Source organism: Heteronotia binoei, chromosome 1 (genome assembly GCF_032191835.1).
Source record: "Heteronotia binoei isolate CCM8104 ecotype False Entrance Well chromosome 1, APGP_CSIRO_Hbin_v1, whole genome shotgun sequence".
NCBI lineage: Eukaryota > Metazoa > Chordata > Lepidosauria > Squamata > Gekkonidae > Heteronotia > Heteronotia binoei.
Window position 1 is genome coordinate 238,672,959 of NC_083223.1, and position 71,716 is coordinate 238,744,674.

Consider the following 71,716-nt stretch of genomic DNA (forward strand, 5'->3'; position numbering starts at 1 on the left):
ATCAATATGCAGATGACACCCAGCTCTATCTGCTAATGGATGGCCGGCCTGACTGCGCCCCAGGGAATCTGAACCTGGCACTGCAGGCTGTGGCAGGTTGGCTTAGGCTGAGTGGGCTGAAGCTGAACCCGACGAAGACAGAGTTTGTTTGCATGGGTCGTGGCGCTCTGGGAGGAGAAATTCCTCTCCCAGTTTTTGACAGTGTGCCGCTGAAAGCGGCGCATTGAGTCAGGAGCTTGGGAGTGTTATTGGAGCCTTCACTATCAATGGAGGCCCAAATAGCAGCCACTGCCAAGTCGGCGTTTTTTCATTCTGAAGCGGGCAAGGCAGTTGGCTCCCTTCCTAGAGCGTCAGGACCTAGCAACAGTGATCCATGTAATGGTCACCTCAAGATTGGATTACTGTAATGCCCTCTACATGGGGCTGCCTCTGTGCTGAACCCGGAAGCTGCAGCTGGTGCAGAACACGACGGCTAGGCTGTTATTAGGCTGTTATCAGCCTGGAGGAAGTTGACAGGATCCTCTTATCTGCACGCCCAACAACCTGCAATTTGGACCCATGCCCCTCCTGGCTTATTAAAACCTGCCAGAGGGAGCTTAGATATCCTGTACGGGATATCATAAATAGATCCCTGACGGAAGGGCACTTTCCAACACCGCTCAAAGAGGCAGTGGTCCGTCCCCTCCTGAAAAAAACAATGTTAGACCCGGCCGAATTGGCACACTAACGGTCGGTCTCAAATTTGCCCTTTTTGGGCAAACTCATCGAGAGGGCAGTGGCGATGCAGCTACAGAGTTTCCTGGAGGATGCTTCTGTCCTTGATTCCCATCAGTCCGGCTTTCGCCCGGGCCACGGGACGGAGATGGTGCTGGTTGCCCTGGTAGATGACCTTCAACGGCATCTGGATCGAGGCGGCTCGGCGGTGCTGATGCTGTTGGACCTGTCAGCAGCGTTCGATATGGTCGACCATCAGTTACTGACCTGCCGCCTCGCCGATACAAGGATTCAGGCCTTACAATGGCTTTCCTCCTTCCTTGAGGGTCGGGGACAAAGGGTGGCAATTGGGGGTGAACTGTCCCGGAGACACACGCTTGACTGCGGAGTGCCTCAAGGGGCGGTGCTCTCCCCGATGCTATTTAACATCTATATGTGCCCCCTTGCCCAGATTGCCCGGAGGTATGGGTTGGGTTGTCATCAGTACGCTGATGACACCCAGCTCTATCTGCTTATGGATGGCCGGCCTACCTGGTCCCAGAAAATTTGGACCGGGCGTTACAGGCCGTGGCTTGGTGGCTAAGGCTGAGTGGACTGAGGCTAAATCCGGCGAAGACAGAGGTCCTTTGCTTGGGCTGTCATGGCCCGGGAAGGGAAATCCCCCTGCCAGTTTTTGACGGTGTGCCGCTGACAGCGGCGCACAAGGTCAAGAGTTTTGGGGTACTATTGGAGCCTTCCCTAACAATGGAGGCTCAAATAGCAGCCACTGCTAAGTCCGCATTCTTCCATCTTAGGCGAGCGAGGCAGTTGGCTCCTTTCCTGGAGCATGATGATCTAGCAACGGTGATTCATGCAACGGTCACCTCGAGGTTGGATTACTGTAATGCCCTCTACATGGGGCTGCCCCTGTGCCAAACCCGGAAGTTGCAGTTAGTGCAGAATGCCGCTGCCCGGCTGTTATTAGGGCTCCCAAGATGGGAGCACATTCAGCCAGGGCTTCGGGATCTGCACTGGCTGCCAATAATATACTGAGTCAGGTACAAGGTGCTGGTTATTACCTTTAAAGCCCTATATGGCCTAGGACCTGCCTACCTTAGGGACCGTCTCTCCCCACATGTTTCCCAGAGAGTGCTGAGATCGGGCTCTCAAAATTTGCTTGATATCCCCGGGCCAAAAGAGGCCCATCTGAAATCCACCAGGGACAGGGCCTTCTCGGTAATGGCCCCTTGCTGGTGGAACCAGCTGCTGGAGGAGGTGAGGGCCCTGCGGGACCTTGGCCAGTTCCGCAGGGCCTGTAAGACACCCCTTTTCCGGCTGGCCTATAACTAACTGGCATTGGAAACTCTATAGAAGATTGCAGTGTAGTATTCTGCTAGATCGCTTGTTTTTATGTTTTACTGTTTTAACGGTGTAATTTGTATTTTAAATCCAAAACCTATGTTAGTTCTTATGTGTTGTAAGCCACCCTGAGCCACTTCGGTGGGAAGGGCGGGATATAAATTGAAATAAACTGAAACTGAAACTTATTAGGGCTCCCGAAATTGGAGCACATACAGTCGGGGCTGCGCAGACTGCACTGGCTGCCAGTTGTATACCGGGTTCGTTACAAAGTGCTGGTTATCACCTTTAAAGCCCTATATGGTCGAGGACCTGCCTACCTGAAGGACCGTCTCTCCCCATATGAACCCCAGAGAGCACTGAGGTCAGCTGGGAAGAACCAGCTGACTATCCCCAGGCCGAAGGAGGCAAAATTAAAGAACACCCGTTCACGAGTCTTCTCCATTGCAGCTCCACACCTATGGAACCAGCTCCCGGAAGAAGTGCGGGCCTTGCGGAGCCTTGAACAATTCCACAGGGCCTGCAAGACCTTCCTTTTTAGGATGGCCTTTACCTGACTGAACGACTGATGATTCGCCTTAAATGATTCCGCCATAGTATTTACACCTAATAGAGTAGCACTAGGAATGTTAATTTTAATTGGAATGTTTTTAAATGAATGTGATTTTAAAACCTGTTGTATAATTTATTGTATGGATGTTGTTAGCCGCCCTGAGCCTGCTTTGGCGGAGAGGGCGGGATATAAATAAAATAGTATTATATATTATTATTATAGAAATCGTTGGGTGGTTGGTGGGCACAAAGGAGAGAAGGAACCAGGGAAAGGTGAGGATATGGTGGTTGCAAGGAGGGGAAAAGTAAGAAGGAGAAAGTAATATAGGGGAAAATCAGGTGCCCGTCAAAAGTTAGGACTGCCAATTTAAGGCTGGGAAATTCCTGGAGATTTGAAGGTGAAGGAGGGCTGCCAGGTCTTCCCTGGCCACCAGTGAGGGTAGGGGCCATGGTTGCCAGATCCAGGTTGGGAAACACCTGGGGACTTGAGAATGGAGTCTGTGGAACACAGGAACCTCAGTGGGATACAATGTCCTCCACTCATCAATTTTTTCCAGGAGAACTGATATCTGTAATGTGTGAAAATGAACTGTAATTCCAGGAGATCCCTGGAGGCTGGCATCCCTAGGAGTTACTTCAGGGTGGTATAATGTCATAGAAGCAGCCCTCCAAAGCAGCCTTTTTTTCCAAGGGAACGTCTGTCTGAAGGCTGCAGATCAGTATCAGTTATTGTTTTGTCCTACTAAAAGTATTGCACAAAATTCCTGTTTGGAGTTTTTTTTTTTTTAATGTATTTATTAGTTGCGTTTCTTAGTCTGCGGCAGTGCCTTAGAAATTTTCTCCCTCGTGATTTTGTTATTACTTTTCTCATGTAAACCTACAAAAACGCAGCAAATGCAGTCAAAAGCCAGAGCGGCGACGACGTGTCAAACCTTCCCGCGCAAATGTTGTGTTTAAGTTCGCAATTGTAACAGAGGGAGAGAACGAGCTAGGACTTTGCCATTACGGTTCAGCAGGGGGCGCTGCCGCCTGTATTACTACGGCTTCCGCTATCCCTATATAGCGAGTGGGGGGAACTAGGTCGGGCTCAGTGCAGAGAGTGTGTGCGCGTTGGAAGCAGTAGATGCGTGCAGAGCTCGTGCTTGTGGCAATGAAGGAGACGTGCGGGTAAGGTGGGGGAGGAAGTTGACGTCAGTGTGGAGGAGGGTCTGCTTTTCCGGGAGCATGGGCCATTGATCTCGGAAGTCGGAATTGAGACTCGTTCTCCTCTTGCATTCCCCCACCCCTTCCCAGCGTGCGACTCTTGCTAACTCCTTTTGGAACAGCAGCGTGGATTTTTCTCTCTACTGTGAGAACAGCTGGGCCCCTGGGCGGGCTAGCTTTTAGGCAGCGCCCCCCCCCCCCTTCCCGTTGCTCCTAATTATGCCTTTGAGGGCAGCTACTTGTTAGTGTTTCTGTTGGGTCGCCTTGCTACTTTTCCTGCCTGCTGTTATTGCGCTGTCAGTGGTACAGCCCTCGTCTATTCCCTGGAGAATGGCGTTGGGGTGGTCTCAAAGAATCACACTCGTCGTCGGAGCAGCCTTATTTTGACGGCGTGGCTAGTATCTGAAGGGCCAGGTGGCAGTAGGTTCTGTAGTTCTTGGCTCCACATGTGCATGTTAATTGAACCCAGAGGGTCTACTCCAGAGAGTTTACAACTGAGGTTTCTGATGGTCTTAAAAGGAAACCGATTTGAAGTTGACGTGACCAGTTTCTTTCGCTAGTACTAGTAGTAGTAGTATCCTACCTGATTATTTTTCTTGCAGACTTGGCATGCTTGTTTTTGCTGGTTTGCAGCATTAGTTTTATTGGCTGTTAGCAGCAGACAGCAGGAGTGTTACCACTACTACCCTGTCACATTGGGGGGCCCTTCTCTTTTGTACAGGAAAATTAAGATATCAACAGATAGTAGGGGAAATAAAAACCAACAGCATCTAATTTAGAATTCAACAAGTGGTGGGGGTTTTGTTGCTGCTCAAATTTGACAGAAATTTCTATGTTGAACCACTTTATTTAAAGGGAGAAAAAAGGATGCCGTGTTCTAATTTTTAATGCAGTTCCTTTTCCTTAAAAAATTATGCTGGCTCCAAAGGCTTGAATTTTGGGTTTCCATTTGTGTGTGAATTTTTTGCAAGCTGCTTCAGGAGCTTTTTAAAACTAAGACAGTTGGGTAAAAATGCTGAGGGTTTGCTGTTTAATTCTTTAACCTCTTCCATCTGTGCAGTGTCTACCTATAGCCTTTAAAAAAATTAATGGGGTTGCGTGATAATTCTAGTTAGATGCCAACATGTCCATGCCATGGGTATTCACTATGGTGTTAAGCTTCCATTTTTGGGTTGCCTAAACCTTTTTTAGGCCTTCCCTCAGCTTCACTTCAAAGATGCCTCGATGGCTAAGAAATAGTGTGAGGAAATATATGAGCATTTCACCAGTGTCTCAGGCAGGGTCTGTTCTCTTCATGTGTTATCTGAACCTTTTAAGCTGGAGATGGCTGGGGAATTAACCTTTTGCCTGTAAAGCAGGTGCTCTACCATGCAACAGCACCCTCTTCCTCCCACAGGGGTAAAATAAGGAATGCCTTTCTCTTCATAACCCTTTAAAATCTGAGAGATGTTCTTGCAAATATACTGACACTTTTTTCCTCTGCTTCATGTTCCCATCATACCATCTTGCACATATGTGTCTTGCAAGAACAGAAGAAAAAAGACACTGTTAGAATGGGTAGAGATTAAGAATCATTCCTCCTCCTCCAAGTTTCTTCCCATTAGAAGAGGTTTGTGAGCTTTCAAGGGAATTGTTACATAGCCTTCAGGGTTGATCTCAGGTAGGGTTGCCAGCCTCTAGGTTGGACCTGTAGTTCTTCCAGAATTATGGCTGATCTCCAGACCACACAGATCTATTCCAGTATATGGGTGTATATGAGAGAGTTGAGCTGAAGTTGTTGGTTGATGATGTGGGAACACATTATGTCTTTATTCATGTAAAAATCTGATAACCATAAAACTAGACAAAAAGCTACTGTTACAGTTGGTCAATAAGAATGAAAAAGTTAACCTGAAAACCAGCTGAAACAATGTAGTCTTCACTTTGTTTTTCTGAGTGACATCAGTCAAAAGGTGAGCCTCTCTTGGGAAAGAATTTAACATTATTGGTGTTGCCACTAAGAAAGCTCAGGCGATCATTGCTAGATCAGGGGTGTCAAACATGCGGCCCAGGGGCTGAATCAGGCCCCCAAAGGGCTCCTATCAGGTCCTCAAGCAACTGGCTGTCATCTGCTTTCTTCTCCCTCTCTCTTGCTTCCTTCTGCATCTCAGCTTGCTTTGTAAGGCTTGCTCAATCGCACAGGAGCTGCAAAGCAAAACCTCGATTTTCTCCGTTGGTTGAGGCCTCTCCCCCTCATCCCCTGGGGAGGGAGAGAAAGAGCCAGAGCTTCCTTTGCCCAGTTCCCTGGATCCCACGGGAGAAATATAAAGAAGGGACCTTTAAGACTTCTAATGTTTTAAGTATGTTTTATTTTAAGGGTTTTTAAAAAAATATTTAATTGTGTTTCTTTTCTTTAAAAAGTTTATATCTCTGCTACCTCATCTAAAATAGGTGCATACATGGCCTGGCCCGACATGACCCAGCCCAACAAGATCTCATTTAGGTCAGATCCAGCCCTCATAAATGAGTTTGACACCCCTGGCCTGGGTGGTTTAGTGCTCAGACCAGTGCTTGAAATGATGATTAGAATATGTGGTTTAGAGTGTTGGGTAAAGATCAGGGTGGCCTGAGTTTGAATCTCCACTATGCCAGGGAAGCTTGCACACTCTTAGCCTAACCTACCTCAGCAGGTTGTTGTGAAAGTAAAATGGAGAACAGGAGAACTATGTAAGCTGCTCTGGATCCCCACCAGGGTATAAATTAAGTAAAGTTTATACTGACTTCTTATTTGAAAACAACAGAAAAGTACGTAGTTCATGTGTACACCAGAGCCAGTTTGGTGTAGGAGAGCCAGTTTGTGATTAAGTGTGTGAACTCTTATCTGGGAGAACTGGGTTTGATTCCCCACTCCTCCACTTGCAGCTGCTGGAATGGCCTTGGGTCAGCCATAGCTTTGGCAGAGGTTGTCCTTGAAAGGGGTGTCTGTTGTGGGGGAGGAAGATAAAGGAGATTGTGAGCCGCTCTGAGATTCAGAGTGGAGGGCAGGATATAAATCCAATATTATCTCCAATAGCAATAGGAAAATAGTGTATGTGTTCACTTCTCCAGTAGCATTCCACTTCAAGGCACTGATGTTAATTGTGACTGCATTAATAGTTTGTTTAGTTGCATGTGGCTTATAGCAGAAGTAAATAGTTTTCCTCAGTATACAGCTAGTAAAATGGGAAAAACCTTTGTCCTCACCCATGTTTAATGTAAGTTCTTTATACAGCAGTTCTGTGGTGGAGATCCTGCCCCAAAGGCACTACGGAATCACCTCTCCAATTAGCCTGGCACCTCCAAGAGAAATAGATTACATCTATACTCAAAAGCTGATTGAGGCCATGGAGCCGTTTGGTGTATTTGAAGATGAGGAAGAGCTAAATCAAAGGTAATGACAAATACATGTCATACAGTTGAACCAAAGCAGAAAGCTTCAGATATTTGTGTTGGTGAGGTAAATGGCTTTTAAAAATCATAACTTTGTAAAACTGTTCCTAAAACATCCCCCCCCTCCTGTCTATTGCAGGGTAGTTATTCTCAGGAAATTAAATAACTTGACCAAAGAGTGGATTGTGGAAGTCGGTGAAAAGAAGGTAAGAATTCTGTCAAAGCACCAGTCCCTTACTTCAGGAGTCTTCAAACTTTCTGAGTCGGTGGATTCTTTGGAGTTCTGAGAGAGAAAGTAGAGGATATTCTCTCAAAATGTCTGCTATGGGAGTAGTTTAAAAGTTGAAGTCGCAAGATAAACATCCTCTTACAATAGTTCCAGCTTTTCCTGAGTGGGTGTCCTTGTAGGGGGAGTGGCAGGAGGCTGGGCTGTTGACTTGCCTAGCACACTTACAAGCAGGATGTGGGGTGGGGCAGGGAAAGAACTGGTGGTGGAGCTCCTTTTACTAAACTTCAAAAGGTTGGGGAGGAGGAGGAGGAGGCCCTGCTTAGGGAGGCTGAAGCTGCTGAGAGGAGCACCTGCCCTGAACCTTGGCCTTTGTGGGTAGGTGCAAGCCAAGTGCTAGCACAAAAGAAGGGGCCTTCTGCTGTATTTCCCAGCTGGAGACAGTGGCCTCAGTCCTCCAGGGCTCCCTTCACCTAGGGTTGCTGACCTCCTGGTCTTTATCTTCTGTAGTTGGGATTCTTTAGTTCTAGGTGCCTCTCTCTAGGTTTCTCTACAACTGCAAAGGTGAGCTTACTGTTGTGGTCATGGCTTTGCCTCTCTCGCATACACATCCACTTCCCGCTAGTTTGGAATTGTTGCAAAAATCTTGTGTAAGCAGACTTTAGCAAAATGCAGAAGCCCTTAGCAACTTTTTGTGGTATGGGTGTCCATCAACAATCAGATTTTTTTACAAAATGGGTTCCATACGGGCACATGTATTAAAATCACTACAAATGTAAGCATTGATTTATTAAGGACAGATGGCTTTTGTAGGTACCATTAAAATGATGCAAACTGGTCAACCAAAGACTGTTCTCTACCCTCTTCCGCTGCAGAAATCTCCTTGTCCTTCACAAGAAGGCCAGAGTCCATAGTACTGCTGGCTGCTTCCTGCACCTTGACAGCAGCACAAATATTCGTATTCAGGGTGTACAGTCCATGGGCCTCTGTGTGCAATGTGGAAATGCACTTGATGAAATAATACACTAAGAGGCACAACTGGTTTAGCTAAGGACCAGAAATACTAAACTCATCAGTTCAATACTCAAGTTTATAAGCCAAGATTGCAGAGATAAAAAATGTTTTGTACTGTATTACAGAACATCCTGTCTTCAGTCACATCAAGTACTGTGGGCAAAATATTTACATTTGGTTCCTATCGGCTTGGCGTCCACACCAAAGGTATGCTTGATTTTTTTATTATAGATATGCAGAAATAAACCATACATAACCTACTTATTACAAGTGCACAACATACTTAGTTCTGCAAATTACATTAAAGTTGCATTGCTAATCTTAAAAAAAATAGTTTCATACATAATGCCAAACAAAATTATCCTACTTGCATTACATTATGTTCTATTTTCATTTATTTTTTGAAGTATATATCCAAATGTACAGTACTTTTGTCCTTTGTGGACTCCAAAGGAAAATTTTTATTCCAGAAATTTGTAAATATAGACCAGTGCTGTGCAAATATTTCCCAAGCATTATTGTTCTTACAGTCCTGTTTAAACATTATTATTTTGACCACAACTACAACAAACCACATTTTCTCAATCTGATTTTATAATTTGTTAGTCTGCTGTGCATTCAATACTTTGGTATCTGCATTCCCACTGCTGCCAGATATTGTGGTATTTCACAGTTTTGGAGTATTTCAGGTTTTTTGTGTAGCTTTTCCAAATTATAACCCAACAGAAACATAATTGGTGTAAGGTTGATGTTTTTCTTTAATATTAGACATATCCCATTTTCCAAAACCCTTTTGCTATTCTGCAGTCCCACCGTTTATGGAGGCTGGGACCAATGTTTTTCTCATACCTCCAGGTTAGACCTGAAATATATTGAAACACTTTTGCTAACTTTTTTTTAGTGTGTAGCATCACCTGAACATAATTTTTAGGCAGTTTTCTCTGATCTCAATATTCTTTGATAGCCAAGAAACATTTTTAAAGATATGCAGCCACATCTTGGGTGTTAGCTCCTTTTTAAGCTCTACTTCCTAGCTTTTTCTGTAATAATACCTGGGATTTTCATTTTCTTGTAAGAAGTATGTTTAATAGTGATCCATTTTGTTTTGGTGGACTGTATAGCTGTTCTTCCACGGTGGTTAATGGCTTATTCAGTCTAGTGCTCTTCACTGGTACCGCTTTTAATCTGTAAGTGCTGTCATCTTGTGCAAACAGATCCTCCCACTATAGCTCGCATGGTTATTTTTTCCATATTCACATATGTCAATGAATCTTAAAGTCCAGTCTTTTTCCATTTTGAAAAATCACCTAAAATGCTAGCGGGACTAGGCTTTTTACTGCCTAATAATGAGATTAATACAGAAAAGTTGTCCATTGTTGGGGTTTTTTTACACAACTGATCCCAAACTAAACCCACTGCCATTGCAACTACATCTCCACTCAACCACCTTTGTTAATTTGTCTTGAAATGACTAGTCTTGAACTACTAACTGGTGCCAATTGTGTATGTGTTTGTAGGTGCTGATATAGATGCTCTCTGTGTTGCCCCTGGACATGTGGAAAGGTCAGACTTCTTCCAGTCATTCTTTGACAAGCTTAAGCGACATGAAGGTATTAGAAACTTGAGAGTAAGTATCTAATTCCCCTTGGGACAGTTCATGTGTATATACCAGGTTGGGGCGGGGGGGAATGTGTCTGTTATGTTAGTAACTGCTTCAGAGTGGTAACCATTTTAGTCTTTATGGTACTACTGTAAGTGCTGCAACAGGCTAATACAATTTATTCCAGCATCAGCTTTCATGAATCAGAGCTCACTGCATGTGAGAAAGTGAACTCTAACTCTCAAAATGTTATGAAGAACTAAACTTGGTATTTAAGGTGCTGTTGGATTGCCATATTTATAAACAGATTGTATTGTTAGACAACACAGAGCCCTGGTTATAAGCAGCACACCAGCGAGGCCTAGGGTATACTGATGCGTTGGATTACCCAGCTTCTTATTTACTTCGTTTATTTTCTTTTTGCTGGGGCCCTAGGGTGGCTTACATACTTTCCCTCTTTCCTCCATTTTATTCTCAGAACAGCCTTGTGAAGTAGATTAGGCTGAGAGTGTGCGATTGGCTGAAATTCACCCAACAAGCTGCCTGTGGCAGAGTAGGGATTTGAACCTGGTTCTCCCAGATCCTAGTCTCACATTCTCACCACTATATTATGCTGGCTCTAATTTCCATAGTTCTCTTCCTTATTGTAGTCCCTGTCCCATATTCCATACTATCTTGAGAGCCATTTGGTGTAGTGGTTAAGAGTGGCAGACTCTAATCTGGAGAACCAGGTTTGATTCTTCACATGCAGCTGCTGGGTGACCTTGGACCAGCCACAGTTCTCTCAGAGCTGTTCTCTCAAGAGCAGTTCTCGAAAGAGCTCTCTCAGTCCCACCTATCTCACAAGAGTGTCTGCTGTGAGGAAATAAAGGGAAAGGAGATTATAAACCACTCTGAAGCATTGGGTATAAATCCAGTATCTTTTCTCTTTTTATATGGCTTTTGTCAAACCATGTTCCATATTAGCATAGCCTTTTCATGTGGTCAAAGGGAACTTGTACACCAACTCTATATTCCTTGTTTTTCACTGAGAACTTATTTTAAAAATTTCTATGCTTCTTTTCAACTCAACTCAGATTTTCCAAAGCAGTGAACATTAAAACATGTCAAACATTAAAAACAGCATTTTAAATACAAATGCATAAAAATATTTAAAACAAAACACAACATCTGAACACCCCAGGAAATCTTTGGTTCCTTTTTATTTTCTTACTAAATGCATTACTGCATTTCAAAACTTTTTAAAAATAAAATAGATATTTTGCGGTACTTCCCTACCCCATTTCATCATTTTGCCTTCAGTTGCTCACTTGGGGAATGAATGGGGGAAAAGGTATGACAGGTAATGGGTAATAAATGGCTTGTGATTGTAACTGTTTAAAATGTGAAGCCATTTCTGTTGTTCATACATGGGCAGATCAAAGCATGCAATTAAGTGATTGTCTGTCCTATTGCCTTTTAAAGCATTCCCTTTGCAGAGGCTACAACAGAGTAGTTCCTCTTGGTGAGACATGAGTAGTTTGGGGAGCAGCTTAGAGAGTGGAAAATAGGTCCTGGGAGAGTTATGTTCATAGTCAATAAGAGCACCTGTGTTAAGAACGTAAGAGAAGCCATGTTTGATCAGGCCAGTGGCCCATCCAGTCCAACACTCTGTATTACACATTGGCCAAAAAACCCCCAAGTGTCATCAGGAGGTCCATCAGTACGGGCAGGACTCTAGAAGCCCTCCCACTGTGCCCCCCCAAGCACCCAGAATACAGAGCATCACTGCTCCAGACAGAGTTCCAATGATAAGCTGTGGCTAATATCCACTGATGGACCTCTGCTCCATATGCTTATCCAATCCCCTCTTGAAGCTGGCTATGCTTGTGGCTGCCACCACCTCCTGTGGCGGTGAATTCCATGTGTTAATCACCCTTTGGGTGAAGAAGTGCTTCCTTTTATCAGTTCTAACCTGACTGCTCAGCAATTTCATTGAATGCCCACAAGTTCTTGTATTGTGAGGAAGAAAAGTACTTCTTTCTCTACCTTCTCTATCCCATGCATAATCTTGTAAACTTCTATCATGTCACCCCTTGGTCAACTTTTCTCCAAGCTAAAGAGCCCCCAGTGTTTTAACCTTTCTTCATAGGGAAAGTGTTCACTTTCTGCTTGGTGCAAATCTTTTCAGCCTCCTGCATAGAAAGGAGCATTGCTGTTCAACATAGAACTTCTGCATTTGGACAAACTACAGGTACACACCACAATTTTAGAATAGTTTGGCATCCACAAAATTTGGACAGCCTGCATTCAGACATCACTCTAAATTTGGAGCTTAATCCAAATGGTTTGTTGTGAAATGTAGCCAGAGCTTTCATAAACTACTTAGGTTTTCGTCCCCTGTAGTTTGGGGTAGTGGTTCCTAAGATTGAATTGCGTATTGCAGGTAATAAAGGGGAAGGCTTTAGTAATTTGTAGAGCACTTAAATTGTTGTTATTTGAAATATTTATAGTTGAGGGACCTGTGAGAGCTCTTCAGGGAAAACACATCTCATATTCTCCCCTTCTGGACGCTGTGGCCCTGTGCTGTAATAAGTGGCAGGGCAGCTGTGTTAGGCAAACTTAACAAGCTTTCCGAGCCCCCCCCCCCCCAACATTAGCTGGTTGACAATAACCAGGGGAAACTCAGAGCAGAAAGCATGTCCTAGATGCTTTGTGATCCAAGCCTCCATCCCCCAGCCAGCGGCCGTCAGCTGATTTGTTGGGGGGGGGGCAGGGTGGTTTTTGGGTTTGGAGCAGAAAATACATCTGGAATGCTTTCCTTTCCCCACCACCATCAGCAGGGAAAGCTTGAAGCAGAAAGGCTGTAGGATGGGCTTTCTGCTTCATGCTGCCTTCAACCAGGTTGCTGCTGTGACCTCTAATGAGATATCATTTGGCTTTTTGTGTCTTAGGTTTTAAAACCCTTAACACTTCCCTTTTCTGCACCTGGCCCCTATTGTATGAGTTTTCTGATCCATGCTTTCTACTTACATAAACCATCGTTCTTTAATGCTCCCCAGAGAGTGCTGCGATCTGGCTCTCGAAATCTGCTTGTAATCCCCGGGCCAAAGGAGGCCCTGCTGAAGTCAACTAGGGACAGGGCCTTCTCAATCACAGTACCTTGCTGGTGGAACCAGCTACCGGAGGAGGTCAGGGCCCTGCAGGACTTTGGACAGTTCCGCAGGGCCTGTAAGACAGTCCTCTTCCGGTTGGCTTATAACTGACTGGCATTGAAATATTCTGAAGGAAGACAATAAGATAGCATACTGACGTTGATTGATGCATTGATATACTGGTTGTTTTAATTATGTAAATTATTATTGTATTTTAATTTTTAAACCTTATTGTTAGAATTATTATGTTGTGAGCCGCCCTGAGACCACCTTGGTGGGGTAGGGCGGGATATAAATCAAATCAAATCAATGAAATAATGAAAACATAATTACATAATGAGTTTTTAAAAACACATTATCACAAAAACCAACAATTACTAACATAGTTTGCTTATGTAGCAGCATTAGGAGCATACATCAGCTTGGGAAGCCTACAGCTTGTGAACTGAAAGGCCCAAGAGGTAAACATGGAGGCAACAAAAGGCCCTGTCCTTTCTGTTTGCTTGTCTTATTTGACAGACTTCCACCTGAGAGCCTGGAGGGCTGCTGCTCATCAAAGGAGCCCCCAGCGACTTGATAGACTCAGTGTCTGACTTGATACAAGGCAGCTTCATGTGTTCATACCAAACTCAGTCTGGGGGTTTGGATTATCTTGCTCAGTATCTGGCAGACACTAAATTGCCTGCTTGTATGCATTAAATTACTTTACATTTTGAATGTAAATAGGGGACATGCCCCAAATGTATGTGGCTAGCTTACTTGAGAGAAATACTGGAAACTTATGTTTCTCTTGGTGAAACTTCAGCTTCCTAGATCATCATGATTCTCAAATTAACTTTAAGTACAACTTATGTTAAAAGCTGCCTTTTCTCTTTCTGCAGGCAGTAGAAGATGCTTATGTGCCAGTAATCAAGTTTGAATTTGATGGTATTGAGGTAAATACTTAATCTTTATTTGAGTGAGCAAAATATATAAAGGGTTTTTTAGCGAGTTTATATGAATGTGTTTTTAGAGTGTCTGCTTATGGATGATAGTTCATTAGAGGTGTAAAGTTTCCAGAAAGTTATAGGAAAAAACTGTTGCTGTAAAATTGAAATATATTAGGTTTCCTGTCAAACCTAAACTTCTTTACTGCTAGCCCAGTGTAATGTGTCATTTATAAGTTAGCATATAAGTTTGTACTATTTGGTATATTAATGGAATTTGAAAGTATAAATATCTTCTTTTTCTCTAAGAAAATAGCATGTTTGCCTAGTGCTTGAGAAAGAGTTGCAAACTATTGAACCTATATTGACATAGCAAACAAATTTTTAATTTTTGCCATGTGAGAGTTAAGGAGAAATAAATGTTGAAGGTAGAAAACAGGAAAAACTAATAAGGACCTAAGACTGTAGTAGCCTAAAGAAAATATAGTACCTGGACAGAAAGACTCGGTCACAATAGGTAGTGTGTTTAGCTATTAAAATAACTTTGTAGCACTAAAAAGATAACTCTCAAATAATGTATTATTGCTAAACACATTATAGTATACATTGTGGCCAAAATGAAACTGAATTTGAAAATATTGTCTAGGTTGGGCTTCTTAATTTTTTTCTTTTGGAAAACTTGAGGAAGTCCTCAAAGTTCTCATGTTGTACCTTTTAAACGAGAGGAATGCTTTGTAAGCAGTCTTTATTTGACTTGTGGGCAAGCATATATCCTCTGTTGTGCCATTTTTCTACAGCAAGTCTTAGCGAGGTCTGAATCCAGGTGTGGTAGAAAGATTGGTATATCTCTGTCCTCTTACATGGCAGTAACCAATGAGCTATGGGCAGAATAGCCTAGTAATCATTTGGCATTTTTGCAGCATTCTGAAGGTGTCTCCATGTTCTTTCCACCAATTTTCACTCTATTTCATCTAAATCTATTCCATTTCTAATTATATGTATCTCCAAGTTATGCTAAACAAACTAGTGTCCTTGCTCTTTGACAGGTCTAATAGCTTTAAGGATTGCTACTGAGAAAATGGTACCTTAATTTCTTCTTTAGATCGATCTTGTGTTCGCAAGGCTTGCGCTTCAGTCGATTTCTGAGAACATAGACCTTCGAGATGACTCACGTTTGAGAAATCTTGACATAAGATGTATTCGGAGCTTAAATGGTAACCTTCTGCTTTTCCAAAGGATTAAGTGTGGCTGCTGAACAATGCTTCTCAGATTACTGATATAACTAGAAATTATGTATGTGTCCTACTAAGTAACAGATTTGTTTAGTATGTTAACTCATGAAGCATGTGGACTTATGGTTATATGAGTACTTTTTTAGATCTATGCTAAAGCTGAGTAATTCTTGGTCCGGGTAATAATAATACTTCATTTTTGGTGCTTTCAAGTCTTTGAAGGTTTACTGAGCTAATATGAAAAACATTAAACAACCTGATAAGGTTGGCCAGAATTATTCCAGTATTACTGATGGATGGACTGAGGCTCAGGTGGTAAATTGCCTAAGGTACAAGTTTAAACCCAGGTGGGTTGAAAGACCAAATTCCCTTTGCTGTAGGAGTCCAGAGGCTGTATATTTTTTCATCTCAAAACACCATTTGAATCAGTTATTCCTACAGTTATAGTGACTTACACTTTTTAAACTTTCTGATGTGGATAGGACTCCTTTGCCTATCTGGCCTTGGGGACTACAGGAGCAGATATCCCCAAGACTCTTGCAAGCCCACTTCCTTTCCTGGCCCTGAGTTGCAGTCATTATCACCCATTCCATCTTCCTCCTTCTAGTGTGTGTGCTGAAAAGCAGCAGATTTCACTCCAAACACTATGTGCAGCATTCTGCTCCCACTAAACTGTACTGCTCTTATGATACCTTTACTGCTAACCCTGTCCGGGAAGGGATGCACATAGAAACAACCATTGTTCTCTTTCCCTGAAGCTCTTTTAGTTGGAGTGTTGTTGTACAGTCTTCCAAAAGTTGCACTGGAGTACCATGAAGGACTGGTAGGGCCTCTAGTGGTTAGGTTTAACAGCTGTTGTCTAGGACAGTCTACTGAAATTGTGATAGTTGGGCACCATCCTGATCTATAAGTGTCTTCTAACTACTATGGTCAATGGAACATTTCCCTCTTAAAAAATCATGTGGCTTTTATTGTGTGCTGGTTCTCTGGTTTTTGTAGAGAGAAGTATCTGTGTCTCTAAAAAGCCCTGTACCTAATCACTTTTAAGTTCACACCATAGAGATAGACTATGGCTGGATTCTTTGACATTGTTGTTCTCATTCTTCTCTTTGCTTACTGCTCCTTTCCTCTGGTGGTTAGCATTTTTACATGCACCAGATTTGCATGTATAAAGACTCCTTGAAAAAAATGCTGAAGTGCTAGTAGCATAAGAAGCAAGTACCACTGTGGATGAAAGCTTCTATAGCTGCCAGAGAGACGTGTGAGAACAGTGTCATAAGATCCAAGCCAAAGTCTCAGAACTGCAGAAATATGAACAATTGGCAGCAGTTAATCTTAGTTGTCTTGTGTTCTTTGTATTGATAAAAGAAATTGTGAGTTTTACCAGTCTTGTGTGATACTACTTAGTTGTCTGTCTTTGCTCTGCTGTCTGAAGAGTAAATTTACCAGCTGGGAGTCATGCTTCCTCTAAGCTGTGGAGACTCTGTTACACCTCAACTAACTTTTTATTGGGGAATATTAATATTTCTTAGCTCAAAATGGTGAGTCTACGAGAGGTGAGGTGAGCAAGGATCTCTGTCTATGTTTACTGAGATAGACCACTGAAAATCCTTTGGTTAATAATGGATTTTATTATAGGTATAGGTTTTCAAATAGTTACATCTCAGTCAAACAATTTCAAGCATACAAGAGGAATACAGTGGTTAGCTGAATAAGTATGGATGGGGTAGGTGATACAATACCTAGATCTTGCAGAGTAGGCTCAGTCAGAGGAAACACAAGGCCTCTGGAGGGAGATTTCTCTTGAGAAGAAGGGGGTGGTGAGGCTGGAAGGGATGGAGGGAGGAGAGGATGGAGGAATTCCCTCTCTTTCCTTCTTCTTTTTTCCCTAATCCTGACAGGTGGGATTGCCTGTTTTCTAGGGTAAATTACGTCACATCAAGCAATTCAACTACCCAATGAGGAAGCAGAGTGTCACACCAAGGGAAAATCAGTGTCATAGGTGGAATATCCAATCAGAGATCATTGTGTCATAAATCCATACCCCAATGGAGGAATTTTAGTTACACTGGCCAAATGACTTTTTATGGCCCTGTTTTTCCAAACTGATTCCTTTGAAGCTCCCCAAAAGTGATAGATTCCTCCCTTAGTGTCAAACATGGATAGGCATCCATCAAGTGTTCAGGAGATTGGTTGAGTTTGATAGCCTTAGATAGCCTTAGCAATAATTAAAGAAAAATAGAAACTTTGTTCCCTGGCAGAAATGTGAGACCAGTTTACAGGTATACCACACATTCACAACAAGATGGCCACTTAACCTTTAGCCTTTGTGTTTCTGCTGTCTTGCCCTCAAGAATAGCAGAACATATATATACAAGCCGTTTATTTGTGTTGCAGGAGTCCTGGTAACCCTTATTTTTTTATGTTTTGATAACGACTTAAAAGGTTGCCAAAAGAAGTGAAGGAACTTTTGCAGCTCTGCCCACCGTGTGTCCCTCTCTGGGCCTGGAATTCTTCATTTCCAGGAGCAGAAAGATGGATGCTTCTTAGCCATTCAGTATTTGGCCACTATGTCTGTCCAGCCTGTGAACCAGACTTGACATCATTCCAGCCTGCCTGGGGCCTAGAAGGAACTGGATTTTTCTCCCTTATGCGCAAGAAAGACCATTCCAATTCAAATGGGCATTGCTGTGTCATATTAATATTCTAGGGTTACATTGCAATATCACATTCCAGGGGTGCATGGCTTGGGAATCAGTACAGGGGTGTCTTTCTGGATATCATCTCGTGAGCAAAAAAATTATTTTGTAAACCACTGACATTAACGTTATGAGCTGCTGCATTAATTATCTTGCTCTGGGGCCATTTTTTGAGTGAAGACAAAAATATGTGAGCTGGAGGCTAGCTCACACTAACTCAGCTAAGAGGGAATGCTGGCTGGGAGCCAAAGCATTAAATGAAATCCATGGCAACTAACAGTGCAGTCCTAAGTAATTTTGCACCCTTCCACCCCAAGTCCATCATTTTGGGATTGCATTGTAAGACTGAGCTGCAAATGAGAAAATGTCTATGTTGAATATTATCTTTGCTCCTTTCTCATTAGGTAGTCTTAGGCAAGCCGCATTTGGCCTCATTTTCCCACCTGCAATATGGAGTTAATACTGTTCTACCTCACAGGCCTGTTGTAAAGATTAAAACAGGGCAATGTATGTAAAGTGGTTTGAAGACTGGAAAACAATATGAAAGTACTAAGTGTTGGTGGGAGTTTTGAATGCAGATCCACATGGCAAATTAAATTGCTTCTAAAACTGCAGGAATTTGCTATATAGAAACATAAGTGTGTAACTTCCTTGGGAGTGTGAAACTTGTTATGTGGTTCTCTGGATCTTATTCATTTTAAGGGATAAGTAGCTAGTGCTTTCCCTTAAGATCATTCTTACAAGGTGATGTATGCATGCAAAATTAACCCTTAATCTGTAATGTGTTTCTTTTCATGTGCTGCAAGCTGGTTGAATTGTGCAGTGTAGCAGGGCTGATCCCTTAACTTTTTAACACATAGGCTTTTATGTTTGCTGGCAGGTTGCAGAGTTACAGATGAAATACTTCATTTAGTACCAAACAAGGAGAACTTCAGGCTGACGCTAAGAGCAATTAAACTGTGGGCAAAACGCAAGTACTTAATACATCAAATCTTGTGATCCCAGGCTATGAGTTTAATAGTCCTTGAAATTACTCTTTAGGCTAAGCTGAGTAAGCTTGTAACATAGACATGTTGCTTCAGAATCTGCAGAATGGTGATGATGCTGCAAATCATGAGGGTTGCTCTTTAAAAGGCCTGTGTGTGTAATGATTGCAGAGAACCTTCTGAAAAGGTGCATATAGCTTTCCTGAATTGGGGGGTCTAGAGGCAAATCAGTGGGGCCTCTGTGTTGAGCACTTCCCCTTTTTGCTCCAAATTCATAAGAACCCAGTCCTTACTTATAACAGGAATCTAAAAATCCAGATGCCCTGTAGCCACTGATACCTCAAAAACCTGGTTCTAGTGACTATCACACTGCTTGATTGCTGCAGAGGTTGGGTGGGAGGCTTCTTTTTTATATGGTTCTTAAATTTTGTACCTCTAGTCTCACGGGCTTTCTCACCAAAATCCTGAAATGCTCTCCACAGGTTCACCTGTCCCCTTCTGTATACATTTTATGATTAGCAGATATGTTAAGCAATTTGATTCATGACATAGCAACATCCAAGTCATATTTCACAAGCTGCTTCTGAAGAAAGTTCCCCATATGCCAGAAAGTTGCTGAAAATCTTGCATAGAAAAAAATTCCTTCCTATTTGGTTTGTTGAGTGTACTTCTTGCTTCCTTTGAGGGATGTTTGGTTCATGTCAGCATTCTGGAACCTTACTGTATGTTTGCCTTGGACTTGCATTTAAATGCTTAAGCATTACAAAGATGCATGTCAGGCTTTTGCAGGATGCACAAGGGAAAACTTAAACTGTCTTGCAGATGAATGTGAAATAGCTGCCACATGGGGGAGCAATTTCCAAAGCAAAACTTGAGGCCCTATTCAAGACTGACTTTCTTCAGTAGTTCTAAAGATAAATGGTAGTTAGCCTTCCACCCCCTTTCTATGAACTTCAGACTCCATTTCAAACTGATGGGAGGGAGAGTCCCCAAAAGCATAATTTGAGTTATACTTCAGCATTTTCATTGCAAAAAAGTGCATTCTCTCAAGATACCTTTCTCTGAAGGATGGGTAAGATGGAAGGGACTTGAAGTACAAAGGAAAAGGAAAGGTCCCCTGTGCAAACACCAGTCGTTTCCAACTCTGGGGTGATGTTTCTTTCACAACGTTTTCACAGAAGACTTTTTACGGGGTGGTTTGCCATTTGCCATTGCCATCTACGCTTTCCCCCCAGCAAGCTGGGTACTCATTTTACCGACCTCGGAAGGCTGAGTCAACCTTGGGCTGGCTACCTGAACCCAGTTTCCACCAGAATTGAACTCGGGTCGTGAGCAGAGTGTTCAGACCTCAGTACTGCAGTGCTGCTGCTTTACCACTCTGCGCCACGGCAGACATTAATGATGCCATGTCTATTCTAGGGCGTGGGATTTATTCCAACGTGCTGGGATTTCTTGGTGGTGTTTCTTGGGCTATGTTGGTGGCAAGGGTATGCCAACTGTATCCAAATGCTTTAGCATCGACGCTAGTTCACAAATTCTTCCTAATTTTTTCCAAGTGGTAAGTATCTGATGGGCTTGCATGATTCATAGATCATACATAAATGAGATTATAATGCAGGCAGAACTGTACTTAGATCTGCGGCTAACAAAATATTACTACTAGGTTATGACTAGCAAAGTAACTGTGAAATTGCACTCTTTGTAAAGTGATGCCCATGAAATCCATCCTTGGGGAGTGGATTGATGCATTTGTGCCTTCTTATTACAATCCAGATGGGTTGCCTTGAGGGCTTGTTTCTCAGATTTTCCTGACTTTTGTGTTTGCAGTTTTAGCTTGCAGATAGTTAATTGTATATGGTTTCTATTTAACCTTTGGGTTCCTTTGGTGGTAGAAAGTACTCAGCTGACTTATGGCAGCCCCTTAGGGTTTAAGGCAAGAAATGAACAGAGGTGATTTGCCACTGCCTACCTATGCGTAGCTATTCTGGAGTCAGTTGTCTCCATTCCATGTACTAACCAGGGCCAACCCTGCTCAGCTTCTGAGATCTGATGAGACCAGACCAGCCTGTGCTGTCTGGGTCAGGGGTTTGGCTTTTAGGCAAATATTATAAATATCTGTAAGTTTCATGTTGGTCATTGTTTTCAAATATTCCACAGAACCAAGATTGCTACTGTAAAGGTGGTAGTTTATCTTTAAATACATTAATTATGGTATCTTTTGTTAACCATGAGGGCATCTGACCCCTTAGCACTGCACTAGATAGGGGCAAACCAGGCAGTGTAGCCATCCGGATCATACTGGCCACCTGCTGTAACTGTGGACGTTCCCTTCCCAACATGTAGAATTGTTTTGAAACTCGTAGTCCTATCCTGGTGTGCCAGAATTAAAAAACAAAATTGAGAAATTATCAGTAAATATTAACATTTGTGGAAACCTTAATATTTCCACAATATTATTTCACAATAAGTTAAAGAACTTGCTTTTATAACTATTCAGAGTATCAGAACTGTAGATTAAAGTACCTTCGTGCAGTGAAGGCAGTATCTGACCAGTATTTGACCATACTTTTAAAATTTGATATGCCAGCCATAAAATAGTGTTCTGCACGCAATGCTGCAAAAAAATGTTTCTGAGATAAAAATTCTAGTTGATCTCCCTTTTCTTTCTTGCTTATCAGGAATTGAATGTGTGCTTTATGCTTCTGTGACAGAGGTCACTTCCCAAATTGTGAGAACATTACTAGAACATGGAACTTTCTTTCTTGGGAAGATTAAGTGGTCTGATGTCATGCAATTGTATTCACTCCTCACAGTGTGTCTTTAAAACCCAATTTCAAATTAATACTGGGTTGTGGAATACTAGTATTCCAACATGTGTGTGTATGTGTACACACATACCTGATATATTGCAGCTGGGGTTCCTCTTGCAGGGAATGGCCAAATCCTGTCTTGCTGAAACACCCTGAAGAGAGTAACCTCAACTTGCCAGTCTGGGACCCCAGGGTATGTACACCATGTGGAGTTTTGTAATAATCCTACCTTCCTCTGAGAGGAAGGGAGATCTCCTTTTCCCTTTAGCTATGTTGTCATCTCCTTCTGATACAATTAATAAGCACATTCCGTTCATGTAGTTCAAGTTAACTGCAGCAGCATCTCTCCCTTAAATGCATCTTTTCAAATGCCACAGGTAAATCCATCTGACAGGAATCATCTCATGCCCATCATCACTCCAGCCTATCCACAACAGAACTCAACATATAATGTGTCAACTTCAACCCGAGCAGTCATGGTAGAAGAATTCAAACAAGGTAACTCCTGTTAGTCTACCCCAGTATCTTCTCCTTAAATATGCTGTCTGCTTAGAGATGTCAGACCAGAAACCATGACTGTATCCTAGCGAGACTCAGACTTAGAGATGTCAGACCAGAAACCATGACTGTATCCTAGCGAGACTCAGAAACACATGTCTAAATTTTTGTTTTTCTATTTTATTCTAGCTGCGTATAAAACCTTCATTTACATTTTTATACCACATCCTCTCCTGTGTTGTCTCCAAGTGGATCCCTAGTCAAGTTTTGACTTCAGTTGTTTGTTGGTGTCTAAATTATTTGTTGGTGTCTAAACTTGCATGCACTTTTTAGTATTTCTTGTTATTTTTCCATTTTGTTTCAGGAGGCTTATCTTTTCTTCTAATAGCACTTTTGATTCCTCAAATTTATTCATTATTTCCTCCTTGAAAGTCTTAACAGAATTTCCTGATAACAGAATTTATCAGGAGATCCTTCACATCGAAAGAAAAAGGGGCCTCAACTGAGTTTTTTTTCAGTATTTCCTGGCTCTTTTTTAAAAAGGGTTTTCAACATTAAGAATAAACCAAAGTGGATAGCTTTTCTAAAAGACTAAATATATTTGGCATGGTTTCTCTGTGAAATAAATTAAGCTTGTGTTACTTCAATATTCTTTAAAATAAATCAGAGAATAATTATTAAATTCACACATCCAAGAGTTCTGAAAGAACTCAAAGTTGAAGTGGATCTCCTGACAAAAATGTGATCTTTCATTGGAATCTGCCTCCATTCCTGAGGACTGGAACGTAGCAAATGTCACCCCCATCTTTAAAAAGGGTTCCAGAGGAGATCCGGGAAATTACAGGCCAGTCAGTCTGACTTCAATTCTGGGAAAGTTGGACAGAATGAGTTGGCACATTGATGAACACAAGTTATTGAGGAAGACTCAGCATGGGCTCTGTAAGGGAAGATCTTGCCTCACTAACTTGTTACAGTTCTTTGAGGGGGTGAACAAGCATGTGGACAAAGGAGACCCAATAGATGTTGTTTACCTTGACTTCCAGAAAGCTTTTGATAAAGTTCCTCATCAAAGGCTCCTTAGTAAGCTTGAGAGTCATGGAGTAAAAGGACAGGTCCTCTTGTGGATCAAAAATTGGCTAATTAATAGGAAGCAGAGAGTATAAATGGGCAGTCTTCACAGTGGAAGACAGTAAGCAGTGGGGTGCCGCAGGGCTCAGTACTGGGTCCCATGCTCTTTAACTTGTTCATTAATGATCTGGAGTTGGGAGTAAGCAGTGAAGTGGCCAAGTTTGCGGATGAAACTAAATTGTTCAGGGTGGTGAGAACCAGAGAGGATAGTGAGGCACTCCAAAGGGATCTGTTGAGGCTGGGTGAGTGGGCGTCAACGTGGTAGATGAGGTTCAATGTGGCCAAGTGCAAAGTAATGCACATTGGGACCAAGAATCCCAGCTACAAATACAAGTTGATGGGGGTGTGAGACAGACTGGCAGAGACTGACCAAGAGAGAGATCTTGGGGTCATGGTAGATAACTCACTGAAAATGTCAAGACAGTGTGCAATTGCAATAAAAAAGGCCAACACCATGCTGGGAATTATTAAGAAGGGAATTGAAAACAAATCAGCCAGTATCATAATGCCCCTGTATAAATCAATGGTGCGGTCTCATTTGGAGTACTGTGTGCAACTCTGGTCACCGCACCTCAAAAAGGATATTATAGCATTGGAAAAAGTCCAGAAAAGGGCAACTAGAATGATTAAAGGTTTGGAACACTTTCCCTGTGAAGAAAGGTTAAAACGCTTGGGGCTCTTTAGTTTGGAGAAACGTCGACTGCGAGATGACATGATAGAGGTTTACAAGATTATGCATGGGATGGAGAAAATAGAGAAAGAAGTACTTTTCTCCCTTTCTCACAATTCAAGAACTTGTGGGCATTCGATGAAATTGCTGAGCAGTCAGGTTAACAATGATAAAAGGAAGTACTTCTTCACCCAAAGTGTGATTAACATGTGGAATTCACTGCCACAGGAGGTGGTGGCGGCTACAAGCATAGCCAGCTTCAAGAAGGGATTGGATAAAAATATGGAGCAGAGGTCCATCAGTGACTATTAGTCACAGTGTGTGCGCGTGTGTGTGTGTTTGGCCTGATCCATGGCTTCTCTTATGTTCTTATATTCTTATATGCAATAAATTGGTTGCTCAATAAATTACAATACCCTTTGTTTCAAACAATTTTATTAGTAACATATGGTAATAAATTTCAATTTCTTACATTATTACTTTTTTAGCTATCCCATATATTACTTTCTACCCACCCCTCCCCCCGTTACTTGACCCCCGCCGGTGTTATATACTTAAAATTTTAATATCAAAGGTACCCTTAATTAATAAGAACCAAAATTAAGATCCTCCTCCCTCTTGTACTTAGTCATTATCAAAAATTGTCCAATGTCCTTTTATTTTCCATTCTTTTTCTACATATCTTCTGAACTTTTTCCACTCCATCTTAAATACTTCTAAATCATAGTCTCTTAAGGTTTTTGTTAACATCCATTTCACTCCATGTCATAACTTTTACAATCCAATCCCATTTCTCTGGTATTTTTTCTTCCACAACTGCGCATACAATGTCCTAGCAGCTGAGAGCAAGTACCAAATTAAAGTTCTATCTTCTTTTGGAAATTTTTCCATTTGTAATCCCAACAGAAAAGTCTCTGCAACTTTGTTAGATTTGTATCCCAAGATCTTAGAAATCTCTTGTTGAAACATCTGCCAATACTTGTTTGCTCTTTCACAAGTCCACCACATATGGTAGAAAGAACCTTCATGTTTTTTACATTTCCAACATCTATCTGGCATCTTATTGTTCATCTTTGCCAACTTTTTAGGAGTCATATACCATCTTTACATCATCTTAAATGAGTTTTTCCCCAACTTTATTTTCTCCATTATTGCAAACATAAAGTCCCAATTCAAATTATCAAAAGCTTTCTCTGCGTCCGCAAAGAATAATGCAACTTCCTTTTCTGGATGTCTTTCATAGTATTCTACAATATTTACAACAGTTCTAATATTGTCTCTTATTTGCCTTTTAGGGAGAAAACCCGCTTGGTCTTCCTTTATAAAGTTTATTAAATATTGTTCAGCCAGTGTAAAAAATTATAGTCCCAATTGTTTATTCCATAGAAATTTATAATCCTTTTGTCTAATATACACTTCTTGTAAACATATTATATTACAATTTTGGTTTTTTATCCAATGAAACGTTGCCTTTCTTTTTTCTGGTGAATTTAGTCCATTTACATTCCAAGATATCAATTTATAATCCATCATGGTGCAAATTCTTTATTTTCTTCATAAAATCTGCGCAGTTCCTGTGTATTTGTGATTGTAATACTTTTCCCTTGAAGTTCAAAGCTCAAACCTTCAGGTATTATCCATCTGTACCTCATTCCATTGTCACATAGTTTTTCTGTCAATTTTTTATATGCCTTTTTGTCAGTTAGAACTTGTCTTGGCAGTTCTTTCATAATTCTTATTCTACTGCCTCCCTTTGTCCATGACTTTTCAAAGTTTTTATTCATGATCTTTCCCACAATTTCTTTTGTCATAAATCTTATGACCACATCTCTTTGCAGATTGTTCTTTTTTGCATAGAGTGAATTTACTCTATACATATAGTCATACATATTTCTATTCCCTTCAGGATCTTCCTCCAAAAATTCTGCAATTATTTTTATTATGTATTCTTTCAGGTCTGATTTTTCATTTTCAGGTACACCTCTCAGACGAATCTGAGTTTCCATCAGTTTGCAGTCATGAATTGTCACTTTTTCTTGTAATTTAACAAGGTGGAATCATGTGTTTTCACTCTCTCTTCCACTTCTTGTACTTTCTTTGTTATTACCACATGTCATTTCTGAGATTCTCTATTTCTTTTTTTAATTCTTTGAGTCCTCAATATCCTTTCTTATTTATTTTTTTAGAGGCAGTTATCATTTCTTTCACCCCCTTCATTATCCTAGCTTCCATTGCATCTAATTGGGCTTGCATTTTCTCTATTGAAGCAGACCTAGCACGAGTTTGTTTTGGGTCTGACATGTAAAACAAGGTCAAATTTTGATCTCACCAAATTAAATTTGAACCATCAGGTTTGATAAAATGAAGCTTGCCCTTTCCAGTGCACCCAATTTCGCTGTCCTCTGAGCCTCCCAGGCTCAGATATTAATGTTCAAAGTTTTTATTTCTCCCAAAATGGCGGTCGCAACTTTTGCTTCACTTTAAAAATTTTTCCTTTTTCCCTTTTACCAGTTCAAATCTTGTTATCTACTATCCAACAGTAGTAATTTTTTAATTGCCGAATCTGTTAACTCCATCAATTTTTAATGTCCCAATCACTTTAAAAACAATGTTAAAACGTAGTCCTCTCAACAACAATGACCACAGATGTTTCTCTCTGATATTGATAAATTACAATACCCTTAATAGGAATATGTACAACAATTAGCGATAATGTGCAAAATGTACCATATTGAAAGATGGAAGCACCTTATCTAATTTGGAATGTGGACTAAATCCAGGATTAAATGAAGCAGTAATGTGAAAGGAAGATTAGTTATCATAGTATCAGATTGCAGAATGCAACATTCTTCCTTTTGGTGGTTCATTGAATGGTTGAAGCATATACCAGTGTAGAAGATTTTTTAATTGAAATGGAGAATAAAGTAGTCCGGGGTCTTTGTTTGGGCTTTGTGGACAACCAGAATTGAGTGTCTTTTCCTGCAGTTAATTGTCATATTGGTCTCTGTTTTAAATTGGCATGAAGTGTTTACAATATGCTAGTGACAGTTCTTTATGTTCTTGAGTTATTTGTAGTTAATGTTACTCCTTCCAGGTTATTTTTGTCATATTGAAAGAAACATACAAGTCTTGCTAAACAGAACAGCTTGTAGTAACTAGTGCTTGTTTATTTTTCCATGTTCCACTTTTGCTCCTTATTTTGAAGTTAGAAACGATTACCTCCAGGATTATTCAGCCATGCAGTATGTAAGCATGGGGTTCCTTTGGTTAGCATGGATTTGTCTGTGAATTTTGTCCTTAGTTTGGTCCTCACCTGAGGGCCAACACCCTAATGGCAATGTCTATGGCATTTACCTTCAGCATGGCCACAGACTGCTGAATGATGAAGTACTGAGGGCCCCTGAAGGATGCCTCTATGCTACTCATCTGAAGAGAAAGCAATTCTGGCTTTCTTCTGTTCACTCAGTGCCTGGGAGGTGAGGAAAATGCTGCCATGTTCAGGCTCAGTGATGGAGGTGCAGTGAACTGTCTCCGTCTATGTATCCTGGAGGGAATTATTAAAAAGCCCGTTGAAGAAAGTATAGACAAGGGAAGAAAGTATGCACAAGGAAGAAAAAGCAACCTGGAGGAGGTAGAAAAATGAGAAGGAGAAATAGAGTTCCCTGTAGCAGAAAAAGACCTCACCTATATTAGGGTATGCCTCTAACACACTGTGTTGATGTGATCTCTATACAACACATAACCAGAAATAGGGAGAGACAGTGGCCAACTGTCTGAGTGGATAGAGGTGGGGGAAACACTAGATGGGAATGCTAGAGGCCAAATGATGTGTGCCTGTGTTCTACATCAAAGCTGTATATAAATCAAGTAAGTCCCCGGTGTCTGAAGCACCTAATTGCTTTTGGTTCTAATCCCAGTGTTCAAAATTGCACAAAGTAATTGTTTTGCCCCCTTTTCTGCTCTTTGATGTAAACCGATTAGTTTTATTATTGTCCAAAAAGAACTTACATGGTGGCTTCTTATTTCATCAGGTCTTATAGTTACAGATGAGGTTCTCCAAGGAAAACAGGAGTGGTCAAAGCTGCTTGAACCGCCAAACTTCTTCCAAAAGTACAAGTACGTAAGACTAGCTTTGTTTCCAAATCTTTGTGTTGACTGGAGTAAAACTATCTAATCCAGTCACCATTTCTCCCCACCCCACCCCGTTCCCTCTTGTTTGGTGTAGTGAGTTTGGTGTAGAGAGCCAGTTTGGTGTAGTGGTTAAGTGCGCCGACTCTTATCTGGGAGAACTGGGTTTGATTCCCCACTCCTCCACTTGCACCTGCTGGAATGGCCTTGGGTTAGTCATAGCTCTGGCAGAGGTTGTCCTTGAAAGGGCAGCTGCTGTGAGAGCCCTCTCAGCCCCACCCACCTCACAGGGTGTCTGTTGGGGGAGAAGATAAAGGAGATTGTAAGCCGCTTTGAGTCTCTGATTCAGGGAGAAGGGCGGGGTATAAATCTGCAATTCTTATTCTTCTTGTAAGGAATCTGCCACAGACTTGTTCTGCATGGAAATTACCTGTCATTTGAAGAAATCAGACCTGGAACTATCCTGCTTTGCTAAGAGTTAAAGCTGTAGGTTTGTGATGGCATGATGGTTTGCTCTGTGGCAAAAAGGAAGTTAAATGTCATTGTTTCTCTTCTCTACCTTCCCAGAATGTCTCTGATGGTCAAAGAATTAATGCATGACCTCTTACAACAAATTAGCTTCTGAAATGTATTCTTTCCAGGTGTCTAGCAAATGTTACTAGTATTCCAGAGATTTCAAGGTTAACTAGTGGCTATTCGCCACAGTGTGTGTGTGTGTGTGTGTGTGTATGTATGTGTGTGTGTGTATATATATATATATATATATATAAATTTGCCACTGTGTAACACAGAGTGTTGGACTGGATGGGCCATTGGCCTGCTCTAACATGGCTTCTCTTATGTTCTTAACTACAGAAGTAATGCAGCATCTGTACCGTGACTACTGCAGTCCAATGAACAGAGCCAGAAATGAGAGGCAGATCCATAAAACATTTCCAAAGTAGTTGGCAGTGAGACTAGGAAAGACTGTATGGGGGATACATGTCTAAAGGAAGGGCTTAAGACAAAAAGAAGTTTGTTTGTTTTGGAAAGATATTGTACTTTCTGCTGTCAGTACTAATTGGATATTGGCTATCTGCATTATTTCCAGGCATTACATTGTATTGACAGCCAGTTCTTCAAATGAAGATCACCATTTGGAATGGTGAGTCTTTACCAATCATCACTATATCTAGTAATAAAGTGCATGGGTCCTCTTAACAATCAGAAAAGCAGTAAAATAGGCCACCCACAGAAAAATGAGTCTGAACCTAATCAGGTATAATAGATAATGCAGAAAACGTTACCTTTGTTGTACTCCAAAACAGTGTTATAACCTTCTGAGTCCCTTCCCATCATTGGATGATGTCTGGAGAGCATTGAATGTTGAAAGCAGTTGTGCAATTAAAAGGAAAAGTTGGTGATGGGGAGAAAACTGGCTTCCACAATCTCCTGAGAGCACATAGAATGCATGAGGGGCAGGGGAGAACCACCAGCAGATTGGGGCTCTGGGTGACCTAAGTTCGAATCCCCGCTTCTGCCCTGGAAGCTTGCTGGATGACCTTGGGACCATCAAAAACTCTCAGCCTTGCCTGCCCCACAGGGCTCTTGTTGAAAAATGAAGGAGGGTGAAGCTGTGTTCTAAAAGCTGCTTTGCATACAGACTGGGGAGAAAAGTAGGCTATAAATAAATCTATGTAAATGAGATTTCAGAAGAAGATGGGATTTCCAAATTATCTCTTCCTTTGATTCTTCATAGGGCCCCCAGCTTCTTACTAATTAAAAATTTCATGGTAGAGTGCCTGTTAGGAAAAAGGTAGCAGAACCTACCCACAGAAAATGCTTGTGCACACTGGAGAGATTCCTTAGATGTGCAGGAAGATACTGGTTTGTACATTTAAGAAACAAGACCAGCATTTCTCTGCCCAAGCAACTTGATGAAAAACATGCTTCTTATTCTTAGAGTTTTGAGTCAGTTGAAGGGGGTGGAGGGGAGCAGGGAGAGACAAAAGTCAGGGGATTAGTCTGCTTGAATTTATAGTATCTTGGGGGAGGGCAGGAGATTTGGGCCAGGCACCCATGCAGAATCACAGAATTCAGTCCTGGGAGGAATAACTGGAGCCTGTGGACCCAGATGCTTTTTACTATTACCATGTGAATGTTTTACATTTTTCCTTTTTTGCATATTCTCAGCGTGCTAAATGCATAGAGAACTGGAAAGTTTGCAGTCTCCCTGCAAGTGGGCTGTTGAGTGCCACTTTGAAACTGTAGTTCTTCTGTGACTTGATAAACATCAAACTCTTCTAAATAGCCCAGGCACATGTACTTTGAAGTTCATTGTAATCCCGTTGATGCGCAGGGATAAAAGTTTCTCAATATGGATAAATATCATGACAGTGTGCAGCAATGCTGGAATTGCAGCAGTTTGGTAGAGTCCTGGGCAAATGTGTTGAAAGCATTTAATACGAGGATAAGCAGCTGGAAATCTTGAGACTGAATCTTTCTATGAAATAAGAACATAAGAAGAGCCCTGCTGGATCAGGCTAGTGGCCCATCTAGTGCAACATCATGTCTCACACAGTGGCTAACCTGTTTTTCTGGATGGCCAACAACAGGGCATAGAGGCAGAGGCCTTCCCCTCATGTTGTCTCCTGGCTCTGGGATTCAGAGGCTTAGTTCCCCTCAGTCACCATGGCTAGTAGCCATCAATAGACTTGTCCTCCATGAATGTATCTAATCCCCTTTTAAAGCTTTTTATTCTTATGGGCATTTCTATATCCTCCAACAGCAAATTCCACTTTAATCACTCTCTGTGTAAAGTAGTATTTCTTTTGTCTGTCCTGAACCTACTGTCCATCAGCTTCATTGGATGCCCTTGAGTTCTAGAATTTTGGGAGGAGAAAAAAGTTCTCTCAACTCTCTCCACCCCAATTCATAATTTTATAAACCTTGATCTTGCCCCCCCCCCCCAGTCATCTCTTTTCTAAACTGAAAACTCCCAGACTCTTCAAGCTTTTCCTCATAGGCAAGATGCTCTAATCATCTTGGTTGCCCTTCTCTGTACTTTTCCCAGCTCTGCAATGTTCTTTTGGAGATACAGGGACCAGAACTGTACACAGTATTCCAAGTGAAACCACACCATAGAGCTATACAGGGGCATTACAGTATCGGCTGTTGTACTCTCAGTCTTTTCTTAATAATCCCTTTTTTGCCCTTTTCACTGCTGCAGCACACTGGGCTGACACTTCCATAGAGTTCCTAGAATGTATTATCTGCCCCCTTTCTACATTGAAGATGGTGGGGTCTGTAGGGGGTAATGTTTGTGGACAGGACATACTGGCAAGTGGTTTCCAGGGTATGTGTGTATGAGGGTGAGGCAGTGCATCCATTTTATACCTGCCATTCTCTCCAAGTAGTCTTCCCTGGAATGAGTTGTTCTGTGCTCTCAAGCTTTCTGTTCTAAAGAGAAATCTATTACATTTTTGGAAAGACTAGACATTGCATGATGGAAGGAATTGGAGAAGGTTCAGTACTGTCCTTGTCTGAGTAGACTGCCTGGCATCCACAGAAATATTGCTGTTCCCTTTCTCTGATAATGGAGGAGGCAGTACAGGATGGGTTGCTCTTCCCACAAGCTTCATAGACAGGACTGTTTGGTTAGTGCTAGCTTCTCCAGTAGCGTCTTAGAAATCAACAAGATTTTTGGGATATTATCTTAGACTCTTGAAAGCTTATACTCTGAAAACCTTGTTGGTCTCTAAGGTGCTACCGGACTCAAATCTAGCTGTTCTACTGCAGACTTAAGAGGCTATGCTCTGAAACTATTTGGATTAGGCAAGTCTTTAAATAGCTAGTGTTGGAATTAATATCTCTGTTTCTAGACTGTCTGTTCTGAAGTCATGTCTTTTTCTCTATCAGAACCTTTTACTTTATGTCTCCCCACACCCTTACTTGATCTTTGACTGCTCTTTTAAAAAGCTTTCTTCAGGAAAGGAATTTAGGACTTACAGTTTGTGGAGGAAGACTGCCTCTGCAATGCTCACAAGGTCTAGTCATCCTGGTTAACTTGAGTGGCATGGGGGGGGGGGGAGGTGTCCTCTAACAAGAACTTAGCAGGGCCAGCCCTGCCACTAGGCAAACTAGACAATTACCTAGAGTGCCAGCCTTCTGGAGGTGATGAATTGGGCACCCCGATGTGACTTGGTGACGTTATCAGTGCTGTGGGGGGGGGGGTGTGCCAGAAGTTAGCTTTGCCTACAGTGCCAGACAGTCTAAGACTGGCCCTGGAACTTGGGCAACTGACCTCTCAAAAAATCCTTCAGCCCAGCTGTCCAATATGCAGGGAATTGATTGCCAGTGGTGAGAATGGCCAGCTTTCCTCCCCTTGAGCCACAAATGGAGGTAGCCATGTAGAAGGACTTGAGGCTGGAGCTAACAGCAGCCAGATGAATAGAAGGAGTCTTGGTTCAAAGAGAGAGAGGTGCCGCAGGCTGATTCAGACCCTCCTTTCCACTTCCTAGCAAGTTCCCCCCCAGGGATGATAGCATCTTGACGACACTCCATTGCAGTAGTGGCTGAGATTTCTCAGGCTTGCCTGACTCCTGGCAAGATGGTAGTATTTTTCTGTTTGACCACCAGAGGGCCCCTTACAACTAATGCATCTCTTGACATTTTCTCAAGTAACAGTACCTTCTACTTTAGACTTTAGCAAGTGAATCAAGAAAAAACACTAAAAGCTACAAAGTATTGTAGATGTAGGGCCTTATCCTCTCAATCTGTCTCAGATTTCTCCCTCCCTCCCACCTTCCAAAAAGTCTTAAAGGTACTGAGCTACAGCTCTCCCCTCCCCTGTCTGCACGCATTGTCTCTTGTCTCCCATGGATGTGAGGGCAATCTGGCTGCGACATCTGTCACCCCATTGATTGCCAGAGTCTCTTGTCTCCCCCCACGCTTTCTCATTCACACAAGTAGAATCAAACCAGGCCTCCTCTTTCTGTCCTGCTTCTGTTTAATGGAGACTTGTTAAAACTACTTATTCTTCTGGTCAGTGGGAAGATTTTTTTCCCTACTGTATGAAGGTGAAGAAGTAGAGTGGTCAGGGGATGAATAGTCTTCCCCTCTTGAACTTTTCCCTATGCAGTGTTCAAGTGCTCTAATTAAGACCCTAGTATCCCTTAATTAAGACCCAGGAGCCACACTCCCCTAAAGGTAACAAGAGTGCTTTCAGTTGTCTGAGATTGTCAAATGTGAACTGGTCTCTTCTGTATCAGAAAAATTATTTTGGGAACTGTTAAGTTTTATCCTTTTTCCCCCAGCAGCCCTCTGTTTCCTTCAGGTGTGTCTAGCGAATGTGCCTGTGGTTGACTGCAGCAGTCATGTTACCAAAGAATGGGGACTGTTTTCTCATACTGTATTTTTCCTGTTTAAATCTTGATGACCCTGCAGTCTTATCTGTTAGGTTTTCCATTCCATGGTTTGAGGGTTTACTCCCTCTTTCCCCCCACTTCAAACCTGAGCCATTAAGTATCCTCAGTATTCACAAAGTCATTACCTATCAGACTCTGTCCTGGAAGCTAGCCAGTGGTTTTCCATGGCAATGGAAGATGGAGTCATGGCCTATAGGCACTTCTGACTAAGGAACTGGAAGAAGCACTTGTCAGATCCTTAGAATGGATGACAGAAGGCAAACCAGGTCGAGTGCATATCCAGAGCCAGCACATGGGAGTCGATGAACTGGGTGATTGCCTAGGGTGCCAACTCCTGGCAGGGGTGGAGGACAGGTGTCCCCCTCCCCACTCACACCATCCCTAAGCCTCCCACTCATTTTTTCTGAGCTCTGAGGGATCGGAGGAGATCCCCCGATCCCTCAGAGCTGAGAAAGACCGGCATTTTAACATCTACATGCACCCCCTTGCCCAAATTGCCTGGAGGTATGGGCTTGGTTGCCACCAGTATGCTGATGACACCCAGGTCTATCTATTGATGGACGGACGGCCTGATGATGTCCCAGAAAATCTGGATCTGGCACTACAAGCCATGGCAGGTCGGCTCAGGCTGAGTAGGCTGAAGTTGAATCCAGCGAAGACAGAGGTCCTTTGTCCAAGCCATGGCGGCCTGGGAAGGGAAATCCCCCTACTGGTTTTTGATGGTGCACCACTGGAAACAGCGCGTACTGGAGCCTTCTTTATCAATGGAGGCCTAGATAGCAGCCACTGCTAAATCCGCCTTTTTTCATCTTAGGCGGGCGAGGCAGTTGGCTCCCTTCCTGGAGCGTGATGACCTGGCAACAGTGATCCATGCAACAGTCACCTCGAGGTTAGACTACTGTAATGCCCTCTACATGGGGCTGCCCCTGTGCCGAACCCGGAAACTGCAGCTAGTGCAGAACGCGGCAGCCAGACTGTTGTTGGGACTCCCTAAGTGGGAGCATATACAGCCTAGGCTACAGGAACTGCACTGGCTGCTAATTGTGTACCGGATTCAATCCAAGGTGCTGGTTATTACCTTTAAAGCCCTATATGGCAGAGGACCTGCCTAACTTAGGGACCGTCTTTCCCCATATGTTCCCCAGAGAGTACTGAGATCTGGCTTGCAAAATCTGCTGACAATCCCTGGGCCAAAGGAGGCCAAGTTGAAAGTTACAAGAGAGAGGGCCTTCTCGATTACAGCTCCCCACTGGTGGAATCAGTTACCAGAAGCGGTACGGGCCTTGCGGAGCCTTAACCAGTTCCGCCGGGCCTGCAAGACCACCCTCTTCCAGCTGGCTTTTTAATGTGGAATGTTACTGTCGTCATAAAAACTGTGTTATATCAAAACCGTAGCACTAAATTAATCTGTGGTTTAAATTGTTAGTTTTAACTGTTGGTTTTAAATGTAATAGTATATTTAATTAAGAAATATAATTATGATGTAATTGGGGTATTTTATTATTATATCATTGTAATATCTGTATTTTATGCTATGTAAGCCGCCCTGAGCCTGCTTCGGCGGGGAGGGCAGAATATAAATTAAACATTATTATTATTATTTCCCTTCCCCAGCATCCTCCAAGGGCACTGGGGAAGGGAAAGGCCAAGTGATCCTTTCAGTTCTGAAGGATTGGAGGAGCTCCCCTGATCCTTCAGAGTCGAAAGAGCAGCATTTTCTTTCCCTAGCGTCTTCCAAGGGCTCTGGGGAAGGGAAAGGCCAAGTGATCTGTCCCTGTTTGGCCTTTGCATGCCACGGGGGTGGGGGGGAGCGTCTGCACAGAAGGCTCCCCAAGAGGAGTCCTCCATGCAAACGAGGCCATCTGTCCCCGTTTGGCCTTTCCGTGCTGTGAGAGGGTCGAGGGGGGGGGGCGTGCATTTGCACCGGCAGTGGGGGGCGGGGATTTGCCTGGGGCTGCAAAAACCCCAGCACTGGTCCTGTGCATATCTCCAGATTCACCAGCCTGTTTAGGATTATCCAGATACCAAGCAAGATCTGCCATTTCTTCCTTCCAAACAAGCAGCTTGAACATCAACAACCAGCATGACTTACCGGTAGGAAGCCACCTCCTTCATCAAGACTGAGTGGAAACCTCCACAAATAAGTGGTTGAACTATATCTAATCTCTGGATTCCACTCAGTTTGTTTGTTCCACTGCTCAGATCATGACCAGCTGGCATACATGCCTTAACACTCAACAGCATGCAACATCTTCTCATCATAAGGACCATAGAGCCTGTGCAAGGACAGCACTGGAAGCTCATCCAACATTATATGATTGGAGCAGAGAGGGGTGTGCCTTGGGCTCTCCAACCATATTTGTTTGCAACTGATCCTGCTGAGGATAGACAATATGACCTTTGGGGCACTCATTAGCTGGAAGGGGGTGTCCTTCAAATGGGCTGATCTAGCTTCCCTTACAGCTATGCACAGCACCAGCATCCACAACTCAGTGAATTGTCTCAGCCTCCAAGACCTAGGTCCAACCCAGATCTGGACATCTTCAGATCCACATGAAAGAGGTTTGGGTTTGCTTCCCTGTGCTACTCCAGCAAACCACAGTTCCCAAATTGTTACTTCTGCTTTCCCTTGGAACAAGCAGGGGAGCCCAGTGCCGGACTAGTCACCAGACCTTTGTGCTTTACTATCCAGATCTCTTCCAGCAAGAGACCTCAGGAAGATCAGATATGTGAGCTGGGTCATCCTAGTGGTTCCGAACTGATCTTGGAGGCAGTAGATTTTGGACCTTATTTAAGCTAGCTGCTTGTCCACCATGGCTCATTTCTAGGATCATCTCTGTCCAAATGCAGTCTTGTCCCACCAGTCATTCATAAACTTTTACCCTGTTAAAGAGATTGTGTGTGAAAATTTGGATAAGAACATAAGAGAAGACATATTGGATCAGGCCAACGGCCCATCAAGTCCAACACTCTGTGTCACACAGTGGCAAAAAATTTTATATACACACATACACTGTGGCTAATAGCCACTAATGGACCTCTGTTCCATATTTTTATCTAAACCCCTCTTGAAAGTGGCCATGCTTGTGGCCACCACCACCTCCTGTGGCAGTGAATTCCACATGTTAATCACCCTTTGGGTGAAGAAGTACTTCCTTTTATCCGTTTTAACCTGTCTGCTCAGCAATTTCATCGAATGCCCACGAGTTCTTGTATTGTGAGAAAGGGAGAAAAGTACTTCTTTCTCTACTTTCTCCATCCCATGCATTATCTTGTAAACCTCTGGATGTTACTTTCCCTGCTGATTAGTTAGACTTCTACCACAGACAGAGATCATAGAATCATAGAGTTGGGGAATATTAATTAGGCAAGTGGAGGAGAATATTAATTAGACAAGTGGAGGAGTAACTTGTCCTGGATTCCCTCAACTCACTGTGAAATGGTTCTTCATGGAAAAGTTCTGTTCGTTCTCTAGTTGAGGGATGGCACAAAGCCATGTTTTTCTGCAAAAAAAAAAAAGTCTGGAATTGGTAACTTTTAAAAACATTGCCCCTAATACTCTTTTGTCTTCAAATACTGTAGCAACCTGAATTGAGAAAGTCTGCCTCTTACTCTATACAGTCAAATATTGACTGTTGATACCTGATATTGAGCTGAACTTTCATTTGGAGATATATGTAACCAGAACAGTTCTTCGGACTTCTTTGAGAATTCTTAAGATTACTCTACATGCTTGCATTATTTAAAATTTTCAGTTAGTTGAGATGAATTGTTAAATTCTGGGCTTGTGAAACTGGAATAAAGATATCAAGAGCTATGCACCAACCAGCAAAGCAGATGTACTCAATGTGTATCTTGGACTTATAATGTCTGTTACGTTTATCATATTACTACTCACTTGGGCCACATGGTGTCACTGGTTGTTAGAAGTACCTGACCACCTTTCAGCAAAATTATTAATTGAATAATGTTTTATTTCATAGGGTTGGCCTAGTTGAATCTAAAATCCGTGTGCTTGTTGGGAACTTGGAGCGTAATGAATTTATAACAATTGCACATGTAAATCCGCAGTCTTTCCCTGGGACCAGAGAACAATACAAAGAGTGAGTTAAAAGTTTTGTGGGTTTCTTTCACCATGAGGCATGCATCATCTAGTGGGGCAGAATTTCATATTGGGCAATGTGTATTTGGTGTTGTAACTTTGTTGAAGAGGAGGATTAGCTGAGGGTAGGATGCTTAATCTTTCTTGCATCTGCTAATTGTCCCTGAAAATGTCCTTTCTGTGTTGCTCCATCTTGCTAGGTTTATTCCAGCATTAGAGCCCAGGGAGGAGAAAGTTAGTAAAGAGAAGTAGCATTTTACAGGGAGGCATTTATGTGTTTGGAGGAGAGAAGGTTAAACATTTAATTTAACTTAATTTGTGATTTATACCCCGCCCTATCCCATAATCCCCTTCTGATTCTCCAGTACAAGTAGTCCCCAGTTGTGTTAGCTTAGCAGAAACATGAGATTACAACCCCTGTGTTGCCTTCATAAAGGGTAGTTTCCATTTAATGCAATAACCTCTAGAGATCTACCAAGGATACCATCATTATAAATAAGCAGTAGAAAAACTAACTTGTATTAAACAATGCTTACAACTGCAGTACTGGCGCTTTCTAAACAGTCACTACCAAATTACATGTGGTCCTGGGTCATGCTGTCGTTTCAGGAGCAGCTATGTATCCATGTGGTTCCTTGGAATAATTTTTAAGAAAGTGGAGAATGCAGAGGGTGTGAATATTGACCTAACCTATGATATCCAGTCATTCACAGATACAGGTAAATCTTTTTTCTAAATCCTGTTCTGAGCAGCATAAGATTGTCCACTGAAGTGGAGCTCTGGTTATATGTCTTTAAACAGCCTTCATATAAACTAGCCTGCTTGCAGAGGAGGGCAGGATACAAGTCTAAATAAGCAGTGCATATACTAACTTGGTGGATCAAGACCTACTGAGAGTGGGGGAGATGCTTGCACAATGTCTAATTTTAGTTTCAAATTTAAGTGCTCTCTAAAATAGCATCTGTCTAGAACAGGGGTGTTGAACTCATTTGTTATGAGGGCCAAATCTTCAACTTGTCAGGCCGGGCTGTGTATCATAAAATGTAATTCCAGGTAGGGGAGATAACTTTATATAAAGAACACAGACAAACGCATAGCCTATTCCTCCTCACTGGCTTGTTGAGCCTCAGCCAATGGAAGGAAGAGAGGCTTGGCTCAGTAGCTCTGCTGTGCAGTTGAGCAAGCCTGGCAAAGGAAATTGTGATGCAGAAGGCAGCTAGAGAGAGGGAGAAGAAAGCAGACAACAGTGAGTTGCTCATGGACCTGATAGGAGCCCTCTGGGGGCCTGTTTTGGCCCCTGGGCCACATGTTTGACACCCCTGGTTTAAAAGATAGGAAGCAGCATGGCTTCCAAACAACTAAACACTGGTAATATCCACTATGTGTTTATTTAGTTGATAGTGCTGTAGCAGTCTGGCAATATCATTCTAATGATCTATTGAAATTATAATTTGCAAGTTTCATTTTTTTAGGAGTGGGGAGTGTCTAGTCATTTTTGTTGAGGAAGGGGAACCTGTTTTCCTTCTAAATCACTAACAAAAAAGAGCTATCCTCTGTTAAAATGAAAGCTAGGAACTAGGACACGATTGCTATAGTGATGTTATAATGTGACTACAGTTTTAAAACAAAATCCTTCAGTGTGTGCTGCGATAAGGAAAATGGCACTGATATGAGGGTCCTGCAGAAATTCATACCTTCCTATCAGTATGGTTTCCAGATGTGCTTTTATAGCAGTCTTCCCTAAAAGATCATACCCAACCAGGTTTAGGAAGCAGTACAGAGTAAAACACAGAAACATAGATCAGAGGCATATGGCTGCACAGTCATTATCCTTACCTGGGCTTACATAAAACCAGGCTTAAAGGTCCAGATTCTCGTGGGAGTCTATCCCTGATGAAACAGCAGTATTCTCCCAGTGTTCACCCCATGTTATGAGGTTTACAACATAGAATAGGGAAGAGGTAGCATATGTAATAGCTTGCTCTTACTGCGTTGTTTTGTATTGTTGTAATTCCATTTTCTTCATTGCTTGACATGTCTGATACTTCCTTGCATGATTCTAACTTTTGTAATCCTACTCCTATTGCATCAGGTGTCTTGTGTTCTTTGACGGTATTGCTCTACACTTTAATTTGCTTTGAGTCTCAGGTGGTTTCTACATTGGGATGGGCTTGTGTGATTTCCCCATTGCTGGAGTGGCTGCAGATAAAGCATAGCAGCATCAGGGCTCCTTTGCCCCAGCAGTGTTCCCCTCAAAAAACTTTTGCAGTTTTTTAGAAAATCATCACTAGAATACATTGCTATATTGTAACTATGGGTGACACGGATCCCCTGAATTGCCAGCTTTCATTTTTAAAAAATCCTTGTTCTGCCCTGTTGCAAAGATGTTGCTTTCCTCTTTTCCTCTTCAAGGAAAACAGCATTGAACATGGAAAAGGTAACCCATAGAGAAATGGTAAGAAATGTAGGATATAAATTGACATAAGTGTGCATTATTCTAAGAGCCATTGGAACTGTTTGAGAACCAGAGCTTGGGTGATAATGTACATGTGTGGAAATACAGTACTGTGTTTTAGCATAGGTCAGAGCTGCATAGCTGTGTGCAGCTTTAGCTGCAGCAAAAGAGATGACTGTTTGTATTGTAGTGTCTTCTGCTTGCGTTGCAGAAAAGCACTCAATTCTTTCGATATTTAGTTTACAGGCAGGCAAATAACATCAACATGCTGAAAGGTGGTATGAAAATTGAAGCTACTCATGTGAAGAAGAAACAGCTTCATTATTACTTACCCACAGATGTCTTGCAAAGGAGGAAAAAGGTATTATCAAACTTCTGGCTTACCATTGAATACTTACTAATTGAATACTTACAAACAGGGGTCATTCTATAGAAAAATAGGTGGTGGAGCTAGCATTATTCATTAGCATCTGCTGCCCCCCACCAGGTAAAAGCAACCCAATGCAAGAAAGGAGAGCCCCGAGTGAGCAAGGCCTACTTGGGCTGGCTAGATATCCAGCCAGCCCAAGCAGGCTCCACTCACCTGGGGCTCTCGCTGGCTGCCCACCTCCACAGTCAAAATGCCAGCAAGCCTCCCCCCCCCCAAAAAAAAATCACATAAGAAGTGGAGGGGTGGTGTGGGCTTCTCCTGGGGTTAATGAGGGCTACTGGGTGTGTGGCAAAGCTCCTGAAAGCTGGCTGGCTTCTGCTCTCCTAATCCAGGGCTTGTTATGCAGCTGCACCTACTATTCAATGGACAAGGTAGGTGGGGAGGAGGAGAGGGGAACCCTCAGAAAGGTTCAGGAGTTGTGCTCCTGTGAGCTGCTGCTGAATTCGAGGCCTGCTTACAAGTTTAGACGTGCAGCAGAGTGCTAACCTTTTCTTGCAGAGTATGCCAGACATCAGTCAGAACACTTGTGGGCTTGTGTTGCAAAGATCATCTGTGGACGAAGGCTGCTTGGATGGTTACAGGGACATTGATGTTGGAACGCAACACAGAGCCGCTCCACCGTTCAACCGAGCGACCGAACTCTGCAGTACTTCTGCTTTGAAAGACACCAGAAGGTGGGCAGGCTGTATGAGAGTCACAGTGAGACCTTTTGGAGCAGGGTTGAGGAGTTTCCCATGTTGGGAATCACTGGTTTTGTGGTACTTTGAAGGCTGACGTATTAGAAATACTGGTTACTATGTTGGAAGCCTTACTGCTCATTAAGCCATTGGAGTGCTCAGCTGCTCCTGTGTCAAATGATGTCTGGTGTTGGATTCTTTTCTATCTGCTCCCTTCCCCAGCATGTGTGTCAGGCACAGTGTTGGTTACAGGAATGGTGTGGTCACCATCTTGCTCTGACTCCATCCCACATTGGTAGGCTGGAGAGTGAAGCTTATGACTTGATTACTTTTTATACTATCATCACACTGGAATGTGGACCCTCTGTATTGTTGAAGTGATGCTGAGATAGCTGAGAGTGGGGCTTAGACTAAGGAGTCTGAGCTGTGGTTAACATGATTCTTGCTTAAGGTGTGAGAGGACAAGGGAATTGGATGGCTGTATATTCACAGGACTGGGTTTTTGCATGTATCAAGTTCCAGTTTCAGTCCATGGCAGGATAGTTCTGAATTGGAGATGAGTAGAAGATGTTGGGGAAAGAATCTTGCTTGAATCAAGCTGGAGACTGCTGACTTTCAGGCAGTTTCTTACCCAAATGACTCAATGGCAAAGCATTGCATGCAGAAGTTCCCATTTTTTAAAAAAAACAGGTAGTAAATGAACTGAAAGACCCCTGCCTGGATATATTTTAATTTTCTTTTTGTTAACTTCTAGTCTGCCGTATCCCACAAGTGGGCTCAGTGTGGATTACAACAAACTTAAGCAATAACAATAAGCAATAAAAATTAGAAATAAATTTAGACAATTAAAACAATAAAATTACTCCATTTCAGGTGGAAGACAACTAATCAGGCCATAGTGCAAACAGAGCTGAAACTGATGATATATCAATAGGCCTGATAAACTGTGGAATATTGCGACAAGGGAGGCCAGACTTGATGTACTATCTGCTGTCAGAGTAGACAATAAACCTTTGTGCTGGTTTTAGTAAGCATTTTATGGTAGTATCACGTAAGCCCTGTAGTACAGATCATAATTCCATGAGCTTTGTCTTTAACAGAAATGCTACTCTTCAAAGAACCACCATCTTCACAAGTCGGGAGAAACAATCAGGCTTCACGCAGCCTTCGCTTCCTGTACCAGGGGCATCCATTCAAAGGACTGGTTTACGTATGTATTGGGGGGAGGAAACAGTGAGGGGTTTCTTTTGCAGGTCTGTAAGTGAGTCTCAATGTGGCTTTTGTTTACTTTTGGCAGGGTTGGATTCCGCAGTGGTGATGGAAGCGGCTCCACCTCCAAGTGCCTGCAGCAGCAGCATCTCCACGGTTGTAGAGCAAAATACTGTTCCTCCAAAAATTTCACCCATCTCTACTCACTCCCCGCAGCATCTGAACACATTAGCTGCTATGGTCTCTAACAGTGCTTCTACTCAGAAGAGAAGCCACTCGCCTTGTTCAAAAGATTGCCTTAAAAAGCTGAAAGATGGAGGAAAGGTAAGAAGTTCTTGGCACTCAGAAGTTGCTTGCTTTGCTTCATGGCAGTCCCAGTGGAAAGGGGGGCATTAGGTGGAAGGTGCTAGAGAATGATGCTTGAAAAGCCACTGCCATTTTGTACAAAAAATATACAAAGTTAGATAGACCAGAGATAATCTCCTATCTAAACAAGTCAGCCGGACTTGGTGAAGCATAGGCTGTCTTTCAGGGTTCAAAGTTAAATACTGTATCCGTGTATAGGTTTGCAACTTTAAGCAGAGTAGGTTTTTGCTGTTGAATAAATTTTCTTAATAGAGGGCTACCTTATGTTTGTAACTATTTGGGCTTTTTAGAAACATAGAGCTGGAAGGGACCTCAAGGGTAATCTAGTCCAATGCAGGAAATCCACAACTCCCCCACCCACCACTCCCCCTGTGACTCCTGCCCTACTTCCAGATGAAGGCAAAAAACAAAACAAACCATCCAGGATCCCTGGGCCAATCTGGCCTGGAAGACAATTCCTTCCTGACCCCAAGTTGAGATGAGCATTGCCCTGGGCATGTAAGAAATCGCCACATGACCCAAGCAGTAATTCATCCCTTCTGTCCTCGCTTTTATGAACTGCCTAAGTCATTAAATCTAACTTGTGATGAAATTATATTTAAACAAATACATAAAAATCTTACTGAATATTGGCTGAAAGGAATCCTGACTTCTGGGGGGAAAGAGGATTATTTATTGAAGGTTGATACCATTCTCTCAACAGAGTGGGCTCAGCAGTATATGACATTTTACTTACATTTTATATACACTGAAATTAGCACCTGAATTGTTTTAATTTAATGTTTTAACAATATTTTATTGTTTTACTGTGGATTGCAAGCCGCCCTGAGCCTGCCTTGACGGGGAGGGCGAGATATAAATAGAATAAACCTAACCTAACCTATATCAAGAAATGTTAAAAACAATCCAGTTGTCTACGTATACAGATAAAATACAGAAATCTTGAAACAAATCTTGTATCTAAATAAGATTGAACTTGGTTTGGTTAACTGCCTGTAATTGGGGATTTTGTACTATGTTGAATTGTAGCAGTGCATCTGTGGGGGGGGGGAGCTATCACCCTTTTGGCTGTGAGCTCCTTAGCTTATTTTAATGACCAACTGCCTAACATATATACTCCCCAGAGTAAACTCTCAAAGAATCTAATCCTCAAAGAATCAAATTAGTTTCTTGTCTCACTTGAAATACCACCTTTGTCTTAATTCCTGTGGAGCTGAAAAGGGGCTTCATCAAAACCAGGCTGAGGCCAAACTTCAAAATGGTGACCAAATAGTGTTGCTTGGTTACAAGAAGCTTAACATAACTAAGTGAGATGCACAGATGAGAAGGCAACACCACTCCAGAGGGCCTCAGACATTTTTTGTCACTCCTGCAAGTCCTCAAATATTTCTTTCTTAGAACTGAGCTTGCAAACACTTATAGTTACGTTCCTATGCAGACTGACTTGGAAAATAAGGGCTAAATGTTAGGCTTTTTAGTTGGGTCTGGGTTCCCCAGACTTGATTCTCATCGCGTCACTAAATTTCTTGAAGTTCATTTACCAAACACCCCAGGTCCCTGATTCTGGTTGGGACTGTACCATGGGTAAAAGATGATCTTAAACAGGCGCGTGGCCACAGGGGGGCCTGTGGGGACACTGCCCCTGCCCAGTGTCATCAGTGGCAGCCAGAGCCAGGAGAGCTGAGCAAGACACAGTGCATTGTGGCAGAAAAAGCAACAGGTGGAGAGGAGGAAGGTAGAGGAAGCCATGAGGAATGGACTTGGGGGGTGCAGATGTAGCTTCTGGCTGCAAAGTGCCAGGGTGGGAGAGAGGGAGGGAGGTGGAAGGAAACCCCCCTGCTTGCACGCAGGTTGCAGTCTCTTCTTCACTTGAAAGTTGTAGGGTTGGCTGCCTCAATTTGGCCACATTCAGAGCCTCCAGCTTTTTCCTCTACCCCAGAAAGTCTCTGAGAAGCAGCAAGCCCCACAGTGCATGGAAAAGGGCGCCCCCTGACTTTTTGAAAAGCCCCTTGAGTTGTAAAATCCTGGCTAAGGCCCTGGTCTTAAAAGTGCCCTGTGCCATTTCCCAATCCCAAATAGCCCAGAGGGGTGTCTGCGCCTTTGTGGGACTGCACATGTACTGTGGGCAACTTGTGAAAAATCTGATGTCATATTTGGCCCTACATGCCATTGGACATAAGAATTTCTTCAAAATGGATGTGCATAGGATTATGCCTCAGGATTTTAAAAAGGTAGCAAAAAATAAATCACCTCATCCCTCTGCTTGTAAAGCCATTCATTTCAGACAGTAATTCAGCTGTTCCATTAACTTGTTCGTTGTTCCTTGCACTGAAATGAAAGTAGGATCTTCTTGTTTATGTATAATTTTTCCCTTCAGTGTAGCCATGAAGACTCTGTTCCTGTTCTACCTTCTGACACATTGAGATCTCAGGTATTGTCAACCTACATTTATTCTTTCTTTAAAAAGACTGAGATGTATTTAAATATAGTTGCTCTTGGCACCTAAAGGTATCTTGCTTCATTGTTAATGTAGAATAAAATATTTTCAGTAAAATTTGCATATGTAGATTTGTATTCAAATAATATCAGCTCCGTATTTTATAGGCGTCAATAAACCAATATCTAAGTATTGTGGAGGGTCTTTTGGTGATTTCTCCATTACCAGTGTGTCAGCACAGTGTTGTCTGTCAAAGCTTTTATGTGTTGTCAGGGGGCTGAGGATGTCAACCTGGAAAATGTACAGTGCTCTTACAGGTTGCATCTTGCAGATAAAACTGCTTGCATCCTCTGTGACTCGAATGTCATGGTTGGGATGGTTTGGTCTTGGGATGCAGTTGGGGCTGTGTTGTATGAATGACTTTCAGTTGGTGAGACCTGATGAAACGAACAAGCCCTTCAAAGGTGTGAAACCCACCACACTGAAGCTTGGCAATCGCCATTTGTGGCTAGCATTAATTGTAATTATTGTGAATTATGGTTTTATTGTACATTGTATTTATATGCTGTGAGCCGCCCTGAGCCTGCCTCGGCGGGGAGGGCGGGATATAAATAAAAGGTATTATTATTATTTATTATTAGTTCTATCTAGCTGGGCAGGTTGTTCATGTGGGTCTAGGAGGTGATAAATACTTCTCTGAGCAAAGGTGTAGTCCTGGCCATTTGGAAAGAAGCGGTCATGAGACACCTTCCTCAAGAAGGCATATCGGGACTTGAATGAAAAAAGTAGCACCTGATGGCTAGCACTTTATTTGGGCCAAGGGCCTTAAGCTTCAGACAGACTTGGAGGAGGCAAATTATATAGCCCCATTTCCGGAGTTGCTGACTTGGTTGGGAGTGGGGCTGTTGTACTTTAATGAGGCTGCCATTTCATGGGTTCATAATTACAGAAAGTGGTTCTGGGAGCTGCTGCTCAGTTCACCAGCTTTAAAACTGTGGGCTCCCACTGTGGTTTATCTTGACTCCTATGCTGTTTAGCATCAACAAAAGACCATTGGGGGGGCGATTGTCCTGGGATTTCAGATGAGGTGCCACAGATATGCTGATGACACCTAACGGTTGGATAGAAAAGGTCTATCCCATATCGTTCAGCCTGCCTATTAAGGTCCTGCTCTCTGTGCTCCCACCTGATAGAATTAGTGGTGGTGCTACAACTTTGAAATGCTTTCCCACTTGAAGCTCACCTATCCTATTGTCATTTAGGGATGAGATTAAAAAAAATTGCTGCCCAGATTTTTCATTGAAGTTTGAGTTATGATTTTGTGGCCAGTGCAGTATTTTTATAACTTAAAATTTTATGAGCACTTCTTACTACCAGAATAATGCTTTTCTGATGTTTATGCCCCTTTATGAGACAAGTAATTTTATTGCTGGCTTTTGATGGGTTTTTTTTAAGAAATAATAACTTTTATTAAACCAAAATCAAAAAATACAAAACAAAATAGCAAAAAGAACAATGTAGCCTTACAATCGAAGTAATAAAATATATATTAGAAGTTGTGACCAACAATTACTATCCATACTAGATTAATACAAAGTCTCCATATTTGATTGGTATTTTACGGTAGTCATCAGAAGTTTTGGAATTAACAAACTCAAAAAATACAAACCATTTTTCTACAAAAATGTTCTCCATTTCAGGATTTTTCGTCAGTAGTAACTGAGTAGCAAGTTTGTCTTTGATCATGAGGTCCCAAACCTTTGAAAACCAAGTTTCAATACTAGTTTTATTAGACTTCCATATGGTTTTTGATGGTTTTAAAAATCTTTTTAATGCTTTAACTTTTGGCCGCATTGACAGGACCCTAGAGAGGTGGCCTATAATTTTTTTTAAAAAGAAAATGGAAGAAAGAAAATACCTTAATGGCCTACAGCTGCTTTGATCTGTTGTTACAATTAAATTCCAGAATGCTTGGTTTAACACTCGCATTTATCTTCTGTAGCGACTTTCCAGTAAAGAATTGCCAGATTCATCTTCTCCAGTTCCTGCAAGTAGCGTTCGTGTAATTAAAAACTCCATCAGACTGACTCTTAACCGGTAGCGATGCCTCTCCAGGTAAATAATAGTAGTACTGCAGCATGAAATAGCCATGAAAAAGAGCTCTATTTCAGATACCTGCCTGGGATCAAATTATTGTAATGAGAGCAAGTGTGGGGTAGTGATTGAAGCATTAAACTAGGATCTGAGAGACGTGGATTTAAATCTCCACTCTGCCATGGATGCTTGCTGTAAAATGGAAGTGAGGAAAACAATGCTATAAACCGCTAATTTGTGGAATTAAGTGAGGTAAAGTAAAAAAGGTAAAAGTAATTCCCTGTGCAAGCACCAGTTGTTTCTGACTCTGGGGTGACATTGCTTTCATAATGTTTTCATGGCAGACTTTACAAGGTGGTTTGCCATTGCCTTCCCCAGTCATTTACATTTTACCCCCAGCAAGTTGGGTACTGATTTTACTGACCTTGGAAAGATGGAAAGCTGAGTCAACCATGAGCCAGTTACCTGAACCCAGCTTGAACTCGGGTCGTGAGCAGAGCTTTGATTGCAGTACTGCAACTTACCACTCTGTGCCACGGGGCCCTATTAAGTGGGATATATATGTCTAAATAAACATGTTTTGTGTGATAGCCATGGCGGAGACCTTTATCTCATATGCCTATCTCAGATTTAATTACTGTAACTATACTCATTACTATGTAACCAGGTAGAGCCATGGCTCAGCAGCATAGCAGCTGCATGGCATGCAGAAAGTCCCAAATTCAATCCCCGGCATCTCCGGTAATAAATAAAATCCAGTAGTAGGTGATGTTATAGACCTCTTCATAAGACTCTGGAGAGCCACTGCCAGTCAAAGTAGACAATACTGACTTCGAGGAATCAGTGGAATGCTATGACTGGGACAGTGATGCTCTGCATTCTTGGGGGGGGGGGGGCTTCTAGAGTTCTGGCCCTGCTGGTGGATCACCTGATGGCACCTGAGTTTCGGCCCTGTGTGACACAGTGTTGGATTGACCATTGGCCTGATCCAGCATGGCTTCTCATGTTCTTAATGGTCTGATTTAGTTTCACATGGAGAGAGTTTCTGCAGCTTACTATAAAGACATGAATGTAAAAATGGTACAAGGTATACTTTCCAATGTCTCACTGACACCTCCATTCAAAAGGTCTCAATAATAGGGTTGAAAAATACTTTTTTTTTTTTGGACTCAAAATGTTTTACAATCAAATCTCTAATTCTATGCCTTTGCCAAGTACCATTCATAAAGATTCATGGCTCCATAATGGAGCACATACATTGTCTACAGAAAGTCCCACATGTTCATTTTCCAGGATCTTGGGTATCTGTGGTGGGAAAGCCTTTGCTTGAAATGTAGGAGAGATGTTGTGAGTCAGAGTAGGAATTCTGAGCTAGTTAGGTCAGTAGCCCTTCTTTGTGTTTAGATTTTGCAGATGCTAGTGGCTGTCACAGCAATAAGCTTAACTATTCCTATCCTTTAAAAAAAAGTATTAATTTTTTGTAAACGTCTTTCCTTGCAGGTCTTGAACTGTCGTAACTGTTGCAGAATTTTCAGACTGCTCTCCACAATGAACCATAGCCCTTTGAGTGTGCCTCTAATCTTGTTCTCTTGGAGTCAACTTCATTTTCACTGTACAGATGCACAGCTTTATTTTAAGTTTTGCATTTGAATTGTTTATCTTGAGTAGAACTTTTTTGTTACAGAAAAATACCCCCCCCCAAAAAAAATTCTTGTGCTTATTTTCCTTTAAAAAGGGCATTGGAAACACAGACTGCTTTGCTCTGCTGTAATCCCACTTACTTCAGTGGGAGTATGCAGAGACGGATATGTTTCAAAGCCATCTTGTCCATGCAGACTCTATCAGATATGCAAGGGGAGTTTTGTGCCTCCTCATGTATGCTGACCCCTTCCAGCTGTGATGGTGGTGCACAGGGAGAAGCAGCTTCAGTGCCCGCCCACCCCTGGTGCCATCTTTACATCCTCATCCTGTCTGTGGAGCTTGTGTTGTAGTTTTCACAATACAACCATGTAGCCCTGTAAATAATCTGGTTTCCTGAAAATCAATAGTGGCTCAATGGGGTGGTTTGAAGATAGGAAAATGTCATGGGGGGAGGGCCTCAAGCTGCTTCCTGGACACCACAGTCACAAGCAAAAGAGGACCAGCATAGGTCTGGGAAGCACAAAACTCCCACCATGCATCTGGTTCCTCATGTCCACAAGGACTTTGACTTTCTAACATTACCCTGAATCTCCTTCATAAATACATTCTGTTGCTGTAATCAGGGAATCCACAACTTACCAGACAGGAGACTGGTCTACAAAACTGATGTTTGTTGATGGGCTTCATCTGATGGTTGTGAACTTGGGAGTGGAACAACTTATGAAGGATCTGTGTATTTGTGTTGAGTGTATTTCTTTCCAAAGGCAGTTCTGTTACAGAGCATGGCACTTAACATTTCTGCACTGTCTAAATGTCTTCCATGGAGGCCCATGAAACAGAGTGCAATCTGGCCCCAGTTAAGCACTTTTAAGTTCCATTGACTTCAGTGGAACATGAATATGATAGGACTCAAAATGCTTTATTTTTGGCTGGATTATACTTTGGTTTCATAACTGAAAATTCAACCTGACACTGAAAATTCACCACAATACTGAAGTGCAAATTGATGTCATATGAAAATTGGAGCTGTAAAGGATTGAAGCCATAATTCTGGCTTTTGTGTCATCTGCTTTTTAAAAGCCATTCAAAACAACACTCCATATCTTGACCACAATACATAAGCTCTTGATCTACCCCCTAGCCCACTTTTTTTTTCTGTTAAGTGTAGTTAGGGTTTTCTGCTTCTGTAGAACTTTGGGTAACTTAACTAATTGCTCAGTTCAAAATCATCACAGTGTTCTGAAGAAGGGATTGTTTGTGGAGAAGAATCTGCCAAAATGGCTGCTAGTAATGTCGGGAACAAACACAGTTTACAGAATTCTGGATTATTATATAGTGTTTCATTAGTAATAGCTGAAATATATTTTGTAAAAAAATGTGTATTTAAAGTATTTTTGTATGTATTGAAAAAAAGTCATTTTCAAAGAAGCTTTAAAATGTTGTCTGGAGGCTGGTTTGTTCGTGTGGTTGTGAATTTTTGCGGAGTTCTTTATCGCAGTTCAGAAGGGTTTCTTGAAGGAAATTCATTTCAGGGATGCTGGTGTTCATAGAAAGTCAAAAAAGTAAAGGTAAAGGTAGTCCCCTGTGCAAGCACCAGTCATTCTCGACTCTGGGGTGACGTTGCTTTCAGAACATTTTCATGACAGACTTTTTTACAGGGTGGTTTGCCATTGCCTTCCCCAGTCATCTACACTTCCCCACCCCCCAGCAAGCTGGGTACTCATTTTACCAACCTTGGAAGGATGGAAGGCTGAGTCCAATCTGGAGCCAGCTACCTGAACCAGCTTTCGCTGGGATTGAACTCAGGTCATGAGCAGAGGGCTCAGACTGCAGTACTGCAGTTTTACCACTCTGCGCCATGGGGCTCTGAAGTATGGAAAGTTAAAAGTTAAAACGTGCTTGGGTGCAATACAGCATACTTGCTTTTGTAAGAGCCTTTTAATGTGGGGTGGACAAGTCACTCAGGAATGACCAGTCACTCTCAAGCAGGCCTGTAGCCACGAGGTGGGGGGAAGCCTCCCTACCAAAAAACCCCATCAACCTGTATGATCCTTTCTGGCAGCCCTGCTCTCCCCACCGCTCTGGCAGCCCCGCCCCCCTCCACGGTGCCTCTGGCAGGTCCCCCCTCCACAATCTCCCTGCCACCTCCACTGCTTCCTCCCCACTTCCCTCCTCAGGAGGGAGCAGAGGTGGTGGGTGCTTTTTCAGCAGCTTGCTGGTCTGGAGAGCATAGGAGCACCGGCCTCAGTGCGGCTTTTCCCACAGGTCAGCTGATCAGCAGGGGGGACCTTGAAAGAGCCCTAGGAGCCAGTGCTTCACCAGGAGGGGGGAGGCACTGCAAAGGGGGGCAGGGGCTGCCAGACAGGTGGGGAGATCGGGGGCCGCAAGAGCAGGGGCTGCAAGAGCAGGCGGCCCCTCCATTGGAAATTTTATTCTGCAGCCCCCCCTAAAATTTTCTGGCTACAAGCCTGCTCTCCAGGCAATTGAAATGGCGCTCTGCTCCTCCTCCAGTGCAGTTCTAATAACTTCTTATCCTGCAGCAGTTTCTCTCCTTCCTTATGCACGCAAAGAAGATGCGTATACCTTTTTTCCTGTGGGGGAAAACGAAGGTTTCAGCATCCTTTTCCATCTGTTTCTCCTCTTCTTTCATCTACACACACCCACACCCTTGACTCTGGGCTGGAAAGAAACATGTTTTCCTCCCCCTTCATAAAAGCTGCTGGTTTCCAGCTGTATTTTTGGGAACCTAGAAGAAGATATTGGATTTATATCCCGCCCTCCACTCCGAAGAGTCTCAGAGCGGCTCACAATCTCCTTTACCTTCCTCCCCCACAACAGACACCCTGTGAGGTGGGTGGGGCTGGAAAGGGCTCTCACAGCAGCTGCCCTTTCAAGGACAACCTCTGCCAGAGCTATGGCTGACCCAAGGCCATGCCAACAGATGCAAGTGAAGGAGTGGAGAATCAAACCCGATTCTCCCAGATAAGAGTCTGCACACTTAACCACTACACCAAACTGACTCTCCTACAGTAATATATTTATAATACTTGCTTACCTTAGAAGCTGTTGGTACTCATAAAAGTAATTACTGCGTTCTGTCTGGTATCCACAGGCTACAGAACTATAACTGATGGCAGGTTCTGAAATGGGTGTAAGCATTATGCTGAACACATACTATAAATCTGTGATTTCTTGCTATGCAGTTTTCATTTGGCATCAGAGGACTTAGGTTCATAGATAATTATTCAATGCATCACAAATGGACAAATGCAAACCATCACGCAGAGCATGTTGTGCAAAACAATTTTTCTGGCTCCTAGTGTGCAAATTACATTTTACTCTCAAGTGTAATGGTGGGGAACTGGTTCACAGTTTCCTTAAAGAAAAAAAAGACTCGGCTTCTGAGCATAGAATGCACTGTCATGTTATAGCTGTTCATTTTTGTTTATTTACTGTTTGAACATACCTGCTCCGAACTCACAAGGGTTTTCTGCTGTAGGGAACCAGCTTTATTCTTGAGCTTGACTCTTTTTGTGAGTAGCTTGGCCCTTGGAAAGCTGTCTGGAGAGTGGAATAGATCTGATGCAGAAGTTCAGCCTTTTCTTGCCTACTTCCTTGAACCAAGCTCTCATTCTGGTCCTTCCCATATGGGCTGCTCAGACCATGATGGAGAGTTAGGACCAAAAATTACCAGTAAGAGCTCCTGTGGCAGGACAGTAAAAACGTGTCTGTATTAGAATCCTTTTATACTACATTTCCCGAGCGCTTCACAAGGAGCTGAAATAAAGTATCACCGTTGACAGTAAAATTCTTAAAATACTAAAAATTAAGCTCACAACTTAAAATCGGGGAGAAGATTCTAATTTAAAAACTTGAAGAACTGAAGAAGCTTTCAACTGATGTCAGCCTGTAAAGCGGGGGGGGGGGGGCAAAAGTGAATCCTGTGGTGGAGGGGAGGATTGCAAGGTCTCACAGTGGCTGTCAGAGGACTGCATAAATCCCACTCAGCCTCAGGGCGTATGCATTCCAGCAGCAGCGTGACTGACTTTGCCTGATCTCAGAGGACAGGCAGGTGGAAGTGGTTCTTCAGATACTTTGCATTGTTAGAGTACTGATTCCTTTCAGTCTTATAATTTTTCAAGGAAAGTGTTTTAGGCTGCATGGCCAGTATTTCCAAAATACTGTGTATGTGACTTCTAGCTTGGCCATACCATGTGGACTGTATCACTCTTAATAAAGTTGATGCTCTTCATTTTGAAATGGTTATTTACGCTACAACAATATATTGGTGTCCCCAGTTTCACACTCAAGGCTTACCTTGATACCAAGAATTAGCTTGAGAGTACTGAATGTTCCATATCCCTTCTTCAGGGAGGATTAAGAATGAAATTGCTCTAGAGGAAAAAGAAGAGTTGGTTTTTATACTCTGCTTTTATCTACCCTAGAAACCCCGTGGCGCATAGTGGTAAAGCTGCAGTACTGCAGTCGGAGCCTTCTGCTCACTACCTGAGTTTGATTTCAGCGGAAGCTGGTTCAGGTAACCGGCTTGAGGTTGACTCAGCCTTCCATCCTTCCGAGGTCAGTAAAATGAGTACCCAGTTTACTGGGGGGGGGGGGGAGTGTAATGACCGGGGAAGGCAATGGCAAACCGCCCCGTAAAAAGGTCTGCCATTAAACGTTGTGAAAGCAATGTCACCCAGAGTCGAAAACGACTGGTGCTTGCACAGGGGACCTTTCCTTTCCTTTTTCTCTACCCTAAGGAGTCTCAAAGCAGCTTACAATCACCTTCCCTTCATTTCACAACAGGCACCTTGTGAGCAATGTTCCCCCTAAGCTGCAGTGTCTTGTGAGCAAAAATTGTATTTTGTGAGTTATTGGCATTAAAGTTGTGAGCTACTGCTTAAATTATTGTACTCTGGGGTCATCCTTCCTGAGCGAAGACAAAAATCTGTGGGCTGGACGCTAAAAATCTGTGAGCTAGCTCACGTTAACTCAGCTTAGAGGGAACACTGCTTGTGAGGTGGGTGGGGCTAAGAGAGTTCTGAAAGAACTGTGACTAGCCCAAGGTCACTCAGAAGGATTCATGTGGAAAAGCAGGGAATCAAACATGGTTCTCCAGATCAGAGTCCACCGCTCTTAACCACTACACCATGCTGGTTCCAACTGCAGACTTGCTATATTTGGAAGGGGCAGAATCCTATGTTCACTACTATGCCGAAGTCATGGGGGGAGCTTTTGATACTGTGGAAGTTGCATGTGCACAGAACACAGAAATAACAAATAGGTGGAAGAGTAATAGCGATGATAGCAGACAGTGGACTGATACCCAAGACATCCATGTAAATCCCAAGGTAGAATTTTAAATCTGGGTCCAATACTGTGCCTAGAACCAAGTTTGCTTTTGAATTACTGGTGAAAGGAAGATCTTTCAAGACTAGAAACAGCAATTCAACCCTTTATCAAGTGTATTTGGGGGCAAGTTCTGCGATTCTTTGGGGTGCGATACTAAATATGGGTACAAGGGATAGCTGTCTATGGGTTGGTGATTAATCTTCATGCGTAAAACATAGACTTCATTGTAAGCTCTACATTGCAGTGGGGTTGCTTCCCTTGGTTAACAGTACCACTGTGCCAAAAGACAAGTGCACGTGTGCTGGGGGAAATGAAAGCTGTACCTACCACCCATGCCTTTAAATAGTAACTTATTATATCATTGTCTCAACACAGTACTGCTGTATCTTAAATAAGAGGGGTATTTCCATTGTTAAGGTACAGCTTGTGATTTCAAGATAAGTTTATATGCCTACTGTGTTAAGTCTTTCAATATCTTGTTGATCCCTGATGTATTATACATGCATTCTGGGAACATAACATAAGAAGAGCTGGAATCAGACAAGTGGTCCATCTACTCCAGCATCATGTCTCACACAGTGGCCAACCAGTTCCTCTGGCAACCAGCAACAGAACATAGAGGCCAAAACCTTTCCCTGATGATGATTCCTGGTTCAGGAGTTCAGAGATAGTGCCTCTGAATGTAGAGGTTCCCCTCAATCATCATGGCTAGTAGACACTGACATACTTATCCTCCATGAACCTATCTAATCCTCTTTTAAAGGTGTTTTCCTGTGACCAGTACATCTCCAACCCCCTAATCATCTTGATTGCTCTCCTCTGTACTTTTTCCAGCCCTGCAGTGTCCTTGAGACAGTTTTAAAAGAAAGAATGGTGAACACAGCCTTGCCTAAAATGCTACATATATCTGAAGTAGTGATTGTGGTGTCAGCTGAAAGTTTTCATCACATTGGAGTCTTGATCATCTGTCTGCACATGATGTTGAATGTTCCATAATCAGATGTTAAACATAGATGTTTTGTACCAGTGGGGCAAACAACAGTTTCCCAGAGTGTTTTCAGGTTGAGAAAACAGCATTTCATTTGTCCAATGAGTTGGGGATGCAGGTACCCATAAGACTTCTAGGATATATACTCCTTTTGTACAATTTCTATAATATCTTAGCAATAACCCTGTTTGCGAGTTACAGTGAATGTATGGGCGTTTTCGCACTGACCTTAATCGGCAGCGACGCCCCTCTTCACCGCGCAGGATCTGCGCGGATTTCGCACCAATTGCTGCGGAGCACCCGGAAGAGCCGCAAAGTCCCGCGGCTTTTGCGGCGCAAATGTAAACCGCCAAAAACCAGTTTACATTTGCGCCGCAAAAGCCGTGGGACTTTGCGGCTCTTCCGGGTGCTCCGCAGCAATCGGTGCAAAATCCGCGCAGATCCTGCGCGGTGAAGAGGGGCGTCGCTGCCGATTAAGGTCAGTGCGAAAATGCCCTATGTCTAATCACTTTATATGTGTGCTGAGTAATACATGCACAGTTGAACATATGACTGAAATGTTAGCAAAATTGCTAGGGATCTCCTCTTAGATGGGGGAATTAGCAAAAGGTAGAGCTTAGGAGGGATCTTTTACCAATTTATGGAGGTGCAGTTTCAGAAAGGAGACTCCAGACTAAATATTTAAAATGTTTATTTAGAAAAATATGTCTCTCTCGGCTTGACTTCGCGAACGAAGATTTAAGAAGGGTGCAGTAGTCCACGTCTGCTGCAGGCTCGCTGGTGGCTGACAAGACCAATGCGGGACAGGCAGATCCAGCCACAGTGGCTGCAGGGAAAAGTCTGATTTGGGGTTGGTGCTGTAGCAGTGCGATTCTTCCTCAATCTCCTTTTGTCCTCAAGACCAGCTATGCGTGCGTTCTCAAAGGAAGAGACAGCCTGGTGGATGGTGTGCCTCCATGCTTTGCGTTCTGAGGCTAGGTCAGACCACTGGTGATGGTTGATGCGACAGGTGCCAAGGGATTTTTTCAAGGAGTCCTTGTACCTCTTCTTTGGTGCTCCTCTATTTCGATGGCCGGTGGAAAGTTCGCCATACAGAGCAATCTTGGGAAGGCGGTGGTTTTCCATCCTAGAAATATGCCCTGCCCAGCGCAGCTGCGTCTTCAACAGCAGTGCTTCGATGCTGGTAACCTCCGCCCTCTTGAGGACTTCAGTGTTGGTCACAAAGTCACTCCAGTGGATGTTGAGGATGGTGCGAAGGCAGCGCTGATGAAAGCGCTCAAGGAGTCGCAGGTGATGACGGTATAAAACCCACGATTCGGAGCCGTAGATGAGGGTTGTCAACACAACCGCTTTGTAAACATTGATCTTTGTGCCTTTTTTCAGATGCTTGTTGCTCCATACTCTTTTGTGCAGTCGGCCAAATGCACGGTTTGCCTTTGCCAGCCTGTTGTCAATCTCCTTGTCAATCTTGGCATCTGAGGAGATGATGCACCCCAGGTAGCTGAACTGCTGGACTATCTTCAGTACTGATTAACCCACAGTGATGCAGGGAGGGTGATAATCTTCCTGGGGTGCAGGCTGGTGGAGAACTTCTGTCTTCTTCAGACTAACTTCTAGGCCGAATAGCTTGGCAGCCTCTGCAAAGCAGGACATCATATGCTGCAGAGCTGATACCGAGTGGGAGACGAGTGCAGCATCATCAGCAAACAGTAGCTCTCGGATGAGTTTTTCCATTGTCTTGGAGTGAGCCTTTAGTCGCCTCAGGTTGAACAGGCTGCCATCAGTGCGATAGCGGATGTAGACACCATCGTCATCATCTAGATCTACTGCGGCTCTTTGAAGCATCATGCTAAAGAAGATCGTAAAGAGAGTTGGCGCGAGAACGCAGCCTTGCTTTACACCTGTGCCTATTGGGAAGGGCTCCGAGAGGTCGTTGCAGTGTCTGACTTGGCCTCGCTGGTCTTCATGTAGCTGGATGATCATGCTGAGGAATCTCGGGGGACATCCTAAACGTTCCAAGATTTGCCACAGGCCTTTCCTGCTAACGGTATCGAAAGCTTTGGTAAGGTCGACAAAAGTCACATATAGACCCTTGTTCTGTTCCCTGCATTTCTCTTGGAGCTGCCTGAGAACAAATACCATGTTGGTGGTGCTCCTGTTAGCTCTGAAGCCGCACTGACTCTCTGGGAGGAGTTCTTCTGCAATGGTGGGCACCAGTCTGTTCAGAAGTATTCTGGCAAGGATTTTGCCTGCGATGGAGAGCAGGGTTATCCCCCAGTAGTTGGAGCAGTCTGACTTTTCTCCTTTGTTCTTGTATAGAGTGATGATGATTGCATCGCGAAAGTCCTGTGGTAGTTTGTCTTGTTCCCAGCAGGTGACAAGTACTTTGTGAAGTGTGCTATGTAGTACTGTGCCCCCATGCTTCCAGATCTCTGGTGGGATTCCATCAACTCCCGCTGCCTTGCCACTTTTCACTTGCTTGATGGCTTTAACAGTCTCTTCTAGGGTGGGGAGCTCATCCAACTCTGTTTTCACTGGTTGAAGTGGGGTGAGGTGGATTGCTGAATCTTGAACTACACGGTTGGCACTGAAGAGAGCCTGAAAATACTCCGACCACCGGTTCAGTATGGATGCCTTGTCTGTGAGGAGCACTTGGCCGTCTGCACTACGCAAGGGACTCTGAGCCTGATATGATGGGCCATATACTGCCTTCAGGGCTTCGTAGAACCCTCTTAAATCACCAGTGTCTGCACACAGCTGGGTTCTCTCTGCAAGCTTGGTCCACCACTCGTTCTGAATGTCTCGAAGCTTGCGCTGGAGGTTGCTACATGCAGCGCGAAAGATTGCTTTTTTCCCGGGACAGGAGGGCTGAGCAAGATGTGCTTGGTAGGCAGATCTCTTTTTCGCTAGTAATTCTTGGATCTCTTGATTGTTCTCGTCAAACCAGTCCTTGTTTTTCCTTGTGGAGAACCCGAGGACTTCTTCAGAGGTCAACAGGATGGTAGTTTTTAAGTGTTCCCAGAGTGCTTCTGGAGAAGGGTCTGTGGGGCAACTGGGGTCCTCAATTCTTGACTGGAGTTTTGCCTGGAAGGCAGCTTTAACTTCGGCTGACTGAAGGCTGCCAACCTGAAGCTTCCTCCGAGGGATACCTCCTCTCCTGGGTGTGGGTTTAAAGTGAAGACAGAGATTGCAGCGTACAAGACGATGATCCGTGTGACATTCCGCACTGGGCATTACTCGGGTGTGTAAGACATCTCGAAGGTCTCTCTGGCGCACCAGAATGTAGTCGATAAGGTGCCAGTGTTTGGACCGTGGGTGCATCCAGGTTGTCTTCAGGCTGTTCTTCTGCTGAAAGATAGTGTTGGTGATGGTAAGCTGGTGCTCCGTGCAGAATTCTAGCAGGAGGCGCCCGTTATCATTGCAGTTGCCAATGCCGTGTTTGCCAAGTACTCCTTTCCAGGCTTCCGAGTCTTTACCTACTCTGGCATTGAAGTCGCCAAGGATGATCACCTTGTCCTCTGTAGGGGTCCTCCGTACGAGGTTGCGTAGATCAGCATAGAACTTGTTCTTTTCTGCAGGATCTGCTTGAAGAGTTGGGGCATACACACTGAAGAGTGTTGCATGCTGCTTGTTTTGAAGTGGGAGGCGCATGGACATGATGCGATCTGAGTGACCTGTTGGCAGGTTTTTGAGTTTGGAGGCAATGGAGTTCCTGACCTTGGGGGGGGGAGGGGTGGGCTCCCTCTTGGGTATCCCGCCCCCCCCCCAGGGAAAGTGTATGCGCAATACATAGCCTCTCCTTCCCGGTGTAGTGAACGCCGCGTGGTCACTGTCCGGCTATGCCTGGCAGATGGTCACTGCAATGGCCTCTCCTGCATTACTACATCCGTGGCAACACCTTCTCGCTGGTCCCCCCCCGTTTCTCACAGAGTTTGCCACGTCATGGTGTGACCGAATGTCCGGCGGTATAACCAGATGGGCAGGCTGGGCTCACCAACCTCATCAGCCAAGAGAAGGAAAACTCTAACATCAAACCCGGGCAGATAGAGCTCGTTAATGTAACACCTACCACCTGGAGGACTCACTGCCGGCGTCCCGGCTTACTGGGCCATGGCAGATGACCCCAAGGTGAAAGGGTGGAGCCAGTACTGCGCACACTGTGCCTCACCTAAAAATTCCTCTGCGCAGGCCTGAAGGGCATATCCACATCCACAACCCACAACACACCAAGTCCTGCAGCGATGGGCAAGGGGCGAAATGGCAGGTGGAAGATGCCACTGGAAGCCGCAGTCCCGATCCTGCATGTAGGCGGTTCAGGGTATTGGTCACCTGATGCTGACCCGGAGACGAAAGCATCTTTCGGCAGCACCCTGAATGACCAAGCAGCCTTATCTAGGGACAGCACTGCTTGCTCCACATGGAGAGGGGCCTAGAAAAGGTGGCCTAAACAAAGCTCTTCTCCCCCACCCCAGTTGGCTAGCCGTGGTCAACGGGCATCCTTACTTGCGGTCAAAAAGTCTCTCTCTAACAACAAAGAAAAGGCATGCACCTGCCTCACAAAATGTGCAAAGACTTAAGCTTGCGTGTTGGAACATCAGAACCATGCTTGACGCAGTAGACAGTGGTCGCCCTGAACGACGCTCTGCTCTAGTTGCCCACGAACTTCTCAGGTTGAATATTGACATAGCAGCTCTCAGTGAGGTCCGTTTCTCTGAGGAAGGTAGTCTTCAAGAACATGGTGCTGGCTATACCCTCTACTGGCCGGGTAAGTCAAAGGCTGAGAGCCGCCTTTCTGGCGTTGGCTTCATGGTCAGGAACTCCAGAAAAATATGTAAAGAGGGGGGAAAGGTACAATCACACACAGAGACAATACAATACAAGCAAAAAAAAGAACTAAAAAATAGAGTGAGAGATAGGGGGTTTTAGGAATTATTGCATGGGGCGATACTACCTGGTTCATGGATTCTTGAAGCAGAAGACATGAATGTGAAAAGTGGCCCAAACAGAGTTTGGGGGTGCAAGTCTGTGGGAGAGTAAGACAAGACACACTGAACTGGCCATCTGCTAGCCTTGATATAGCCAAATTTGTGCCCTCAGGAGATGATGTCAGGTGGTCTGTGACATGTAGGTCAGATGACCTGTGATGCTGTATGATACTTCTTACACGCCTCCTTGACATCACCAAAAGGGGGAGGCTCCCCAGGAGTTTGGCAAGATTTGTGAGTCATGGTGGGCAAACTACCTTAAACAAAGGAAATAATTGGTCAATTTAGAGCCACATTGTAATCTACTGTAACTCCATAGCTAACACAATGGGGATGACAGGATTAGTCTTTGGCAAGAATCTTTCTCCTAGACTCTTTGTTCCAGGATCTCCTCAACAGTTGGCAGGAACAGTCTTTTCGGTTATGTGCAGGTGTGGTAGCAAGCTCTTTTGTCCAATTGCCCCCAATAGCTTACAGTATTCTGGAAGGTATGAGATAAACATTTCCCAAACCCATGGAGCAGGCTTGCCAGTCCCCAGGTCTGGGTGGGGTTCCCCCTGTTTTTCAGGCTCCTCCCTGCCACCAGCCAGCTTGCTGATGAGGGGAGCTCCGCCCCAACAGCCATGATGTGCCTTTAGATCTCAGGCAGGGGCAGATTATTGGACTCTAATATGAGAAATAAAACACTTTGATGGCTTGACCAGAGCATGTTTATAGTTTCAGCGTATGATAAAAGGACATCCTAATAGCAACAGTCAATAAACTTGTTTGCAAGAAGTACAGTGGTGGCATTATTTGAGTCCCCTGATTTATGAACTGATAGAAGCTGAACATTATTTTCTGGATGAGTCTTGTACTTTCCACTTTCCTTATCTGTTCACCTCCAGCCAGTGTGAGATGAACAGCTCTTTTCCCCATTCCAGTTCCACTTTTGTTCTTTACGGGTTAGAGATTTCTTGTTACTCACTTTTGTTCTTTACAGGTTAGAGATTTCTTGTTACTCACTGACCAGAGTGATTACAGGGTGTGTATGGGTGTGCACTTCTACCTGAACACCATAACAGATTCAGAGTAACAACCTTTTCCTCCTCCCTTCTTCTTGCGTTCAACATTTGATCACACATTTCTTGTTGGGAGAGGAGGGCTTTTTTTCCTCATTTCCTCTTTTTGTCACTATTTGTTTTCAAAGACTACACTGAAAGCTTGGAGCCTTCATTACTAAAGTATAATTTTTAGAGAGAGAACAAGCTAATGAAAAACATGGCTCTATCTATAATTGCTGATTATGATATGGCCAATGAGAACATGGAACAAGATTCCATCAAAATCAAGCACTTTCTAATCAAACTTGGAAAATGTTCGATTTTGGCTGAGTGATGCTGAGTGATTTTATTAAAAGAGCTGGGACAGGAATCCTAGAAATTTGTCATATTGTCCAGAAGCTCTGTTAAGCACACATCTGCTGGATACCTGTTATAATTAAATGGAAGGAGTTGCCTTTTCCCTTTCTTCTGTGGGGAGGGGGCTGGGCTGACTACATGTTACAGTCCTCACATCATGAGGACTTCCTATCAGATGTGTACAGCAAGTTTTCTGCTGGGAACTTAGTTCCCAAGTGTGTGCAGAGGTCTAAGTTGGAGTGGGACACTGCACTCTGGGAGAAGGGGCTTAAGCTCCTCACACACACAGTTTTCCTGACATTAAATTGCCCCAGGAGCATGCCATTTGCCCAACTGGACCTTCTTGTGTAGATACATGTCCATTTCCTCCATGGAGCTAATAGTAATCCAACCCCTGGCAAGACAGGAAAACAAGGAAGACAATCACACACCTCTCCCTGGGCACTGTGGTCTCAATCTGAATTGGGTCCCCACATCCCTAAGAACAGAGTTCCAAGCAATGGATCTCCCAGGACTTGTTTGACAAGAAGTCCCTTGGGAGGGATCTGGAGGTGATGGCAAGGACTGACTTGCCACTAGGTTTGAAGAGTCTGTTGAGCTAGTATTTATCACCCCTCACATAAGTTTGTCCAGGCGATAACAATGCAAGACTGTCTCAAGAGACCACTGCAAACTGCTGGATTGGAACTCCTGTTTTAATAAATAAACAAATGTGTACAAACCACAGGCAGAAACGCATATTGGGCTAAATGATCTGGTTCAACCTGGCAGCATGTGTGTGGTACAGGAAACAGATGTTGGAGCAAATTTATGAAAAGCAATCGTATGAGGGTTTAAATATAGTGAATCCCTCACATCTAGAACAAGGTGTGCGGGTTTCTTTAGCACAAGAGGTTCTACCAAGCCAGTTTTGTAACAAGTTAAAATGTTAGGAAATCCTTTTCTACTACTGAATTTTAAAATGAAATTATCAAATTGTTCTTTAACAGATTTTTGGGAGTGGGGGAGGTAGCAAAGTCTAAAGGCCTGATTAGAGGCATTTAAATATACATGGTGGGGGGGATATGTAACCTTTTTATTGGATGCAAGTCTTTAACACTCTTCCCACCCCCACCCCTCTTCTGAGGTCAGAGGATTTGTGCCTTTGACATGCAAAGTTCATGTCCTAATTTATAAGAATATTCACTTGGGTCTGGAAAGTGGTGCAGGGGGGAAGTTTAAATGTTCCCTTCTCCAATACCATGGTCCTGATTAAAATCAGTTCCCTGCATTCCTGCTATTTAAAGGGAATTCTATCCATGGAACTGTTAGTGTGTCGGTTAATGAGGCATTCCTCATTATCCCCCCATGTTCACGGGGGAGAGCAGAATAGAAGCAAAAAAAAAATAAGGAAAAATTACATATCTGAAACAAGAAGGGAGAGGAGATTGCTTTCAGATTGCTTAATGGCACCGTGGAGACACATTTAGGCAATGTATCTTCACTGACTTCCATTGTATTTCTATTCCAATTCATGGTTCTGATTTTGATACAGATTGTGACTGGGATATCTGAAGGATCATCCATTCCATATCTCAATGTCTATATTGGAAAACCCATTTTGGATGCCTCTTCCTTTTGGGATGAGTTGTGGGAAGTGGGGGGGAGGGGAGCAACCAGAGGTAAGGGCTCATGGTGGTACTTCCATTGAGGAATTATCTTCCTAGGAATGTATAAGGCCTTTGTCAGATTGAGGCTTCATTAAGAGTGCTTTATTCTCCCGAGTTTTTAATGGATAAATTTGTCTGTTCCCCTGTCCAGCTTCTAATGGTGAATGTTTTGCATTTTATTTCATTGTCTTATACCAGGAGTCCCCAACCTTTTTGAGCCTGGGGGCACCTTTGAAATTCTGACATAGCATGGCGGGCGCAGTCACAAAATGGTTGCCATGGGAGGTGGAGTCTGTCACAAAATGGCTACTACAGCTTACCTTCAGTTATATGGTGAAAATCCTTATGCTGTGGTGCTAGGGGCTGCCAAAGCAATAAAAATCTGCATGACCAATCAAAGCCCTACCTGGCCTAACCCACTTTCTGAAAACACTTGACAGGTACCAGAAAAGGTGTTTTAAATGTGTGTGGTTTTAGTCTTCTGTTATTAGGAATTTAGACTGAGAACTGTGATGCAAAAGAAATTAATAAATGTAACGTTTACAAGCATTCATTATCCCTGAGGAAGGCCTCTGGATACCCTCGTCAATGGTCCTCTTGGATATATATTTCCATAGCACATTTTTAGGTGGCCGTATTGTCTGCTTTTAAGAGCCCCGTGGCGCAGAGTGGTGAAGCTGCAGTACTGCAGTCCAAACTCTCTGCTCACAACCTGAGTTCGATCCTGGTGGAAGTTGGGTTCAAGTAGCCAACTCAAGGTTGACTCAGCCTTCCATCCTTCTGAGGTCGGTAAAATGAGTACCCAGCTTGCTGGGGGGGGAGTGTAGATGACTAGGGAAGGCAATAGTTAACCACCCCGTAAAAAGTCTGCTGTGAAAACGTCGTGATGCGACATCACTCGAGTCAGAAACGACTGGTGCTTGTACAGGGGACTACCTTTACCTTTTTATTGTCTGCTTTAAAAAAATGATGACTGATGATAGTCCATCCCCAGACAGTTTTTAGTATACCCCTGTTTTGCCTAAGATTAAATATTCAACTAAATATGTAACCTTTCTCCAGTGGTAGTCTTTCTTAGCTTCATCTGTACATTCCTAGACACTCTACTGGCATGAAACTAGCCTGCTGAGTAACATCAGAAAGAACTGTCTGCAAAGATGCCTCACAGTCTATCTCCCAACCAATGGCTTCTCATGACCTCACCGTTCCTGTCTTATGCCTGACAGTAATGCATAGCTGCTTTGCATGGACAGCGGCCAGTTAAAAGATATCCCATGGGTGAGTTCTTTTGCCTTAGTAAGTGCAACATTTAAACCACAGACAGAAAAGCAGAATGAAGTGGCGGAATGGGATGCTTTTATTTGCATTTGTTTTTATTCTGCCTGTCCTGCAAGGCGCTCACGCAGCATATTGTAAAATACCCATACAGAATTCAGTAAAACCCCATTAATTCTTCTCCTTTACTATTTCATTCTTCCAAAATAGCAAAGAGCAGAAGAATGGCTGACAATTGTGCTCTATGCAGGCATCATGAGCAAACCAGAATGTGTTTGTAATGGGGACAAACTTGATTTACTGTTGAGCTACCATGCTCCCTCCCTCCCTGGTCCCCATATATGGTATACAGAGAATGAAGTCAGAAGTCTTCTGTGGTGTCAGAATGTAGCTTCTTCAACCTGAAGCTGACTTCAGTCTTACTAATTATGATTCTTAACATTTACTGTTGGTTAAAAACCATGGCTACTGGGAAAGAAATGTCACTTTGGATGTTGATAGAAATTGGAGTTAGATTTTATTTATTTTATTTATCTTCAATTTCTATCCTGCCCTCTCCACAAGTGGACTCAGGGCAGCTAACAATCCTTTTAAAACAACAATTTCAGGTTACAATTTTAAAACAATTATTTATTTATTTCTGTGGATTTATATTCCGCCCTTTCCCAAATTGGGCTCAGAGTGGATTCCAACATATCAAACAGTAAAACCAATAATTACACTATTACAATAAAACAATAAAACAATTACAAAAATTAAAAATTAAAACAGTTAAGCCAGTAACAGCGTGGATAGTGTGGACACTTAAATACACAGCCTGGTGTCCAAAGATGCCAACAATATTGGCCAGATTTTCTCCTCAGTCCAGATGGTAGTCGATATTGGTAGTTGGTGATGTCAGTGTTGGGAGGCCAATTAGATGGTATAGCAAGATAGGGACGCCTGCCTGCCTCAGCCAAAGGCCTGGCAGAACAGCTCCGTCTTACGGGCCCTCCGGAATGGCAGCAGATCCAAGAGGGCCCGAACCTCTATGGGGAGCTGATTCCACCAGATCGGGGCCAGGGCTGAAAAAGCGATAAAACTTAAACAATTAAAACTACATATATGGTGCCTGTATTTGATTGAAGATGCCTGTATTTAATTGTGCTGAGACTTATGGGGGAGAGTGAACAAGGACTTGGAAGGTTCATGCATATCACAGCCAAACTGTGGCTGGTTTGTGGTGTTTGAATACAGTCTAGGAGCATGTGACTTACAGCCCCCTGAATCAAATCTCTCCTCCCCTTTGAGAGAGGAGTCTCATCTAGTCAGACAGTCTTGAGGACAAATTCAAAAGCAAAAAGCAAGGAATTAGTGAATAGGACTTCCAGTTGGCTGCTCAGAGAGAGCTGACACCTTTTCCTATGTGCCACTGCAAAATGTCTTTCAGATCACATCTTGGTTTCTTGGCCTCTCAAAAACAGTGCTGCCCCAAGCAACCATAGAATTGTGTATGAAGCTGGGCCAGCTTTGCAGGTAACCCCATCCTGTTTGTTACCACAAAGAGGAATTCAAGCCCAGCAGCATGGTAGCATAGTGGGTGAGATGTGGATCAGGGTCTTTCTGGTTTGAATTGCATCTGTGCTATGAATATACCAGGGAACAGTAGTAGGCAAGCCAATGCTTCTCTGCCTCAGTGCCCTTTCCCTCTCCCTATCAGGATAAAGGTTCTTAAACTACACAATAATGTATTCCAGAGGAATAGCTGTTAGTTTGCTGCTGCTTAAACAAAAAGTATTGTGGTGCTTGAAAGTTAGGGCGCGGTCACACGTACCATTAGTTTCGACACAGCTCCGTCTGGCTGACGGATTAAATGTGTTTGTTCAGACATCCACATCTGGCAATCGAGCATCATCCGGCGTCATCCAGGCTTGCTACGCATGAATGGTGCATTAATTTGACAGCACATAAAGTCCGGCCCTTTTGCAAAACAGCGGCACAGGATCGGCTTTTTGTTGTTTGGACAGCTCACGCGCGATACTGCCTCTCACCATTTTTTTCAAAGAAAGCCCCAGCAGACATGCGCATTGCCAGATCATCCGGGAATCTGAGGTGACGCTTCTGCTTCTCCAATCAATACAGGATTGGAGGGGGGGAAACGTTATCCCACTATTCAGAACAGGGGAAAAATTCTTTTTTTTTCCAATGTGGAGGATTTCAAGATATCATTGTCACTGCCAATTTCTAGGAAAATAATTCCTGGCAGTTCCGTGGTTTGGATCGGCAACGTTAATTCTGGAAACTTTTGCTCTCCCCCCCCGCCTCTGAAGAAAGTTTTGATTTCCCAGCTCCAAACAGTTGGGCGCATGTTCAATGGACCCCCTCTCCTCCCAGAAATCACCATCTGATTACGCATGCTCCAAGAAAGGAGCGTGATAGTATTGGATGTCTGATCGCACACAACAGAATGAATCGCATTCTTGGATGCTTGTCTGAACTGCCCTGCATCGAATCAATATTCAGCAGTTCAAATTTGAGCGCTATACACCCGCTTTTAATGGTACGTGTGACCTCACCCTTATTGTGGTATAAGTTTTTATGAGGCAGAGCCCTGCTGGCATATGGCAGACAGATTTTTATTCAGAACTTGAAACAGCAAGTTGTAATCGGGTGGCAATGACCAACTAGGGCAGTTGCCCTGAGCCCTGCACTGGGTGGCAACCGTCTATGGCCCCACTCCCCAAATAGAGGGAGGGGAGCAGGCTCCTTTTGCTCCTTCCACTGATCTCATCCAAGACTTGGCCAACCAGCTGGCAGCGACAGCAGCTGTCCACCTCCATGCCATCCAGGTTTCAGAGAACTGGCTCAGTAGCATAGACCTTTGCCTGGCACCAGTGTGGAGAGGGAACACTAGTGAGGGATTGCAAGGATTCTGGGAGCCCATCCTGGACATTTGCCCAGGCTCCCAGAATTCCTAAAATTGCCCTTGGTTGTAGAATAGGGGTGAAGGGATCCAGTTGAAAATGTAATGACCAGAGAATATATGGACTACTCCCAAGTGTCGATGAACTGGCAAAGTAGGAGGAATCCAAGTAATGTATATAAGCCTGTAGTTATCCTGTATGTGAAGCAGTCTAAATATTAAAAAAATTGGTTTGATATATGCTAAGTACCATGCATGGAAAACCAGAACATGGTAGTATGCACTAGATTAAGCCCTCCTGCCTCTCTACCTTTTCAACATGCAGGAGGGTGGGGTGGGGGGTTACATGCTTATAAAAATCCTGCTCTTGATAGTACATCTGGAAGAAGGCTAGGCAAGAACATGTTCTGTTATGTTTTTGTGAGAGTTCTTAAGGCAGGGAGGTCTTAGGGGGGGAGATCAGAGGTGCATCTTAAGATGATGCACAACTGAAAACTGTGTTTCAGGAGAGAGAGTGACTCCTACAATGACACTTTCTTATCAGGAAAACATCTGGACACCAGCACTGGGTCTATCCTTCCTTGGGCTGTAATTCTTACAGCCATTCCTGAGCCCGGCCATTTCCAGTGAGCCAGTAATGTAGGCCCAAAGAGATTGTTGGTAGTGTGTGATCACTGGGAAACAGGCTGGCTCTCAAAATGTCTCCAACACATAAATAATATATATTTAGTACATTGTTTTCATTATACAAGGGAGATACCTGGCTCTCAAAATGGCCACACTTTAAACTGGCTCAAAACCCAGTTTCTACATTTCGCTTGAGTAGGGTTTAGGATCAGTGTCCTTGGAAGCAAAGGATAATGTCCATCCTGCCTTTCTGACTCCCTCTTCTTACCCCATAATCGTCATCATCTTTTTCTTTATGCTGCTTCTTCAGATCAAGGGTTTGAACTGAGGAAGTATCCTCCCACATCACAACTGATCTTCAAGCATATTGTGGGCTGTGAACAAATTTGCACTCATGGAAACGTCAGAGACAGAAGTGTGAAAATGTCAAGCTATGGTCACAATTCTGACTCTCTCTCCAGATACAATTCACTAGTGAAGTTTGGGGGGGGGGGTGTTTCTATTACTGTGACTGTCATTCTATGTGTAATACAGAGATCCTAAGTTTTGGTTGAACAGAGTGTGAGCATAAGGATTTCAACTGCATTTCCCCCTGCCTAGAAACCCCTTTTGACTGCAAAAAGCCAGTTGGGGCAGGGAGACCATGCATACACAAAAGGCCATGCCACATAGCTACCATGAAGAGGGGGAAATGGGTGAAATAGAAGCACCAAGAGAGAGAGACACACACACACACAGGCTCTTCTACCAGCAAAAGTATTGCTGGCAAGAAGGAGATTTTGTCCAGTTTCCCCATTTGTCCCCCCCCCCTTTCTATGTAGCTCCTACATCCCATGTGACTTTTGTTTACAACATAAGGACCTTGCTGTTTACATTTTGACAGATGGCAGAGAAAAGGCTTGCATAACGAGGGATGAGTAGGGGCAAGGGTGACCTCCAAGCACTGGGACCTCATTTCAGTTACTCTTACACAGGGCTGTAGCCAGGATTTTTAATTTAGTGGGACACTTTTTGTGTGGGGGGTGGGGACAATTATGGCCATCCTTACTTTAAAATAATAAATAAATAAATAAATAAATAAGACATTAAACAGAGGCCACGAGTCTCACATTGCTGGCTCCTATAAGAGGTGGGACTTGGAGAGCCTCTGGATACAGCTGGAAATAAGGTGACCTACACAGGTCCTTGAGAGATCCCCACTTTAGTGTTGCCAGGTCTGACTCAGGAAATACCTGGGGACTTTGGGGGTGGAGCCAGGAGCAAGGTTGTGGCAAGCACAATTGAACTCTGAAGCGAGTTCTGGCCATGACATTTAAAGGGACCACACTTCTTTTAAATACCTTCGCTTCATTGGTCACCTTCTTTGGGGCTCATGGTATGGGACCCCCAGTCTAGTATTTTTGAAACTTGGGGTGGGCGTGTGAGGAGAGGCACCAGATGCTAAGCTGAACATTTGGTGCCTTTACCTCAAAAATAGCCTCCCCCAGAGACCCAGCTACCCATGGATTGATTTTCCATTATGCTATGGAAAATCCATTATACTATCCTATGGAGACTGGTCCATAGAAGAAGAAGATATTGGATTTATATCCCACCCTCCACTCCGAAGAGTCTCAGAGCGGCTCACAATCTCCTTTACCTTCCTCCCCCACAACAGACACCCTGTGAGGTGGGTGGGGCTGGAGAGGGCTCTCACAGCAGCTGCCCTTTCAAGGACAACCTCTGCCAGAGCTATGGCTGACCCAAGGCCATTCCAGCAGGTGCAAGTGGAGGAGTGGAGAATCAAACCCGGTTCTCCCAGGTAAGAGTCCGCACACTTGACCATTGCACCAAACTGGCTCTCCAATCAAATGCCGAGTGGACATTCAACCCCGCCCCCCCCCCACTTTCTGAAGTGGGGAAAGGGTCTCCAAACCAGGGGATCTCCTGCCCCAAACTGAGGATTGGCAAACCTAGCAATAGTTGGGCCCAGCACAACTCAGCCAGACTTTTTCCAGCAAGAGGCTGCTGGGTAGGGAAGGAGTGAAAACTGAAGAGATGGAGGAGATAAAGGTAGGTTGGCTGGTGAGTGCTTAGGGGCTTTCAGGGAAGGGAAAAAGGAAATAGTAGAGTAGGAGAAAATGAGATGCCCCGCTTGCAACTGGCTCACCTACTTTTGATTGCCCACCATCTCCCATCTCTACTTGCCTTCTGAAGTAAAAACAGGCCTGGAACCCACAGTTTCCTTCTTAGTATGTAGTTAGGGTTTAGGAAAGGGAGCCCCCCCCCCCCCCCAGACATAGACTGCACCCTAGAAAGCAGCCATTTGCTTCAGGAGAGCTGATCTCTGTCATCTGGAGATCAGTTGTAACTCCAGGAGATCTCCAGGTCCCACCAGGACTTTGACAGCCTTCTCTGTATAGAGAAATGAACTCCAACAGACAGGTCAACCAGGGATTCCCTTAGCAGTCCATTAATTAAAGCTCTGTTGCTTTTATGCTTTGAGGAACAAGGAAGAGAGGCCTGGTTTTCAGCCTGCCTGCTAATTGGGTCCCTCCCATATTTCAGCCTATTTGCTTTCATAAATATTCCTGTCACCATCACTTCCTGTACTGTTTGCTTTAGCAAAGGGCTGTTTTTCTTGCTACAATTGAATGAGCATTTGGCAATGCTGTTGTTGATCTTCTGAGAACTTTTGCATGTATATGATATAACCATCTGTAATAAAATCCTCTCTCCCTCTCTCTCTCTCGGCTTGGCTTCGCGAACGAAGATTTAAGAAGGGTGAAATAGTCCACGTCTGCTGCAGGCTCGCTGGTGGCTGACAAGACCAATGCGGGACAGGCAGCAGGTCCGGCCACAGAGGCTGCAGGGAAAAGTCTGATTTGGGGTTGGTGCTGTAGCAGTGCGATTCTTCCTCAATCTCCTTTTGTCCTCAAGACCAGCTATGCGTGCGTTCTCAAAGGAAGAGACAGCCTGGTGGATGGTGTGCCTCCATGCTTTGCGATCTGAGGCTAGGTCAGACCACTGGTGATGATTGATGCGACAGGTGCCAAGGGATTTCTTCAAGGAGTCCTTGTACCTCTTCTTTGGTGCCCCTCTATTTCGATGGCCGGTGGAGAGTTCGCCATACAGGGCAATCTTGGGAAGGTGGTGGTTTTCCATCCTAGAAATATGCCCTGCCAGCGCAGCTGCGTCTTCAGCAGCAGTGCCTCGATGCTGGTAACCTCCGCCCGCTTGAGGACTTCAGTGTTGGTCACAAAGTCACTCCAGTGGATGTTGAGGATGGTGCGAAGGCAGCGCTGATGAAAGCGCTCGAGGAGTCGCAGGTGATGGCGGTATAAAACCCACGATTCGGAGCCGTAGATGAGGGTTGTCATCACAACCGCTTTGTAAACATTTATCTTTGTGCCTTTTTTCAGATGCTTGTTGCTCCACACTCTTTTGTGCAGTCGGCCAAATGCACGGTTTGCCTTT

At 43.5% G+C, this 71,716-nt stretch overlaps 1 protein-coding gene across 2 annotated transcripts; it reads left to right on the forward strand.

Annotated features, from left to right (window-relative positions):
* Positions 1-3,640: 3,640 nt before the first annotated feature.
* PAPOLG (poly(A) polymerase gamma) lies at positions 3,641-50,519 on the forward strand. Of its 2 annotated transcripts, XM_060249617.1 has the most exons (22): positions 3,641-3,771; positions 7,058-7,216; positions 7,355-7,421; positions 8,581-8,662; positions 9,973-10,082; positions 14,071-14,124; positions 15,218-15,329; positions 18,927-19,016; positions 20,452-20,590; positions 21,963-22,035; positions 22,220-22,340; positions 28,170-28,254; positions 29,357-29,410; positions 37,655-37,774; positions 38,383-38,492; positions 40,468-40,589; positions 41,157-41,332; positions 42,436-42,545; positions 42,633-42,868; positions 45,288-45,341; positions 47,350-47,462; positions 48,942-50,519. In XM_060249617.1, the coding sequence occupies exons 1-21, from the start codon at positions 3,728-3,730 to the stop codon at positions 47,446-47,448; spliced, it is 2,217 nt and encodes a 738-aa protein (XP_060105600.1). In that variant the 5' UTR covers positions 3,641-3,727; the 3' UTR covers positions 47,449-47,462; positions 48,942-50,519. The 2 variants fall into 2 exon arrangements, with proteins under 2 accessions (XP_060105600.1, XP_060105609.1); XM_060249626.1 differs by lacking the exons at positions 21,963-22,035; positions 22,220-22,340; positions 28,170-28,254; ... (8 more) ...; positions 47,350-47,462; positions 48,942-50,519 and having other exon boundaries at positions 20,452-20,594.
* Positions 50,520-71,716: the final 21,197 nt, after the last annotated feature.

Bases quoted from the DNA above. Each gene is read 5' to 3' on its own strand.
- PAPOLG (XM_060249617.1), top strand. From the start codon at position 3,728: ATGCGTGCAGAGCTCGTGCTTGTGGCAATGAAGGAGACGTGCGG. The intron at 28,255-29,356 runs GTACGTAAGACT...CATTATTTCCAG, and splicing joins AACTTCTTCCAAAAGTACAA to GCATTACATTGTATTGACAG. The intron at 42,546-42,632 runs GTATGTATTGGG...TACTTTTGGCAG, and splicing joins CATTCAAAGGACTGGTTTAC to GGTTGGATTCCGCAGTGGTG.